Source organism: Oncorhynchus masou, chromosome 17 (assembly GCF_036934945.1).
Source record: "Oncorhynchus masou masou isolate Uvic2021 chromosome 17, UVic_Omas_1.1, whole genome shotgun sequence".
NCBI lineage: Eukaryota > Metazoa > Chordata > Actinopteri > Salmoniformes > Salmonidae > Oncorhynchus > Oncorhynchus masou.
Genome location: NC_088228.1, coordinates 28,872,741 through 28,944,829, shown reverse-complemented (window position 1 = coordinate 28,944,829; position 72,089 = coordinate 28,872,741). Strand labels below are relative to the sequence as shown.

The window sequence follows — 72,089 nt, the reverse complement described above, 5'->3', positions numbered from 1 at the left end:
TTGAATGGGGGATGGTAGTAGGTGCCAGGTGCACTGATTTGAGTGTGTGTGGGTTTTTAACACTCAACAGTTTCCCGTGTGTATCAAGAATGGTCCACCACCCAAAGGAAATCCAGCCAACTTGACACAACTGTGGGAAGCATTGGAGTCAACATGGGCCAGCGTCCCTGTAGAACGCCTTCAACACCTTCTAGAGTCCATACCCTGACGAATTGAGGCTGTTCTGAGGGAAAAAGGGGGTGCAACTCAATTTTAGGAAGGCATTCCTAATATGTTTGTACACTCAATGTATATGAGGTTAGATTAATAACCTATACTGTTTGCAATCATTCCACTTGACATCTGGACTGCATTCCGTTGCTTTGTGATCCTCACAGCTCATTACATTTCCTACCATCCTTTAAATTATATGAATGAATTTTAGAAAAGGGGGGGCCGATCAAATGAGAATGGGTCAGGAGGGGAATAAGGGAGGGCACGTACTGTACAAAAGGAACATGTACTAAGGGAACTCGTCTGGCTGTCCCAAATGATAGACCCTTTTTAATGTGATAGGGATGAGAAATAGCAGCTAGGGCTGACACCACTTGTTGCTGATGCAGTGTGGAAAATGTCCCTTGGAACATATCATTGTGTGGAAAAATTTGACAGAGCCTTATATCGGCCCTCCCAGTAAAAAAAATATATAAACAGGGTAAGATGTAACGATGAGATGCAATAGAGAAGGTTGGTCCACCTGAGCAGAGAGATCTGTACACAACCAAAGAGCATTTCACTCCATGGCTTCTCACCCTTACTGCACCAGCACCACCATCTTTAAACACTAATATCACTACGAGCTCATTCACCTCCACCACTCACTAACACCCACTTTGACCATGAATACTCCCTGCCATATATCTAGCAGACTGTTATAACGGAGCCCACATCCGCTGACGGCAGTCGACAGCTGTCTCTCTTAAACAGGCTACGCTATACACGCGCACGCAAGCACGCACGCACGCACGCACGCACGCACGCACGCACGCACGCACGCACGCACGCACGCACACACACACACACACACACACACACACACACACACACACACACACACACACACACACACACACACACACACACACACACACACACACACACACACACACACACACACACACACACACAGTCAACAGATAGAGAGAGAGAGAAAGAGAGAACACAACCGCCAGGGCTGTCTGCCTATAGACAGCCCATAAATGACCTAAAGGAAAACATTTTAAGGTAGGCACAGAGGAGAGAGAGGTCCTCACCCTCGACCAATCAGGTTTCAGGAATATGAGACTTTTAGATGACGTGTCTCCGTGGAATCCGGCACACCCCGTGATAACAAGGGACACATTCCCGGAGGAGACGGCATTATCTACTTACTCGGATCCGAGCTCGGCTGAGTCTAACTCGTCTTGATCCATGAGTTCGCTGAGATCTTCCCCAGTGCGCTGGTCCCCAGCGCCTCCACAGACAGCTTGTCCAGAACCAGGACCCTGCACCTTCTCAGCAGAGCTGCGTTCACCTGGAACAAAGGGTTCTCCGTGGTCGCCCCCATCAGAGTGCCTGTCCCACACTCCATATGAGGGAGGAAGGTATCCTACATACAGACAGACAACAAGAGCCGGAGACAGAGAGATTCACAAGAAAAGAAAAGAGAGACATGGGAGGAAAAGAAGTGCTTGAGCATCCTTAAAGTGACTCAATATGAAGGGTAGGTCATAGTGCTTAAAATGACCTGCAAATGAAATACCATTGGCACTATCCCTCATTGTAAATTGGTTTGTAATGTAGCTGTGTAAAAGCATTATAGGGTACATGGTTAAAGGACAAAGCTATCTCGTGCATGCTATGATGTCTGTGTTTTGCGTCTTAGCACCTCTTTAGCCGAGTAGGGTGTAGAGGGCCGGCCCTGCTCTGACTACCTGTTCATTTTGATCAGGGTTTACACAGACAGGAATTAAGCGTAGTTCTGTGCCACAATGAAGAGCTATCATATCACATTATACTACACAAAATGTAGATAGGAACAATAAATATCCTTATTATCAGTTGTTATCGGAGTGATGCTATGTTATTACTGCTGTAGTTTGTTCAACTTTGTATGAATGTTAAAACAATCATGGCATGCTGTAAGATTTTTTAATATTTTGGATCAGATATGTTTTCGTCGATATGTCAGTGGTAAAGATGTTGTTCTTTGTCCCAGATAACATAACACTTAGTACAACAAAAACCGTGATCCAAAAGAGCGAGTATTATTTTTACAATGGTGTGTGGGCACTGTCACACAATGGTGTTGAGCTGTGAAAGCAGATAATGGCCATTAACATTCAACATAAATCTATTGAGTTGTCTTGGTTATTTGGGTGATATAATACCAGATACCCCATTCTAATAGTAGAATTATGAGAAAAATCTATCTCTCAAATGGCATCATTGAATCAGATTGAGATTCCACACTCAAAATGAATGTATCTTTCCAGGAATCTGAGGTAGATGCAAAGTGTGTATGGGTGGGTATTGGGTATTGCTTCTGAGTGAACTCGCCACGTGTTCTCTTTTACATTTATTATTGCAGGTATCATTTTTTACAATCTCACTTCATATTTCTTGAGTTCTCTTGCAACATGTGAGCCGCCTGTGTCTTCAGTTTAGGGGTGTCACATTTCTTTAGCATGATTATGGGATTTGTAGTTTATAGCTCTGCAGAGAGTGGGATTCTGGGCTAGATGCAATGTGGAACAGGTGAAGTAAATCAACTCTTATTTTCCCCATTATCCAAACGTATATCATCATCTCTTGTCAGGAGCAACATATTCTGTTGCAACTACATGCATTTTTGACTGTCTATATTTAATCTCTCTTCAGCTCAGACAAGAGGCCCAGCAGCCATGAGAGACAGGCACCAGAGGTCCCCCTGCAGAGGACAGAGAATGCCCACCGTGGTTGAGTGTCTCCCCCAGCCAGAACAACATAGCCAAGCTGGCGTTCTTCTGCTCCCTGGAGAGGGTGGAGACCATGCGCTGCTTCTGGGAGTTGAAGCACATCCAGCTGGAGGGAGGTTTTGAGGAGGTAGGCATAATATATATGGCAGATTTCATGTGTCCTTGAACTTTGCCACTCCCATGAATTTACTGGTTGACTGGCACCATCTAGTGTTAAAGTCCCTTCCCTGCAGCAGGCTGCAATCTCCAGTCCAGATATCTTTTCACCCCTCCTCAGGGGGACCCTTGGCCATTTCACAATTTTGTTGTTGCCCTGAACTAGCTAACTGGTTTCACAAAATCAACAGCTTGATAACTAGTTGACAAATTGAATCAGGTGTGCCAGCTCTTGAATAGTTTAAATACATGGATGGGCTGGGGTATCCTCGAGGAGTCTACTGAGCTCTCGTTTACTGAGTTCCCCAAGAGAGGGCTGTAACTCGAACCCCCAGAACCATAAATCTATGGAAATAAAGAACAGAACCAAGATGTAGTCAGTTTTTCAGCCACTGGGTGGCATCGCTCTCAACTTTGAGAAAGAAGACATTATATTGCCTCAACACCCTGTTCTGCAGCACTCTAATTTGGACTTGATAAGAATCATTATGCAGCGCCCCCTAGAGTAGGCCTTGTCAAAAATGTGGGGCTGTCGGAGGGAAAGTTGCTTAGGCAAACAAACTACGAAGGAAAATAAGTGGCTACAATTTACAATTATTTTGTTATTTAATGAAAATAATGGAACCGTTTTTTCAATGTACCGGGGTAACTGTGATTAAGCCTGACTCGGCGATCCAATGCATTCAAAATGTTTTGGGGAAGGCCCTTCCACACCGATCTCAACAAACCATTTATGGACCTCACTTTGTGCACGGGGTCAATGTCATGCTGAAATAGGAAAGGGCCTTCTCCAAACTGTTGCCACAAAGTTATAAGCACAGAATCGTCTAGAATGTCATTGTATGCTGTAGCGTTAAGATTTCCCATCACTGGAACTATGGGGTCTAGGCCGAACCATGAAAAACAGCTCCAGACCATCATTCCTCCTCCACACAGTTGGCACTATGTAGCTCCCGACGGGCAGTTCTTGTGCTTACGTTGCTTCCAGAGGTAGTTTGGGACACGGTAGTTTTGCAACCAAGGGACAGATGATTTTTACCTACGCGCTTCAGCGCTCGGCGGTCCCGTTCTGTGAGCTTGTGAGGCCTACCACTTTGCAGCTGAGCCATTGTCGGTTCTAGACGTTTCCACTTACAGTTGACCGGGGAAGCTCTAGCAGGGCCGAACTTTGACAAACTGACTTGTTGAAAAGGTGGCATCTTATGACGGTTCCACGTTGAAAGTCATTGAGCTCTTCAGTAAGGCCATTCTAGTGCCAATGTTTGTCTATGGAGATTGCATGGCTGTGTGCTCGATTTTATACAACTGTCATCAACAGGTGTGGCTGAAATAGGAGAATCCACTAATTTGAAGGGGTGTCCACGCACCGTTGTATATATGGTGTATATATTTTACATTTAAAACATTTGTAGAAATAACTTAATTAGATGATATACATATAGCTGTTTCAAAATAGTTGACCAGCTTACCATAGAAATGTAATAGTGGTTTCTGTGATTATTACGGGGGGGCTTGTTACCCCACATCACCCTGTTCTACGTTCTATAAGTAGTCAAAGACCAGTGGTGTGGTTCAAGAGTCTACAGTACCAACGTATTTTAGAGCAACCCTTACGTTTGTACAGTTGTGCAGGGTAGGTTGCTATTCACCAGACCTGTGAACTCATCACTCTGCCTGGCAGAGGCTGTGGCGTTGCCAAGGGAAATCCAGGGTCCTTTTCAGACATGCCAAACATTTGCCACTGTTGTTTTGGCATCTCTGTTACCATGCTGCCTCCCAGAGTGTCAAGCTGGCACCGTGAGCCGGATTTGATTTGACTTATTTCGCCAGATGATGTGTTGCCAGTCGCCAGCCGCCAGGGACAGTATGTCCTTTCACAGCCCAAATGTTTAATTGTTGAGCAGTTCTGCTCTGCTGAAAGCATCACATTATCGAGAGGACCTTAAGGAACATTTTAAGTACTGCTGACATATCGGTAGACACCACAGGAGAGAAATAATGCCTTAAGCATTAATTCTGCATTTTAAATACAGTGAATTTTCTAACAATATGCAATTTAGTGTACATTACAAATGCTCAGCCATTGATGCGCAGCATGAATCCAATAGTACTGGCTATTTCCACTCCGTTCCAAGTCTCCAAACTTGCTGGCAGTCTATAGAAACCCCTGTTAACACAAATACCCTTTATTGTATGTCATATTTTCCCTCAACTCTTGGTAGTTTTAAGAGTTACTATTTGGAGTTCGGAGACATGTTGTTTTTAATCCATTAATCATTAGGGCCGGGAATTGTCAGGGACGATACTTAGGTGCCGATACGATATGTATTGCGATTCCCATGATTCTGTTATGTACGATTCCCTTGATTCTGTTATGTATTGCGACTCAATACTGTGATTTTATTGCAATTTAATGTTGTAAACATATAAACAAAACAATATCCAGATTTTCCAGACTCACATCAAACATCTCCAATCCAAAGTTAAATCTAGAATTGGCTTCCTATTTCGCAACAAAGCCTCCTTCACTCATGCTGCCAAACATACCCTTGTAAAACTGACCATCGTACCGATCCTCAACTTCGGCGATGTCGTTTACAAAATAGCCTCCAATACCCTACTCAATCAATTGGATGCAGTCTATCACAGTGCCATCCGTTTTGTCACCAAAGTATCCAGGTATATCTCTCTGGTCACCCCCAAAACCAATTCTTCATTTGGCCGCCTCTCCTTCCAGTTCTCTGCTGCCAATGACTGGAACGAACTACAAAAATCTCTGAAACTGGAAACACTTATCTCCCTCACTAGCTTTAAGCACCAGCTGTCAGAGCAGCTCACAGATTACTGCACCTGTACATAGCCCATCTATAATTTAGCCCAAACAACTACCTCTCCCCGTACTGTATTTATTTATTTATTTTGCTCCTTTGCACATTTATTTATTTTGCTCCCTTTCCTCTACTTTGCACATTCTTCCATTGCAAATCCACTATTCCAGTGTTTTACTTGCTCTATTGTATTTACTTTGCCGCCATGGCCTTTTTTTTGCCTTTACCTCCCTTATCTCACCTCACTTGCTCACATTGTATCTAGACTTATTTTTCTACTGTATTATTGACCATGTTTGTTTTACTCCATGTGTAACTCTGTGTTGTTGTATGTATCAAACTGCTTTGCTTTATCTTGGCCAGGTCGCGATTTTAAATGAGAACTTGTTCTCAACTTGCCTACCTGGTGAAATAAAGGTGAAATAAAAAATAAATAAAAAATGTTTGCCAAAAGGATACGATATATTGCCAAAAATAATATCCCATCACAATGAATCATTCCCTTGTGGTATTATCATCATCTCCACTATGACAATCAGTGATTTTACCCTTGCAAACCAAGGAGCTAAGTACGTATTCTGACGTACTTAGCACCGACCTCTCAGTAGGTCTGTCTCTTAGACACCATTTGCTGACAAACCCACCTGTCCTTTGAACCCCATGGAGCTGAGGAGTGCGGATTGACGGAGTTTACAAAGTTTGAGCGTTGGAGCAGAGGTAATTGTGCAGTAATGTTTGGGCGTTCCTAACCCTGGAAACTGGGCACACTCTCTCTGCTAATCAGCATTCTGCTATCTGTCTTAACCTTCCTCTCTGAAGCCTCTCTCTGAGGTTCGAGAGGACCCTGTTGGACACTGAGATTAAAGACAGAGCGGAGACTGGATGAAGCCACAGGTAACTTTTTCAAGGGCAGGGACAATTGGCTAGTGAGCAGTATGTGTCTGATGGCTTCGTAACACTGACGCAGACTCTGGGATTTACTCTGCTACAGGAACGAGTAAGCCCACAGAATACATCCCCCTCCAACCTGCAGTTTGAAAATAAGTATTTTTGATGTCTTGTAAATAAGAGAAGCGTGTCGTCTGCTATCTCCCAAAGCACAGGACAGCATGCAGCACCTGGTTCATGTGACCTAGGACCTTAGAAAGGCATGGCTTGAAACATAGCTTTTTTCTTTAGTGTTTCAGTTTGTTCATTCAGGATGGCATGCTGTTACTGTTGCTTTAAAACACTATAAAACCCTACAGTTCTGGCACAGGTGTGATGTTCCATTGGATACAAGTTTGAAGTAGAACATAGCCCACCGATACTTGTCAGCACCATAGTAAGATATGAGAAGGCCTTAGGCATTGGACCCTTTACACTTAAAATGACCACGTGCTGTTTCACCAGTTTGTTTCCACTGAAGAGCTTGCCAGCAATTATGTGATAGTTGTAGATTTTCACTTTCAACACAAACTTAAATGTATGAAACATATTTAGGGGACAAGACAAGCATTTTTTTTATGTCATAGATGTCTCAAGTTTTGAGGGAACGTACAATTGGCGTGCTGATTACAGGAATGTCAACCAGAGCTGTTGCCAGAGAATTGAATGTTCGCTTCTCTACCATAAGCCACCTCCAATGTCGTTTTAGAGAATTTGGCAGTACATCCAACCAGCCTCACAACCGTAACCATGCCAGCCCAGGATCTCCACATCTTCTCACACTTCTTCACATGTAAGATTGTCTGAGGGTGTGCTGAGCTGAGGCATATTTCTGTCTGCAATAAAGCCCTTTTGTAGGGAAAAAGTCATTCTAATTGGCTGGGCTTGGCTCCCCAGTGATCATTTATCACTCCAGTGTTAATCTGAAAAATTGTAATTATTCGCCTACCTCCTCATGCCGTTTGCACATAATGCATATAGACTCTCTTTTTTTTCCTACTGTGTTATTGACTTGTTAATTGTTTACTCCATGTGTAACTCTGTGTTGTCTGTTCACACTGCTATGCTTTATCTTGGCCAGGTCGCAGTTGCAAATGAGAACTTTGTTCTCAACTAGCCTACCTGGTTAAATAAAGGTGAAATAAAAATATAATAAAAATAAAAGTGGGTCATGTATACAGATCATGTACAGGGCATTCGGAAAGTATTCAGGCCCCTTCACTTTTTCTACATTTTGTAACGTTGCAGCCTTATTCTAAAATTCTACACACAATGCCTCATAATGACAAATACATTTTTGCTAATTTATAATAAAAAAACACTAAAATATTACATTTACATAAGTATTCAGACCTTTACTCAGTACTTTGTTAAAGCACCTTTGGCAGCGATTACAGCCTCGAGTATTCTTGGGTATGACTCTACAAGCTTTGCACACCTGTATTTGGGGAGTTTCTTCCATTCTTCTCTGCAGAGCCTCTCAAACTCTGTCAGGTTGGATGGGAATGTCGCTTGCACAGTAATTTTCAGGTCTCTCCAGAGATGTTCTATCGGGTTCAAGTCCGGGCTCTGGCTGGGCCACTCAAAGACATTCAGAGACTTGTCCCGAAGCCACTCCTGCGTTGTCTTGGCTGTGTGCTTATGGTCATTGTCCTGTTGGAAGGTGAACCTTCGCCCCAGTCTGAGGTCCTGAGCACTCTGGAACAGGTTTTCATCAAGAATCTCTCTGTACTCTATTCATTTTTCCCTCAATACAGGCCAGTCTCCCAGTCCCTGCCGCTGAAAAACATTTCCCACAGCATAATGCTGCCACCACCATGCTTCACCGTTGGGATGGTATTGGCCAGTTGATAAGCGGTGCCTGGTTTCCTCCAGACATGACGCATGACATTCAGGCCAAAGAGTTCAATCTTGGTTTCATCAGACCATAGAATCTTGTTTTTCATGGTCTGAGAGTCCTTTAGGTTCCTTTTGGAAAACTCCAAGCGGGCTGTCATGTGCCTTTTACTGAGGACTGGCTTCCATTTGGCCACTCTACCATAATGGTCTGATTGGTGGAGTGCTGCAGAGATGGTTTTCCTTCTGGAAGGTTCTCCCTTCTCCAAACTCTGGAGCTCTGTCAGAGTGACCATCGGGTTCTTGGTCACCTCCCCGACCAAGGCCCTTCTTCCCCAATTGCTCAGTTTGGCCGGGAAGCTAGCTCTAGGAAGAGTCTTGCTGGTTCCAAACTTCTTCCATTTAAGAATGATGGAGACCACTGTGTTCTTTGGGACCTTCAATGCTGCAGACATTTTTTGGTACCCTTCCCCAGATGTGTCTCGACACAATCATGTCTTGCTCTACAGACAATTCTTGCGACCTCGTGGCTTGGTTTTTGCTCTGACATGCACTGTGGGACCTTATATAGACAGGTGTGTGGCTTTCAAAATCATGTCTAATCAATTGAATTTATCACAGGGGGAATCCCCCAAAAAGTAACACAATGTGGCAAAAGTTAAGGGGTCTGACAACTTTCTGAATGCCCTGAACAAAAATATAAACTCAACATGCAACAATTTCAACGATTTTACTGAGTTACAGTTCATATAAGGAAATCAGTCAATTTAAATAAATTCAATAGGCCCTAATCACATGACTAACAGTGTAACGGTGCAGCCATAGGTGGGCCTGAGAGGGCATAGGCCCACCCACTTGGGAGGCAGGCCCATCCATGGCTATGCCCTTTACCAATCATGTGAAATCCATAGATTAGGACCTATTGAATTTATATCAAATGACTGATTTCCTTATATGAACTGTATCTCAGTAAAATCATTGAAATCTACATTTTTCGTTAAGTATACAGTGGTGTGGTGTCCCCAATATGTAACAGTGCAACTGAACTAAATATGCCCTTCAACTGGCCTCATTTGTACACTGTAGGTGGGGAATATATGGTGTGATGTCTTTAACGTTATGGACAGAACCATTAAGGTAAATGGGGGATTTGGAAGAGCAAAAGACTATGCGAAAGAGAGAAGCCTACAGTTGTTTCTCTGTCTCTCCCTCTCTCCTGCTGTCCCTCTCTGAGAGGCATCTAGAGCAGTACAAATCAGTGAGTAACACTACAGTTTAATAGCGTCTGTTAGAACCTGGCATCACGTTTTGATATGACAGATACTTACTGTGGGGTGGCTCGACAAGCCAACTGAGGCTGGCATGTTTTTGAACTAGCAGCGTCATTATTGACGTCAAATGAAATTGCAGGACACTGTGTGACAGTACAGAGATGCTTGCTGAAATTGTTCTCTCATACCCACCAGGTACCCATACTTGTACAGCCACCCCTTCTGTTGATTGATGTAATGAGACATCTCCATTTTGGAACTGGACCAGGACAGTATTGTTACAGTTGTCACAATAGTAAACACAAGGTTACAAATCAGCAGTGGGTTTGGACCACTCGGGTGATGGGTCAGGTAGGGGGGGGGACTTGGAGACATAAGCAGTTCATCACTCATTAGCTCTTTATAAGTTTCCTCAATGTGTTTCCTCAAAAAACAAGTGGTTTCAGTTCTTCTCCCTTTAGAGTATGTTAGTTTGAGGAGGAAAAGGCATGTTGGTCACCACGTGGACATGTAGTCAGAATGGCGCATGTCAAATGGGGGTTGCATGCAGTGGCGTGTCCAGAACACTTTACTATGGGGTGGCCAAGTTGGGGCACGGACCCAGTTTAAGTGGACCATAACATTTTGAACCTCTATATAATTATGATAGTTTAATGCATTAAATGCTTCAGCTTAGGTTTGGTACAGTTCCCTGTTCAAATAAATCAGAAATCAATTCCAAAAGTCTTGTTACAGTGTTTGCGTTCAAGGTCAGGTTTTGACTGTATATAAGCGTATTAGCATACAGAAGTAAATTCAATTGAGAATTCCATCCAGAGTGCAAATTGCACCATGGCATTCGGTACGGTCTTCATTTTTTCATGGGACCTCATATGTATGCATGCGCTTGTCACACTCTTTTTGGCCAGACAGCATTAGATACATGGGCTTCACCTCCTAAGACAGAGAGGTGCGGTTTCGCTCGCTCGGATGCTTTCTCCAGTGAGATTGTCTTGCTCTTGCTGTTGGTGCGTGTCTTGTTAAAAACTCTCAATATATTGAGAGACGACCTATCAGATCTCAGAATTTCCCGGGTAGGGGCACTGGGGTGGCCAATCAGATTTCAGAGGGTGTTGTGACCACCCCCTGGACATGGCATTGGTTTAGCACGGGTAGCCTGTGAAGCCTTGGAGATCACCCAATTTGATTCAGTTGGGGAGAAAGGACGCTGTGCTCCGAGGGGAACTACGGATAGAGCATGTGACTTATTATAGCATCAGGTGTTGTGATACGGTGCAGACAGAGGGTACTGCACTGTCCATCAGTAGATAAGGAATTTTATGGCAGCAGGGAACGGGTTTCCTTTTGAATCACCCTATCATAATCACAGTACTCTACCGCCAGACAGTTGCCATCCAGCCACCAAGAATCTCCACGTAAAGTACCGTTTCCATTGTCCTGAAATGGCCAGGGTAGACAATATCTTTCATTGTCGTCAACCCAAGTCGATATCAATTTTCCCAGATGTTGTCCTGATCCCATCTCTGATACCACAGGTAACCATCACAGCTCTACCGGCTGTATTATCTCCTGGAACATGATGTGCTTTAGCTTAATGTCACATTCAATTCAATTACTGAGCTCAACACATGGAATGGGGATTACAGTATGTGTGGTAGTGTTGAAGAGTCATGTGAGTCGAGGATCCCAGCAGTGAATGATTTTGAAGCTGCCGCACTGTATAGTATTGAGGATGTTTTGGCGAATACAGAATTCATGGCTTCCATAGTCTGAGGCAAGCATTAACGTGTGGAAAAGAACACCCTTTTCAGAAGTTGGATCGTTTTCATTGCAAAGATGGGGATATCTTGATACAACAGAGGTATGGGCTCTGTACAGCACTTATACACTGTCGACACTGTAGACAGGCCTTTGGCACACTGTGAGCAGCGCGCTGAACAAATAGCTCAGCGGGTTATTAGGTTCAAAGAACTGCTGACTACGGATGAGTCATTGTTCATCTTGGCTTTGGTTTCGAAGTTGAGCAATGATGTGTTCCATCAGTAAAGTGTGTTCCATCAGTAAAGCTCCAAAGACAAGATGATCTATCACCTTCTCCTGTTCCCCTCTCTGTCGTGGTATCTGGTAAGATCTGCAGCACTATTAATACATGGGGCTTAGCTTTCCATTTGTAACTCGGGACATCGAGTCGACTTGCTAGTTACACGAGATTGCAACACAGTACATGTACAGTATGCAACAGTATGGCGTCCACCATGGAAGATGCCCTTACATTTCAGACTAATTGGCCATTACGTAAGTGTTATAATACACAGTAAGGATCTTGCATGTGTCATACTGAAAAAGTATATGAACGCAACATGCAACAATTTCAACGATTGTGGTCTGTAGTTGTGAGGCCAGTTGGACTTACTACAAAAATTCTCTAAAATGACATTGGAGGCAGCTCGGGCTCCCAAGTGGTGCAGCGGTCTAAGGCAACGCATCTCAGTGCTATTGGTGTCGCTACAGGCACCCTGGTTCGAATCCAGGCTGCAACACAACCGACTGTGATTAGGAGTCCCACAGGGTGGCGCACAATTGGCCCAGCGTTGTCTGGGTTTGGCTGGTGTAGGCCATCATTGTAAATATAAAAAGCAAGACAGCAAGATAAATCAATGAATTAAAGCTAATCTTCATTTTAGCCTGCTACTTCTCAGGAATGTACCTGAGGAAATGGTACCTACATAATAATTATCTAATGAATAACACAAACTCTTGTTACCCAATCAGAAAAACTTTTAATTAACTGATATGCAAAAACATACTAGCGCGCACACATGTTTCTTTAATTCCATTTATTTTATCAGTAAATTCAGTTAAACTTAGTACTCGTCTTGTCTCACAAACACTGGCCTAGTGTTCCATCCCACAAAGTTCTGTAAAGAAAATGAGTGAATATGGGGGTGATGGGGGGGGGGGGGGCTTCCAAGCTGTTAACAGCTGTTAAGTTTCTTAGCTGCCACGTGTTAGTTTTTTCCCCTTACTTTCCAAGAGACCGCCAGGACCGGTAAAGAGTTGGCAGGCTAGGCGGTGTGATGGGGGGGACAGGGCTAGGGGACAGTAGGGGGATAGGTGTCCAACCTCAGGCCCCCCCAGCAGTCAGCACACGACCCTGGAGCATCCCAGAGCTGTGTGTTCCGGGTGCGAGAGGCAGAGGTCCATTTATAACAGCGTAGTTTGTCTCCTTGACAAAACAAACACCCCTCTAATACCACACAGTACACTTCCCCGGCAGAGACTGTATATCCTGTTCAGAATAAGACACGGTTAAAGTTAACGCAGACATTAGCATTATAAAGATGTGTGTGTGTGGGAGGATGCATGCAAGTGTGCTGTCACTCTTGCAATAGTAGTGGCATGGCAAATGTGCTAGAGTACTTGCTAATACTCACTATCAAGGGGTGTGATGTGATTTAGCAACAGTAGGTGAAAGTCATTTCCTTTCTGCATTTAACAATAGGCTGTCTTTTGAGGAACTTGGGATGTAAACAAGTGAAAGTTTGTTGAGGTGAATGACAGTTTCTTATTATTCCGTGATTAGGTGTTCCACACCTACAGGGTCAGTCAGGACACACACACACACACGTTCAAACATACACGCACGTGCTCACTCGCTTGCGCACCGACACGTGCATGCACACACACTTACGCACACACACAGTCTTGTACAGCTAACCTTGTGGGGACACACAATTCAGTCCCATTAAAAATCCTATTTTCCCTAACCTTAACCTTAACCCAAAAACCTAACCTAACCTTAATCTTAACCCTAATCCTAAAACCTTGCTCCTAACCCTAACACTAACCCTTGCTCCTAACCCTCAACGTAATTCTAACCCTAACACTAATTCTAACCGTAACCCTAAATCCCCTGGAAATTTGACCTTGTGGGGACAAACAAAATTTCCCCAGTTGTTTGTTTACTATTCTTGTGGGGACTTCTCGCGGCCACAAGAATAGTTAAACACACACACACACACACACACACACACACACACACACACACACACACACACACACACACACACACACACACACACACACACACACACACACACACACACACACACACACACACACACACACAAATAAGATAAAGTTTTGATCATGATATTCCTTTGCTGCCTGCAACCCTCCTGTGTGTGTGTGTGTGTGTGTGTGTGTGTGTGTGTGTGTGTGTGTGTGTGTGTGTGTGTGTGTGTGTGTGTGTGTGTGTGTGTGTGTGTGTGTGTGTGTGTGTGTGTGTGTGTGGCTGAAGTTGTAAATTCTCCACACATACTATATTGAGAGGGTGGGTAGGGAGGGACTTGAGTTTGGGCTCTCTGACAGCCACTGCTCCAGTTTCACTTTAAAGTGTTGGTGATATAAACTCGACCTCTGGTTTATGTAATCAGCCCCACTACTGAAGCATGTTTATTCCTCCCGGTCTCAGTTTAATCGTCTTACAGTTCCCCCCAGCCGACCCACAGCAATGTAGCGTAATATGAACCACTATTAAATGCATTGACTTTCGAGGTAGATGTGAACATTTTAGCCCATATCTGGGGAAGCTTTCACAGTTGTGCTCAGAGTTTTGTGGCCTGCTACTGAGAGCTGCAGTTTATAGCATGCTCCAAGGCCTTTATTGGAGGACAGAAATATTCAGGTAAATAGATATCTGCTGTAGTATTCTTTAGAGCACTATATTTTCGGATCTGTACCAATGAGTGCAACCGTTGATCAGCCAATGTTCAATTGAATTAGTAGTAGATGAATTAGTAGTAGTGTGATTATTGAAGCTCAATGTTGATTTATGAGCGTCATTTGTGTGCGATGATCCTCTGAGGCAGCCCACCTTGACTTTCCTTTCCACTCGCTCAATGGAACATTTTTATTCCATGAAAATAACTGCATGCGTAAGGTAACCCTCTGCACCTATGAAAGTGACACAAGCTAAAGCCTACGTTGTCGAATGACCTACGTTGTCGAAATTGCCATTCTGTCACCTGTTGGTACCCAAGGACTGCATATTCTGTATGCAGTAGAGTACAACATTTCTCCCATATGTTTTTGGCTCCAAAGTGTCCGTGGAAAACCATATATCTCAATGTGAATTAACACATTCCCTTGTTCAGGGGCAATAAGCAGTGTTTGTATTGATGACGCATATGTCTCTTATTACACTTTCCATTGTTGCAAAGCACATAGAGTTCCAGTCAAAAGTTTGGACACACCTACTCATTCAAGAGTTTTTCTTTATTTGTACTATTTTCGACATTGTAGAATAATATTGAAGACATCAAAACGATGAAATAACACATATGGAATCATGTAGTAACCAAAAAAGTGTTAAACAAATCCAAACATATTTTATATTTGAGATTCTTCACAGCCATCCTTGGCCTTGATGACAGCTTTGCACACTCTTGGCATTCCCTCAACCAGCTTCATTAGGATTTTCTTTACAACAGTCTTGAAGGAGTTCCCACATATGCTCAGAACTTGTTGACTGCTTTTCCTTCACTTTGCGGTCCATCCCAAACTCATCCCAAACCATCTCAATTGGGTTGAGTTTGAGTGATTGTGGAGGCCAGGTCATCTGATGCAGCACTCCATCCCTCTCCTTCTTGGTCAAATAGCCCTTACACAGCCTGGAGGTGTGTTTTGGGTCATTGTCCTGTTGATAAATAAATGACAGTCCCACTCAGCGCAAACCAGATAGTAAAGTGTGCCTTGAATTCTAAATTAATCACTGACAGTGTCACCAGCAAAGCGCCCCACACCATCACACCTCCTCCTCCATGCTTCACGGTGGGAACCACATATGCTGAGATCATCCGTTCACCTACTCTGTGTCTCACCAAGACACGTCAGTTGGAACCAAAAATCTCAAATTTGGACTCATCAGACCAAAGGACAGATTTCCACTGGTCTAATGTCCATTGCTTGTATTTCTTGGCCCAACCAAGTCTCTTCTTCTTATTGGTATCCTTTAGTAGTGGTTTCTTTGCAGCAATTGGACGATAAAGAACTGATTCACGCAGTCTCCTCTGAACAGTTGATGTTGAGATGTGTCTGTTATTTGAACTGTGAAGCATTTATTTGGTCTGCAATTTTTGAGGCCGGTAACTCTAATGAACTTATCCTCTGCAGCAGAGGTAAATTTGGGTCTTCCTTTCCTGTGGCAGTCCTCATGAGAGTCAGTCATCATAACGCTTAATGGTTATTGCAACTGCACTTGAAGAAACTTTCAAACTTCTTTAAATTTTCCAGATTGACTGACCTTCATGTCTTAAAGTAATGCAGGACTGTCGTTTCTCTTTGCTTATTTGAGCTTTTGTTGCTATAATATGGACTTTTACCAAATAGGGCTATCTTCTGTATATTACCATTAACTTGTCACAACACACCTGATTGGCTGAAACGCATTAAGAAGGAAAGAAATTTCACAAATGAACTTTTAACAAGGCACCTGTTAATTAAAAATCATTCCAGGTGACTACCTCATGAAGCTGGTTGAGAAAATGCCAAGAGTGTGCAAAGCTGTCATCGAGGCAATAGGTGGCTATTTTGAAGAATCTCAAATATAACATATATTTAGATTTGTTTAACACTTTTTTGATTACTACATGATTCCATTTGTATTATTTCATCGTTTTGATGTCTTTACTAGAAAATAGTAAAAATAAAGAAAAACCTTTGAATGAGTCGCTGTACAAGGTTTTGACTAGTACTGTATGTCCCAGATGGACCACTGCATCAAGCATATGTTGATAGGCTTATAGAGTACACTGTTGAGGGGTCCAATTACCAGGCCCTAAGTAAAACAAATTGTAACTGTCTTATCTGTCTATGAGTAGGCTAAGCGTGTGTGATGGTGTGGGAAAGATCTGACTGGATGTTCTTGTGAGAGAGAGACAGTATTAATCATGGCTGTCACCCCCTCTCCAATTTCAGCACAGAGGCTAAAGACCTTAAGTGCTTTCTCAGCGAGGGGACTACAGGCTACAACCTGAACCTGCCTTGATTTTCTCTTGCTCCCTCACTGGGTGGGCGCTCGTTACAGCTGTTTCGCAGCCAGCAAAGAGATTTCCGTAGCAACGTACATGACTGTCTTAAATACTGAAAATCAGGGCTCACATGCTGTTATCGCAACCATTATGTTTTAGCCTCTCATAAACACTTCTAAGATGTGAATTGCTCCACTTGTCATTAATAAGGATCTTTTAAAAAAAAAATGTTTTTTTGCAAACACAGCTGTTCTTTGCGAGTGGATCTTTTAACAATTGTTTGATATTTTGAGTTGACCTAAAAACGTCCCCTACCGGTTATAAATAAAACTCGTCAGTGTCCCCCCTCCTTTCCCCTCCCCATCTATGACACCTGTTCAGCCTAATCATTGTGAAACCACCAAGTCAGACTGAAAAGTCTACTAATTTACATGCAAATAAAGTCAAAGAAACCCAAAGCGTTTAGCATCATCCCAGACAACCTTTCACTTTGCCTCAGAGAGAGGGACTGTGTACACTGGCCATTTTGAAACTTGGTAGGCGGGCCAGCGACTGATGACGGTCGTGGGCATTTGTCTGACAGCCCCTCCAGAGCCGAACCCCTGCCCGTCACAGCCACCCACAGCCCTCCGCCCCCATTGCTGCTCCCCTGCTGACGTTGGCTGTTCTGTTTACATTTAGGGAGGTCAGCTTATTCCATTCTTAATACCACCTCCAGTAGGGAGAAGTACAGAGGTGTCAAACTGTGGGTGAGCGACATAGGGGCATAGGGACAATCTCACAGATTACCGTGACCATTACTAGCTGTATCTTTCTGTTTTACTCTTCATGGATTTGAATTTTGTTCACTTGTTTATTTTTCATCGAGATATTGGCATTTCATTCCCGTTTCCGTCATTAGATCAGATTGTCTGTACACTTGAAGATGAGCACAGAGGGATAAGGCTGGCTACATTTTCCAAAAAAGGTTCCCCGTCTGTCTCACGGACATTGGTCACCAATCTTTCCGTGACCGTTTTTCTGTTTCGATTGGGCGTCCTAACATGATTCTATCATGAGTTCCAAGGTAGTGAACTATAACTCAACCTCAAGAAAGCCAAGCACGATGGATAACGTAACCGATTGCAATGGTGCCGGCTTGGACCTCATTCAGAATCGCATTGAGTCTCTGAACAGTAAGATGGACAAACTCATCAACATCCAGGAGAAGGTCCTCAACCGGCTGGATGGAATGTCCCAGGACATTGACAGTATAGAGAGGGACATGGAAACACTGAAGGTGGATAAGGAAGAGATCCATATGCCTGCCAGAGCCCGAACTCTATCACCGGCCCTGGCTCAAACCCAGGGCACGGGCATGGGGGGCGAGGTGAGAGAGATGTGTCAGGAGATGAGCTCCATCATGACAGTGCTGGACCAGCGCTCGGAGAAGCAGGCTGAGAAGCTGGACGGGATGGAAAAGCTGGTCCTCAGCATACATCAGGTCATCAGATTCATTGGGGAAACGATGAAGAGCCCCCGGGTTATGGAGATGATGTTTATGGGTCCGGCAGCACACAAGGCCTCCAAGTCAAAAGACCTCAAGATGGCTATTAAGAGGCAATCGTCCGCAGAAAAGAGCAAGAGCTCAGTTACTAAGAAGACCGACAAGGTGAGACTGGGAGTTCTAACTGCTATGCCGGATTATGTGATATGACTTGCTATTCTATAAAATAATTCTCCGTAATTAATATCACCTGATTGAGCTAATCATGTAAATGTAATTAACTAGAGAGTCGGGCACCACTAAATAATATTTATAGAGCTGTTATCTTCTGAATAAACTCTTAAAGACCTAGTAATATTTTACATCCATAGCAGTCAACATTAATCTTCATCTTACTTCAGTCTCATCTGAAAGTTGTAAATTCTTGGTTATCTGCAAGAACCCTGGCTAACAATTTGAATCAGCATACAAAATTGGGTTTAATCATTTACTTACTAAATACCTAACTAATCACACATAATTCACATACACATAATTAAATCATAACTTGATTACAAATTACGTCATAGGAAAACGTCCCTGCGGGCGGAATAGATATGACGAATTGTTACACAACGGAAAAGGGGCTGGGTTGAGTGAAAGAGCGGGAAGACAGGAACAAAGGCGGAGCTGTGCTATCGTAAATACAGTATCTTATGCATTCTAAATTACCGCCCATTTGGAAAAGGAAAATGCAATAAATATTTACTCTGAGCTGCGCTTCAGTAGGTTGGTGGTAGATTGAAGGCCATGTGGCCAAACCGAGTCCTCTGTCCTTTGAAGAATGTCTCTGGTTGCCAATTGGATATGTTGTAGTAACGTCGTTGTGTAATAGACGGGATACTCTGTCTGTTCCTTCCTAACCTGCATTTGCAGCTGCGGTCCCTAACTCAACAGCTAGGAGGTATCACTTTTGTAGTGAATAACAGTTCAAAGTTCATACCATTCGCAACCAAAGCTCCTGCTGATGTTGGCTTCGTCCTGTAGTTATTTTCTGAACCATTCTGACATAGGATCGTCATCCTACCTCATCGGAACAGGAAGTTCTATTGTCGTCAAGGGCTTATATAGGAAGGGAGAAAAGGGGTGTGTTTCATAGTTTACAATCTCTGTCTCTTCACGTGGGCGGGCCACTGAGTGAGCAGCCCTAACTTATGAAAACCCACATCTCACTTTTTAGAAGCTAAAATCACATTTCATCCCATCACAAATAATTTCATATTCAAGCATTTAAATTGAACTAATATTCCAATCCGATAACTCTGATGTGTAGACTTTCCACTGTAGTGTTTATGTCATCTTATCATCGATGAGAATGTCTCAGATGACAACCGAACTGACATCATATTCATTAAGTACCACTGCATATGTTCAATTGTTCGGATTACCAGAATATTGTTCATTTCCCCCCACATACTGATGTTCCCAGAATCTCTATGTTAACCAAGGTTTTTTTTAAATGTAACCTCAGTAGGTTGGAGAAGGGAAAAGGGGGTAAGAGGTATTTATGACTGTCTTAAACCTTACCCCCAGGCCAACGTCATGACACCGCGCTAACCAAAGGGGTGTGTTTTTGCAGGTCTATGTAGACTATATAAAGGTTGCTTTATTAAGGCACTTGGATACGTTAATGTGAACTGCGTTCATATTTTTAGAATGGATTGACAATATGGATGTGACGGCATCTTAGGTTAGATGAATTGCTGGGTTCACTGTTCCCTCATGGACCTGCAAGTTACATGTCCTTAAACAAATTTGCACAGTTGTATATAGGTTCGGAGGTAGACATGGCGTTCCATGTTGTCATGTTTGGTTTATGATTTCATTTAATTTTATGACTTTGCCACTGCAGAGGAAAATGATCAGAGCAGCAAAGCTGACTAGTCAAGTTGAGCTTTGTTTCCTCAGGAAGGATTGTGGCTTTGCTCATGCTACTTTTCCTCATGCAGTACTGGAAGATGTGTCAAACCAATATGACTTATATAGTGATCTCCACTGGTTTATAGCGATCTTCACTGGTTTTATAGTTCCATGCATAGTATGCCATACTGTATGGAAGGTGCCAAAGCCTATACACAGTGGTAAAATTGGTGGGGAACTTTCCACCGCTAGGCTTGTTACTGTGACTGTATTACCACCAGACCGGCGGTCACAAGTTGTGATGGCAGTTTCATTCCACGTGACCGTTTAGTCATGGTAATTAGGCTTCTCCAAGCTCTGATTCAAGGCAACCCCCCATGTACATTGTTTACCTCCCGCCATAGTAACAGTGTCAAACAGCCATTGATCTAAATGTCTGTACTTAACACTGTATGATACATGTCACAGAGGTTGGCTCAAAATAGGAAGACGAGGATGGACCTGTATAGGGGAGAGTTTTTAATAGTTGAGTGGTTCTATATCGTTCTATTCTATATTTTTTGAAACTGCACTGTCGGTTAGGGGCTCATAAGTAAGCATGTCACTGTAAGGTACCTGTTGTATTCTACACACGTGACTAATACAATTTGATTTGATTTCAGTTGCTATATGCTGTAGGTGCTGTTTTCAGATTCATAGTATTGCTTGGAGATGGAGTGCTGGACAGGTAGAATGTATTTGCCTTTGTACTAGAAGCAGGCATGTGGCTTAAATAGGGATCTAACTGGTTAATGACTCATTGGCAACAGGTGGCAACAGGTAGCGACAGGGGTGAGAGAGAGCCTAGTGGTTAGAGCATTGGGCCAGTAGCTGATAGGTTTCTGGTTCAAATACCTGAGATGACAAGGTGAAAATCTGTTGATTTATCCTTGAACAAAGCACTTAACCCTACTTTACTTCATTGATGCTGTACTACTATGGCTGAAGCTAGCTGGTGTATGTGACAATAAATATATTTGTTTATCTTAGGGAAGTTAGTATAAGCATTTGGTTGACTAGATTTGGTACTGGACTGAATAGATAACAGAAAGAGAGGAATTTGATTCATACTGTCTACTGCACGGGGTTACACAATGTGTGGCACTGTTTGTGTTGTGGAAGATGAACTTTACACCCAATTCCTCTGAGTTTAAAGGGCAGTCACTTCCAACTTCAACAAGCACTTGAAATTGTTGATACAATGTGAATAGCAGTAACATGCGGAGGGGTGGTCTTAGGCACAGACACTGAAAGTCAATGGGTAGTAGTGTTTGGCATTGAAGCCTTAAGCGGGAGTTATATGTACCCCATCACTCTCCATCATTGGCACAAGGGTAGATGCCAGGCGGGTATCTGTTTTCATGCCCAGGGTATATTACCTGCAGGATCTATTTTATTTAAAAAAATCAAATCAAGCATAGACAGTGTAGCGAACGAGTTTCCACATTTCATGGTGCAGAGTAGTGTGAAGTAGAGGAACTAGGGAATAAGGAAAGGGGTACTGTAAATAGGTATTGGTATCGGAACATTTTAATGTAGTCAGACCCTTACTTGGTTCGATAAGGGTCATTCCATTTCAACACAGTTCCAGCACAAAACAGACTCATTTGATACAGACATAACCTTTTCAGCTTGATTTGAGGTTAAAACTCAAACAGAAACTCGGAGGTCATGTAAGTCCTGACCTAACGTAGCAGGTGTAAGAGAAACATCTGAGCGGGGTCCCTACAATCCGGTTTTCAGGGGAAAAGGAAGCTAGGTTGAATATACTGTATCATTGAAAACCAGATGTTTACTGTTTATAAGTCCACATGTTATGGCAGCATCCATACCTCTGCGATTGGCTATTGGCTACTGTATGACTCAGATCGACAGGAATTCTCGCTGTCGTCAGAGCTTTCGTCAGGTTCTACCTTCAGCCTCTGGCCAGCTCCCATCAACTCAAGGTATGAGATGTCTGTCCACCACAGACATTTGTCACTTTAGCCCCCCCCCCCTCCCCTCCCCACACACACACACACTGTACCCAACCCCCCTATCCTTAGATTTGTCCTTCAGGAAGAAACACTGCTGTCACTGTGGAAACCCTCTCCTCAAAATATCTTCTCTGCCTTACTACTGAGCAGTGCTTACCTCACAACCAACAACTACGAGTCCCTCAAGAGACATTTTTTAAGATGTTGACTTGCTCATAAAAGGACTGGAGCGTTTTCTGTGGTACTAGTGAGCCCCGCCTTACTGAAGTCTGTTTGAGAAGACTTGTTTGGTTGGTTGCGCGAAATGTTTCCGCTCAGGGTTGGCATTGCATGCTATTACTCACTATGACGGGTGATGTGCTATAAATTCACAGCCTCGTACGTATGTAACACCCTATCCATTCATCTGCTGTGTGCAATCAACAGCATGCTTTGACTGAAACAAAGTTTGTCTTTATGTTGATGCATATTAATGCAGTATCAGAGTGCTGCCCTGAATAAAACAACTGATAAGTTATATGTTATATGTTTGACGGTCACTTTAATGTAATTCTTCCTTACTCTTTCATGTATTGTTTCCATTTTTCTTGTTAAGTTGTAACTTACCCCCCCTCACCACCCCTCACCCTTCCTCCTTACCCTTCCTAACTATGTCTTTATCCATCTCATGTTGTATGCCATTCACCCTGTCCAACTAACATTGCCATGCTGTCGGTCTTCTTAACAGAAAACTACCTCTACTAAAGCCACTAAAGGTACTCAAGGGATGATAAACCCTGCATGTGAACGCAACCCAGCTCCCCGGAGACCACTCACAGTCACAAGACAACAACGCCCCACAGACCAAATCATTTCCTTGCAAACAGCAAACCCACCGCGAACTTTGTATGTGTTAAATTGCTCAAAGAAAACATGTTTTCATGACGTTTCTGAGCAGTAGATATTGTAATTGCATTCTGGTAGTGGTTTAAAGGAAATATACATACCTGACCTCATTTGAAGGAATGTTGACATGCAGACCAAATGCAGAGCACAATGATCTTATATCGCGTCCTTCCCTTCCTTTAGCCAAAAGATCACAAGAAGAAGGATGGGAAGGTGAAGTCGGGTCTGAAAGCACAGAAGAAGAAGAAGCCCCCAGACACAGCAGGTGCTCACCACAACAATACATCACAGCCATACACCACTCACACACACACACACAGTGACCTTTATTAGTCAAAACAACCTAAATCACACACAGCAGCACTCACAACATGTAACATGTGAGATGTAAACAACACCTGTTCTGAAAGCTTCGAGAGCGGGAGAGGAAAAATCGATACTTTCTTTTTAGCCAAAGGAAAGGGAACTGGCAAGTCACAACACTCTTCCTGTCAGACGTAAACAACAGTATTGTACTAACAAGTATATCATGACACAGAAACATCAAAGAGCTCAAAAGTTCAGACGGAAACATCAGACAACCACTTGCCGTCCTCTGAGGAGGGTACTAGGAGTGTGTTGACATTCTGAGGCATTGTGCAATTGTCTGATTAAAGTTACCAAAGTGACGTTCAGGCGGGTGGTTGAATTAATTTGAACTATATACCCTCTGACGTTCTGTTTGTTCCTCTGCAGATACCATCTCCCTTAGGAAGCAGGTGTTGCTACTAGAGGAGGTGCAGAAGCTCAACAGGGAGAATGCAGAGAGATCATCATCATCATCATCATCAGGTTACCAGCAGCAGCAGCACCTCACCCCTGATGGCTTCCTGGACCTGGAGGCTGGACCTGGAGGGGCCTCAGAGGGTTCCCTCAGCCCAAACCTGCTGGACCTTATCCTCGAGGGCCCCAAGGCCCCTGTGACTGAAGAGGAGTCATTGTCTGAGGAGGAGGCTGCAGGAGATGGACTAAAAGTGGAAGAGAGGAAGGAGAAGGAGGTTGTAAAAAAGGAGAAGGAAGACCACCTTGTTAATGAATCTAAGGAAGAGGAGAAAAAGGAGGAGCTGTTGAAAACCACAGAGAAGCCCGAGGAGGATGGAAGACTAGCGGAAAAAGAGGGGGAGAAGGAGAAAGTGGGGGACACTACACTCTCTAAAGGCCCATCGGAAGCTGTTGATATGTCGTTAAAGGATATCCCTTCTCTCCCAACCTCCCCTGAGGCTCCAGGAGACACCAACTCCATTCCCGAGAGGTACAGTATCTCCTCCCCTCACTCTCTTCCTATTTCTTTCATTCAATGTATTTCTATCTTTCTCTCTATTTGTCCCCCTTTTCACACAATCTTACTCTACCTTTCTCTCACCCTACTTCAATGGTGCTTTATGTGCTGATCCCTCTCTTCCACGTATACACACACATGCAAAACAGCATTCCACATTTTCTGAAACATTTCTAAAACATGTCTGTCTGTTCCAGCTGTGAAGACCACAACAAGAGTGCTTCCTCTCTGTCTCTGGAGGCAGCAAAACAGGACCAGGTGGAGGAAGGCAGCACCGGCAGTAAGCGTCGGGTGATGGAGGAAGACCCGGGAGTAGAGGACCACAAGAAGTGTCGGGTAGAGGAAGGAGAGGAGGAGGAGAGGGAGGGGGAGAGGAAGGAGGAGGAAGGAGCAGAGGGACCAGAGGATGAGGATGAGGGATGGGGCGTCTTCAAGGCAGACGGGGTGGATATCCGTGTGGAGCGGAAGAAGAGGCTGGGGAAAGATCAGGCCACAGAAGTCAAGCAGTCTACCGGGGAAACCTTCTTCATTGGTGAGGACCAGCATCTTTATGGGGTACCGTGGCTTTAAGTCTGGCGCAAAGGTGGTAAGTGGGCGGAATCTTATTCATTTGAAATGTGCACACGATTTCATAAATCACACATTGATCTCAGTGGAAGACTGGAATTACGCAAACAAATCTTAGGACTCGGGCATAATATGAAATCCAATAGATTGCTGATATGGTGGAAATGATCTCTTTCTGTAGAAAATATTCATATCCTTATTGGATTTGGATAGAAAAGCATGCTCTCTCGGAGTAGCAAAGTAAGAGAGAACTGAAGTTTGCATAACCAACCTTGTATCTTCTGTCATGTTCACCACAGGGTGTGAGTAAGCACAGGGTGATAACTTGATTATGACAATCCTGAGGTACCATTACAAGAGCACATGTTAATTTAACTGATTAACAATACAGCTTATATTTCCCCTCCATGCTACTGTTTGCCAGGGCTCACTTGATATCAATCTCAAAATGACTTCACTGGTTAAATGAAGGATAAATAAATAAGAATATATTTTTATGTATTTCATACCTCCCTTTAGACAAAAGTCCTCCTCCACCAGCTCCATTCAACCATCGGATAGTGTCGGCCAAACCAAACCAGATCAACAACTTCTACACCATCAACAGAGTTGAGATTCTAGGAGGGTAAGTGTTCCAAGGGAAGTGTTACTTGTAATCAAATCCTAGATGCCATTGTGACCGTGAGCATTTTTATTTATTTAACCTTTATTTAACTAGGCAAGTCAGTTAAGAACAAATTCTTATTTTCAATGACGGCCTAGGAACAGTGGGTTAACAGTGGGTTAATTGCCTGTTCAGTGGGCAGAATGTTCAGTTGTGTAACTCTCCTCTCTTCTCCTCGCCCCTGGTTCATAGCTTCAAAGTTATATTATAGGAGAAATCAATAAAAAATACAATACCTTCACAAAATGATATTACTTTCCTGTATTGGAAGAGATCTGATTTTGTATTTGAGGACATACTGATAAAATAGTTGTGATAGTTCAAGTTCTGACCGTGAGATCCCAATCAATTCAGGGGGATGTATTATCTTGATGTGTAACATTCTAGGATTTGTGACTTACAGGTGATAGTATTGGCAAGTCTTTCTGACCCCTGTCGAGGGAGTATGGTTGCGTTGAAACGTTCCATTATAAATCATAAAACGTTACACCAGACAGGTGTAACTCCGAAACATTGAACTGACGACACCTTACTTATCTTTGCTCTCTCCTAGGGGTCGTTTTGGCCAGGTGCACAAATGCATGGAAAACTCCTCAGGTCTCACGCTAGCTTCCAAAATCATCAAAGCCCGGAGTCAGAAAGAAAAGGTACAAAGTCAACTTTTTTTTAATACATGATTTGCATGCATGTAAAAAACTCCACACATCCTTGTAGCTTCCTTGAAAACTACTTTTTGAAGGCAGACCCACTTCGCTTCCTATTCAAAATGTGGAAGTAGACATGGGAACATAATGCTCTAAGTCCACTTCAGGCTACGATGATGGGGGATGTATTTCCTCAGATGTTTTTAATTTGACCCAGAAAAAGAGAAGCCGTACCTTGCCTGCTAGCTGTGAGTGAACATCTGACACTTCTCATTGTGTGGTTGGTGTGTGTTCGGCATGCAGGAGGTGGTCAAGAATGAGATCATGGTCATGAACCAGTTGGACCACGCCAACCTGATCCAGCTCTACGCCGCCTACGAGTCCAGGAATGATATCATCCTGGTGCTGGAATAGTACGTTCCCTCCACAGAATGAAAAGGAACGTTATCAGCATTATACTGAAACTCTATGGTTTTCTACCTTGCTGTATGTTCCTTCTCATAATGTTTTCTCAACCCACATCTTTAAAGGACCCAGTGCAGTCTGTGTTTTCTGTGTTTTATATACATTTCTACACTATGAGGTTTGAATAACACCGTGAAATTGTGAAAATGATAATGCCCTTTTAGTGTAAGAGCTGTTTTGTACTACCCGGTGACTTCGCCAGCTGGTAAATTTGATTGATAGATATCATTTGCCAGTTAAATAAACACACACAACAGATACATTTTTTTAAAGTGTCAGGGATATCACAAAAAAGTCTGACTCATTTCCATTGTAATCCCTAAATTCCGTGGCGCGAAAGCATAACAACATTACATAAAGACTTGAAAAAGATATATATTACTCGATCATCAGCCAGCTTTTGACATTCTTTTCTAAACAAGATTGGGGTCGGCATGGCTTTAAGTTGCTGGGGTAGTTTGTTCCACTCAACAGCAACGGTATATAAAAAGGTGTTGTTACCAGATAGACTCTTGAATTTAAAAACAGGCGATATCAGGCTCTGGTGGACATCTCTAATATAAGTAAATTATTTGATAGGTACCTAGGGGCTGAGTCAGTAATGATTCTATGGACCAGAGCAAGTGGAATTAATTTGACCTTTTTCTCTAGCTGATGAAAATGCTTGACCTCCAGATGAGTGGGGGGGATTTTAAGTAAAAACCTCACCAGTTTGTTTTTGGCTGGTCTGTCTGTATTCTTTAGATGTTTAGGGATGCTGGTGAACCATGATGTGTACGTATAATCAAAATGACACTGAACTAGCGCACTTGCCAGAGTCTTCAGGGTGTCACATCAATATATTTTGAGGTCCAGGAATGTAGTTTTGTGGTTTATCTTTGTTATGATTTTCCATAGTCATAGCAAAGGCAGGTACATATCCAATTCACACCTGACTGTGTTTTTGGTGTAACCACTGAGTTGCCTACTTTGAAACTAAAACCAGTGGACCTTGACAGCTTTTACTCTGGAACCAAATAAGATGGATTCTGTTTGTCATGATGCAGATTAAATGTGTTATCTGAATGTGATTTACTGATATTGGGTAACTGTACTAAGGATCTCTTCTATTGAGGCTTTGCTCTAATGGGACACCAGTAGAGCAGAGTCATCCACGTACAAAAGCAATTTACAATGTGGCAAAGAGCTGCTGTTTTTAGGAGTGAGTTCATGTCTAAGTTTTAATCAGCACTTTCAACACTGTTTTTTTATTCAACAATATTACAAAAAATCAAACGCGCTTCTCTTTACTTCCACTCACCCTGCAATAAATGAGTAGCCAAGTGTATCGATAGCCCTGCATTTTTATTATTATTAGCAGCTCTTCATGTATATTTTAATATCGAGGAGTATTTCACTTTCTCTGGTCATAGGAACAACATGAATTTGTGCCTGAGGCAGATGCGGTGCGACTCGAGTTTCTTAATCAGGTGGAAAACTGTGTCCCCTCTCTCTGGTCAGTCTCACCTGAGAAAAGGAATACTTCTAAGACTAATGCTGTGTTCTAAACAAAATCTCGGACTTTTTACTTCAGTGTGTTTATTAAGACAATTGGGATCTCTGAGGGAAAACAACGAGATCCGATTGTGGGAAACTATTTTTCCGAGTTCACAGTTAAAAGCACCATGACCATGAGATGCAGGTACCATCAGACCAGTAAAATAAAAAAGCTGTGCCTTGCAAGTGCCACAGCAACTGATCTATTTTGTTATTAAAGTTTGAATTCTGAAGTATAATAAGATCTGAGAAGAACAATATTGGCAGGCCAGGCATAAAACCAATATGCTGTGATAATGTATTAGGCCTTACTGCACAAAACTCATTCCGACAGAACTGTCGGAATCAAGTCATGTTTAAAAAAAAAAACATCTGAACGTTAGATCTCGACTTTTTGGCTGTGAAAGTAATCTTGACTCACAAAAGATTGGTGACCACTGCACTAGAAAGTTTTCATTAACATCCACCATTTTGTCTCTACTTGATAAATAGGATCTAACCTAGTCAATGGCCCCGCTGTTAAAACCAAAAGCATGATACTATGATCAACCTTGTCAAATGCCATCTGCAGATCCAGGCACTATCGTTCCACAGAAAAGTCCTGATAAAGTCAGTTGAAAACAATAGACTTGTCAGTGGAGTGGGACTTTCATAAACCAGACTGTAATTTGTATAAAACTTTTTCCAGCACTTTAGACACTCAAAATAGATACAGGTCTATAGTTCCCATGTGTGTTTTGCTGCCCTTCTTGTGGATAGGAACACTCTATTATGTTTTGTATGTGTGGAAACTCTTCCCTGCTAAATGGGTGACAAAGGGGGCTATAAATTCAGCACCATTAAAAACCTGTCAGGGATAGTGTCGAGGCCTGTAGCTTTAGAGCAGTTTAGTTTAAACAGTCTCTTGCCAACTCAAGCCGGAGACACTGCTGTAAAGGAAAATGCATCAGCGTGTACAATCATCTTGGAGTAACGGCCTGGGTCCCGACCCTCCCCATAACTCCAGTACAACCAGGTATCCTCTAAATGAAATCTGAGGCAACTGTTGTGAAAATGGTATTAAGATTTTTTAGTTGCCACTTCCTTGTCAAGCGTAATTTGTCCTTTGACCTCAAGACCCAAGATTTTGCCCTTTGTTTCTGTTTATCACTAACTGTTTTCGGGAATGCCACAACTTCCTAGGATTATTCCTTTTCTCACAAATGTTGCAATTAAAATGTGATTTTTTTTTTGCATCTTCAATCATCTGACTATCTTTGTTCCTTAGGGTTCTGTGTCTCAAAATGTGGTATTCCGTCATTTAATGGCCTCAAGGATTTCTTGATTCATCCAGGGTTCAGTTTTTTGTTTATTTCTTACAGTTTTCCATAGAGCCACTTTATCCACAATGCTTAAGAAACAGTTGAAACAGTCCCATGCTTTATCCATATCTAGACATATAAGTACCGGGTCTCAATTAACTTTACTCAAGTCATCAATAAATGCATGTTTGTTAAAACATTTCAGAGATCTAACAGTTCTTGTGTTGTGAAAGTTGAACAGTTAGTTTTCATTTTTTCCCCTCACCACTCCGAGAAATTCGTAGCAAAATTCTTGCTTGATAAATATTATTCTTTTTTTATTACAACAATCACAGTAAGTTTACCCAGTTTGATATTGACCCTGTAATGTACATCCATTGTACCCTTAGTTATAGGTACATAATTGTACCCTTCAGCGTTGGCTCGCTCGCCAATAAACGGCTCTTTTTGATTGCATCTTTTTGGTGAATGTTGGGAACCGAATTGCATCGGTGAAAGAGACGTTTATCTGGTTCCCTGATTTGAATACTGCGACTACTGCTCTTTGAGCTCAAGCAACGAATATCTGCAGATAATTTACAAGATAATTATCTGTAGATAGTGAATCTTCACTGTAGAAACAAATAATAGTGGGGAGAGTGCGTCATTCTGGTCCACACCAGACGTGCCTAATAAATGTATAAAAGTGCATTTAACAATCTAACGGATAGGTAAACTACTTTTTGGGATTTACATAAGAGATTAAAAAAAAGTGGTTGTCGGTAGATTTGTAAGCATTTTGAACGAAGAGCCATTTGGGAGACAAATCGGCGTCTCTTTTATGTGAACGGAGCATAATGAACCGCCTCATGGAAAGACGCCCATCACCCTTTCAGTTCATACCTTAAAAGAGACATAAGATACACATTTTTCTTTTTAGAATACCACCACAGCGACAAAGCTGCTAGTTTCTATTAAGTGGATTTTTTAAAACATCTCCCTCTATACCAAGTCCCTCATGTGTACACGCCTCTCCTCCATCCCACTTCTGACACCAGTGTATCAAATTCAAAGGGTAGCTCTTTATGGTGACATGATCTTATGTAAGCCTTAATAAAGACTTCAGAACATGCAGCGGACATGCTCAAACTTTAACTAATATAACCATAGACCATAACCATAACATAACCATAGGTACAGCACTTCCACTCACGGGTGGGCAAAAATAACTAACTGATAGCCATGCCTCCACTAAGCTACGCCTCCAGTGATTGTACCTTTTTATATAAAAAATATTGGATACAAAAATGTACCATTATACTAGATTATCTGCACATGTACCCTAAAAGGTACTGAACAGCACCATGTGAGATCATATGTGTACCTCTGAAGGTACATTATGCGTATTTTGATATTTTTGTACCCCAGAGAATAATACTGTACCTTAACCATACCCTTTTTTCTGCGAGTTTACAATGTCTTTGTGTGTGTGTGATCGCAGTGTGGATGGTGGGGAGCTCTTTGACCGGATCATTGACGAGAACTACACTCTGATGGAGCTGGACACAGTCATGTTCATCAGGCAGATCTGTGAGGGCCTTCAGCACATGCACAAGATGTACATCCTCCATCTGGACCTCAAGGTAAACAACCACACTGTATTTGACAGGGGCAGTGATGTTATTGAGAGCAGGGCAATACACAGATTGTGCACAACAGATAACCACTTGTCTACCTGCGTCTTGATATTTTTTCACCTTGAAGGGTTTCCTTTTTTGTTGTCATTCAGCCGGAGAATATTCTATGTGTGAGCAGAGTCACAAATAAAATCAAGATCATTGACTTTGGACTTGCCAGAAAGTAGGTTTCAAATTCACATTGATCTTTGTTTCATTCATATAATTTTAGATGATATGATGTATCACTGCATGGAGTATTATAATATTGTATTTGTATTGATAGATTCCTCTTCAAAATTAACACGTGTTAATTTCCAGATACATGCCCAGAGAGAAGTTGCGAGTGAATTTCGGTACCCCAGAGTTCCTGGCCCCAGAAGTTGTCAACTACGACTTTGTGTCATTCAACACCGACATGTGGAGTCTGGGAGTCATTACATATATGCTGTAAACGCACACACCCACCCACGCACGCACGCACGCAAACACACACACACACACACACACACACACACACACACACACACACACACACACACACACACACACACACACACACACACACACACACACACACACACACACACACACACACACACACACACACTCCTTCTGAAGGCTCTCCCTCTCCTTCTACAGTCTCAGCGGTCTGTGTCCTTTCCTGGGCGACAATAACCCTGAGACTCTGAACAACATCCTTGCCTGCCAGTGGAACTTTGACGAGGAAGAATTTACAGACATCTCAGAGGAAGCCAAAGATTTCATCTCTAAACTACTCATCGTCAATAAAAGGTATCATACATCCAGGGGTGAAAGTAGATTTAATTTCTTCCTGGTACGGGACCTCCAATATGCGCACGCGCATGCAACCCAAATATTTATGGGCCTGGAGTGGCTCTGGACGTTCTGCTGCACCGAGACAAAAAATTGCCACAACCCCTCCTATCCCCGCTAAACTAGAATACTGTACAGCAGGGGTTGGCAAGAGGTTTGGCCTTGGGCTAATTTTCTTCTCAGCTTATAGTCGGTAGAACAGAACATAATAGCAGGCCAATTCATAGGCCTATGCTACAAATTAAACAAAATGTTTAACACATCTGGTTAGTAGCTATATAATCAGTTCAATGTCAATAACGTATCCTAATATTTTCACTCTGATTAGACTTATAAAATCACCAATGTCGCAATTAAAGTTGTTTTATAGTTATTTGTACGTTGATTGGGGAAAAACAGCTTCCAATCAAGAGAAAGTGTCTCAAGAAAGGTGGATAATAAATAGAAGTTTCAGGTAAGAATGGACAGAGAAATAGGCATTCTTACCATATTTCTCCATTGTCAAACCAGGGTCTTGTTGGAAACAAATTGGTTGATTTTTGCAAATAGTTCAATATGAGACATTCGTATGAATCTAAGAATATCACGTTCAAAAGTTACCTTTCCACCCAGACAGAGACTCAACCGAGGCAGTAAAACTCAATTTTCAACTACTGGCTACTCATCCGTTGCAAACTTCTTCGGGATCGGTGTCCCTTCCACGGGACGGTTGATCTAACGTAGGCTAATGCGATTAGCATGAGGTTGTAAGTCACAAGAACATTTCCCAGGACATAGACATATCTGATATTGGCAGAAAGCTTAAATTATTGTTAATTGAACTGCACTGTCCAATTTACAGTAACAATTACAGTGAAATAATACCATGCTATTGTTTGAGGAGAGTGTACAATTTTGAACATGAACAGTTATTAATAAACAAATTAGGCACATTTGGGCAATCTTGATACACATTTTTTAACAGAAATGCAATGGTTAATTGGATCAGTCTAACACTTTGCACACACACTGCTGCCATCTAGTGGACAAAATCTAAATTGCACCTGGGCTGGAATAATACATTTTTACATCTCTTGCATTTCAAAAATGATGGTAGAAAGAAATACAAAATAACGGTTGGTTTGTCCTTTGTATTATCTTTTAACAGATCTATTGTGTTATATTCTCCTACATTCCTTTCACATTTCAACAAACTTCAAAGTGTTTCCTTTCAAAATGGTACCACAAATATGCATATCCTTGCTTTAGGCCCTGAGCTACAGGCAGTTAGATTTGGGTATGTCATTTTAGGCAAACATTTTAAAAAAAGTGGAGGATCCTTTTAAACCAACAACAGAAGCGCCTCCCTAAAGCTGCCTGGGTTTAAACATCTCTCTTCCGACAGTGAAAGTCTCAAATAACAGGGACAGAATAGGAAAGTAAATGTTTTATCTCCTCGAATATTGAATGCCACAGTTCAGCATTCATAATGTCATCACAGTCCATATTTTGTGGGCATTTTAACGATTGGTTCTAGAATAAGGCATCAAGAAGTTGTTATGGAACACTTTATATAATCTGGATACTTTTTATTTATTTATTTCAAAATATAAAGCTGACAATAGGTATCCTTTTGCCCTTTTCTTTAACAAAGGGTATAGCATACAGTGCCTTGCAAAAGTATTCACCCCTCTTGGCATTTTTCCTATTTTGTTGCCTTACAACCTGTAATTTAAATGGATTTTTATTTGGATTTCATGTAAGGGACATACACAAAATAGTCAAAATTGATGAAATGAAATGAAAAAAAGAACTTGTTTCAAAAATGTCAAAAAAATAAAAAAACGGAAAAGTGATGTGTGCATATGTATTCACCAACTTTGCTATGAAGCCTAAATAAGATCTGGTGCAACCAATTACCTTCAGAAGTCACATAATTAGCTAATTAGATTGCACACAGGGGGACTTTATTTAAGTGTCACATGATCTGTTACATGATCTCAGTATACATACACCTGTTCTGAAAGGCCCCAGAGTCGCAAACACCACAAAGCAAGGGGCACCACCAAGCAAGCAGCACTATGAAGACCAAGGAGCTCTCCAAACAGGTCAGGGACAAAGTTGTGGAGAAGTACAGATCAGGGTTGGGTTATAAAAAAGTATCCAAAACTTTGAACATCCCATAGAGCACCATTAAATCTATTTAAAAAATGGAAAGAATATTGCACCACAACAAACCTGCCAAGAGAGGGCCACCCACCAAAACATTAACCAGAGAGGCAAAAAAGAGACCAAAGATAACCCTGAAGGAGCTGCAAAGCTCCACAGCGGAGATTGGAATATCTGTCCATAGGACCACCTTAAGCCGTACACTCCACAGAGCTGTGCCTTGCGGAAGAGGGGCCAAAAAAAATCCAATGCTTAAAGAAATAAATAAGCAAACAAAAAGGCATGTGGGAGACTCCCCAAACATATGGAAGAAGGCACTCTGGTCAGATGAGACTAAAATTGAGCTTTTTGGCCATCAACGCTATGTCTAGCGCAAACCCAACACTCATTACCCGAGAACACCATCCCCACAGTGAAGCATGGTGGTGGCAGCATTGTGCTGTGGGGATGTTTTTCATCAGCAGGGACTGGGAAACAGGTTAGAATTGAAGGACTGCTAAATGCAGGTAAATTCTTGAGGGAAACCTGTTTCAGTCTTTCAGAGATTTAAGACTGGGGCGGAGGTTCACCTTCCAGCTGGACAATGGCCCTAAGCATACTGCTAAAGCAACACTCAAGTGGTTTAAGGGGAAACATTTAAATGTCTTGGAATGGCCTAGTCAAAGCCCAGACCTCAATCCAATTGACAATCTGTGGTATGACTTAAAGATTGCTGTACACCAGCGGAACCCATCCAACTTGAAGGAGCTGGAGCAGTTTTGCCTTGAAGAATGGGCAAAAATCCCAGTGGCTAGATGTGCCAAGCTTATAGAGACATACCCCAAGAGACTTGCAGCTGTAATTTCTGCAAAAGGTGGCTCTACAAAGTATTGACTTTGGGGGTTGAATAGTTTAGCATGCGGCAGGGTAGCCTAGTGGTTAGAGCATTGGACTAGTAACCGGAAGGTTGTGAGTTCAAACCCCCGGGCTGACAAGGTACAAATCTGTCGTTCTGAACAGGCAGTTAACCCACTGTTCCCAGGCCGTCATTGAAAATAAGAATGTGTTCTTAACTGACTTTCCTTTTTAAATAAAGGTAAAAAAATATACATACAAAAATGCTGTCTTATTTCTTGTTTGTTTCACAATGAAAAATATTTTGTATCTTCAAATGATACAACCCCCCCCAAAAAATCCATTATAATTCCAGGTTGTAAGGCAACAAAACAGGAAAAATGCCAAGGGGGGTGAATACTTTCGCAAGCCACTGTACTCTCACTAAATTCATACCCTGGTTTTAACCAAACCCACCAAGCCCTTCAGCGGCATCAGCTCACCTAAATAGCCCTCATGCCACTGGGTGAGAGAAGTTATCATTGTTTTTAGACAGAGTAACGTGAGGTGTTATGTGTTGTTGGAGGTGCATCTTGGTCAGTTTAGCTCGGAAAAGGCCTCCCTCGTCAAACTGCAGCTCAAGGCGGCTGCCTAATCCTACCTAACGGGCTGGCCGGCCGTGGGGACCTAATCAAAGAATTACATTTAGAATCCCTATAAATTCTATAGCATCTCTATGGTCCTAATTATAAAGATTTTTCATTTAACTTTTACAACGTGTTAGCTTTTCTTGTGGCATAAACACAACCGGTCATGATGTTTTCATCTGATTGTCAAACAATCACGTCAAAGGGCTCACAGTATTTATTTTGCCAGGACGCCGTACCGGACCGTACCACCTTACTTTCTCCCCTGCATACATCTGCCTCATTCCATAATATATTGCTTAACACATAAAGTACATTTTGCAATATATTAAAATCTATCTCTGCCAAGAGACAGAGCTTTACATCTGTTTCTACATTTATCTCACTGCTTGTGTTTGTGTATGTGTGTTATTGTGCAGTTGGAGGATAGGTGCCTCTGAAGCATTGAGGCATCCTTGGCTCTCTGACCCAGTCCTCCATCACCGACTTCACGAAAAGGTACAGGACACCTACTCACTCCTTATAGAGAACAATAGGATCGACCTTTTATTTCTGCACTGTCTTTATGCACACTTACAGGACACCTACTCACTCCTTATAGAGAACAATAGGATCGACCTTTTATTTCTGCACTGTCTTTATGCACACTTACAGGACACCTACTCACTCCTTATAGAGAACAATAGGATCGACCTTTTATTTCTGCACTGTCTTTATGCACACTTACAGGACACCTACTCACTCCTTATAGAGAACAATAGCATCGACCTTTTATTTCTGCACTGTCTTTATGCACACTTACAGGACACCTACTCACTCCTTATAGAGAACAATAGCATCAACCTTTTATTTCTGCACTGTCTTTATGCATACTTACAGGACACCTACTCACTCCTTATAGAGAACAATAGCATCGACCTTTTATTTCTGCACTGTCTTTATGCACACTTACAGGACACCTACTCACTCCTTATAGAGAACAATAGCATCGACCTTTTATTTCTGCACTGTCTTTATGCACACTTACAGGACACCTACTCACTCCTTATAGAGAACAATAGGATCAACCTTTTATTTCTGCACTGTCTTTATGCATACTTACAGGACACCTACTCACTCCTTATAGAGAACAATAGCATCGACCTTTTATTTCTGCACTGTCTTTATGCACACTTACAGGACACCTACTCACTCCTTATAGAGAACAATAGCATCGACCTTTTATTTCTGCACTGTCTCTATGCACACTTACAGGACACCTACTCACTCCTTATAGAGAACAATAGCATCGACCTTTTATTTCTGCACTGTCTTTATGCACACTTACAGGACACCTACTCACTCCTTATAGAGAACAATAGCATCGACCTTTTATTTCTGCACTGTCTTTATGCACACTTACAGGACAGCTACTCACTCCTTATAGAGAACAATAGGATCAACGTTTTATTTCTGCACTGTCGTTATGCACACTTACAGGACACCTACTCACTCCTTATAGAGAACAATAGGATCAACGTTTTATTTCTGCACTGTCGTTATGCACACTTACAGGACACCTACTCACTCCTTATAGAGAACAATAGCATCGACCTTTTATTTCTGCACTGTCTTTATGCACACTTACAGGGCACCTACTCACTCCTTATAGAGAACAATAGCATCGACCTTTTATTTCTGCACTGTCTTTATGCACACTTACAGGACACCTACTCACTCCTTATAGAGAACAATAGGATCAACGTTTTATTTCTGCACTGTCGTTATGCACACTTACAGGACACCTACTCACTCCTTATAGAGAACAATAGGATCAACGTTTTATTTCTGCACTGTCGTTATGCACACTTACAGGACACCTACTCACTCCTTATAGAGAACAATAGCATCGACCTTTTATTTCTGCACTGTCTTTATGCACACTTACAGGGCACCTACTCACTCCTTATAGAGAACAATAGCATCGACCTTTTATTTCTGCACTGTCTTTATGCACACTTACAGGGCACCTACTCACTCCTTATAGAGAACAATAGCATCGACCTTTTATTTCTGCACTGTCGTTATGCACACTTACAGGACACCTACTCACTCCTTATAGAGAACAATAGCATCGACCTTTTATTTCTGCACTGTCTTTATGCACACTTACAGGACACCTACTCACTCCTTATAGAGAACAATAGGATCAACCTTTTATTTCTGCACTGTCTTTATGCACACTTACAGGACACCTACTCACTCCTTATAGAGAACAATAGCATCGACCTTTTATTTCTGCACTGTCTTTATGCACACTTACAGGACACCTACTCACTCCTTATAGAGAACAATAGGATCAACGTTTTATTTCTGCACTGTCTTTATGCATACTTACAGGACACCTACTCACTCCTTATAGAGAACAGTAGGATCAACCTTTTATTTCTGCACTGTCTTTATGCACACTTACAGGACACCTACTCACTCCTTATAGAGAACAATAGCATCGACCTTTTATTTCTGCACTGTCTTTATGCACACTTACAGGACACCTACTCACTCCTTATAGAGAACAATAGGATCGACCTTTTATTTCTGCACTGTCTTTATGCACACTTACAGGACACCTACTCACTCCTTATAGAGAACAATAGGATCAACCTTTTATTTCTGCACTGTCTTTATGCATACTTACAGGACACCTACTCACTCCTTATAGAGAACAATAGCATCGACCTTTTATTTCTGCACTGTCTTTATGCACACTTCCAGGACACCTATTCACTCCTTATAGAGAACAATAGCATCGACCTTTTATTTCTGCACTGTCTTTATGCACACTTACAGGACACCTACTCACTCCTTATAGAGAACAATAGCATCGACCTTTTATTTCTGCACTGTCTTTATGCACACTTACAGGACACCTACTCACTCCTTATAGAGAACAATAGCATCGACCTTTTATTTCTGCACTGTCTTTATGCACACTTACAGGACCCTACACACTCACTCCATCATCTGATCACTTAATACATAATATGCACATACACATACATTTATACGGACTCTACACACACGCATACCCACTCACATACAGTGCGGTCGGAAAGTATTCAGAACCCTTGACACATTTTGTTAGGTTACAGCCATATTCTAAAATGGATAAAATTATTTCCCCCCTTCATCAGTCTATAAAACAATACCCTATAATGACAAAGCAAAAGCAGGTTTCTAGATATTTTTAATTTATATAAAAAAAAATATATATATATATATATATATATATGTTATTTACATAAGTATTCAGACCCTTTACTCACTACCTTGTTGAAGCACCTTTGGCAGCGATTACAGCCTCGAGTATTCTTGATTATAACGCTGCAAGCTTGGCACACCTCTATTTATGGAGTGGCAGGAGGCCTAGTGGTTAGAGTGTTGGACTAGTAACCGAAAGGTTGCAAGTTTGAATGCCCGAGCTGACAAGGTAAAAATCTGTCGTTCTGCCCCTGAACAAGGCAGTTAACTCACTGTTCCTAGGCCGTCATTGAAAATAAGAATTTGTTCTTAACTGACTTGCCTAGTTAAATAAAGGTAACATTTGGGGAGTTTCCCCCATTCTTGTCTGTAGATCCTCTCAAGCTATGTCACTGGATGGGGAGCATTGCTGCACAGCTATTTTCAGGTCTCTCCAGAGATGTTCGATCAGGTTCAAGTACGGGCTCTGGTTGGGCCACTCAAGGACATTCAGAGACTTCTCCACAAGCCATTCCTGCATTGTTCTGGCTGTGTGCTTAGGGTTGTTGTCCTGTTGGAAGGTGAACCTTTGCACCAGTCTGAGGTCCTGAGCGTTCTGGAGCAGATTTTCATCAAGGATCTCTCCGTTCATCTTTCCCTCAATTCTGATCAATCTCCCAGTCCCTGCCTCTGAAAAGCACCCCCACAGAATGATACTGGCACCACCATGCTTCACCGTAGGGATGGTCCCTGGTTTCCTCCAGACGAGATGTTTGGCATTCAGGCGAAAGAGTTCAATCATGATTCCATCTGACCAGAGAATCCTGTTTCTCATGGTCTGAGAGTCTTCAGGTGCCTTTTGGCAAACTCCAAGGGGGCTGTCATGTGCCTTTTACTGAGGACTGACTTCTGTCTTGCCACTCTACCATAAAGGCCTGATTGGTGGAGTGCTGCAGATCTCCACATTGGAACTCTAGAGCTCTAGAGCTCTTACCTAGACCATCGGGTTCTAGGTAACCTTCCTGACCAAGGCCCTTCTCCCCCAATTGTTTAGTTTGGCCTGGCCGGCCAGCTATAGGGAGTGTCTTGGTGGTTCCAAACTTCATTCATTTAAGTATGATGGATTCCACTGTGTTCTTATGGGACCTTCAATGCTGCAGACATTTTTTGGTACCTTTCCCCAGATCTGTACCTCGACACAATCCTGTCTCAGAGCGCTACGGACAAGACCTCATTGCTTGGTTTTTGCTTTGACATGCACTGTCAACTGTGGGACCTTATATAGACGGTTGTGTGCCTTTCCAAATCATGTCCAATCAATTGAATTTAGCACAGGTGGACTCCAATCAAGATGTAGAAACATCTCAAGGTTGATCAATGGAAACAGGATGCACCAGTGCTCAATTCGAGACTCATAGCAAAGGGTCTGAATACTATGTAAATAAGTCATTTCAGTAAAAAAAAAAGATTTGCAACAGTTTCTAAAAACCTGTTTTCACTTTGTAATTATGTGGCATTGTATGTTGATTGCTGAGATGTTTTATTTCTTTAATCAATTTTTAGAAGAAGGCTGTAACGCAACAACATTTGGACCAAGTGAAGGGGTCTGAATACTTTCCGAAAACACTGTACAAGCTGCTTCTACTCTGTTAATCTTACATCCCGTTGCCTAGTCCTTACCCCTATAGATATCTACCTCCATCACTCCAGTATCCCTGTACATTGTAGATATGGTATTTGAACTGTCCCTATATGTCAGGGGTCGGCAACCTGGCCAATCTTATCTTCGGGCCAGCTTTCCGAATCCTTTGTTTCCCCACCGTAGCTGGGTGTAATAGTGAATATGTTTTTGATATCGACACCTCTCTCCTCAAAATGATCTGTGAAGGCTTTTGCTCCGTCTTCCCCTTTAGTAGTACCATGCACAGGTTTTATAGACCAATCAGCTCCTCACGTACCTGCTCTGAGTCACAGTATCTTGCAACAACTGCCAGACGTGGAATGTCAATCACATCCAAACTCTCATCAAGAACCACACAGGTGCGTCTTTTGGCGCTACAGTTTGCTGCTCCTATACATTTTCAACCATCTCGGTAACGCACCTTTCATCAGTTCTGGCAGACACAGGCGCGTCTTTCGTCTTCGAGATGATTGTGTCTTTTTAATTCCTTCAGTCTTGTCCGCCTCATCCTTAAAGTTTTTCTCATGTCTCGTTCCAAATATGATGCGCGCACACTTGATGTCCGACAAAACAACAGGTTTACTTACAACAAAGAGAGCAAATAGACCGGTGCATCAGTAAAACAAAAGATTATTCATTTGTCAAAGAGGCAATAAATGAGTGGACATCTGCCTTGTTTTTCTTTGCTGATGACATTTTGTGCCCTGCACTTTTTGAAATAAGAAAAGAAGGCTATGTGAAAACGAATCTCTCATCTTCAATGCTGCCTTGGTTTTGAATTTTGTGGGAGAGGTGAGGTGGGTTGTCTTGCACTGAACTAATAATATGAAACTCCTGCAAAATCATGAAAGCCCATTGGCTAATCAGGATTGACATACCTTGGAAATGTCAATCAATGTATCGAAGGCTGGCACACGTGCTTTAGGTTGCCGACCCCTGCTGTATATAGTAGGCTTACGTATTGTGTTCTTCATATTACTTATTTCTCGTGTGTTTATTTTCTTCTAGAATTGCATTGTTATTGATTATTGCATTGTTGAGTTTTTGTGTTTTCAAAAAAGGCATTTCACCGTAACTTGTGCATGTGACCTAAAAACTTGATACAGTTTACTACCTTAGAGAATATTGCTATATTATGAAGTGGTGTAGTTCTATTTTTAAAACGGGCACTGATTGGTTTGCTGAGGTTAGGAAGTGTTTTTGTTTCTAATTGTTATCGAGTATTGACTTAACTTTGTGTTTTATAGAAGAACATGTGTCACTGTTCACGCCGATCTTCATGCGTACCCATTACAGATAGTTGAGGTAAGACGCTAAACCTTCCTCATCACAAATTCTATCTACTTCCTACTGCATATTTTTTTCTACATTTGTGTAAACACCCTACACAGTTTAATGGAATATTTCCCCCAAAATGCTACGTCTCAAGTCAGGATTCAGCTCTCAATCTCCACAATAAAGTAATGTCCTCCTAGGAACCACCAGGGGGAAGCATTTTCTCAATGTTTGTGCATAAAGGCAGTAAGAAATTCAGATTAGAGCAATACAGCCCAAAAATGTTGACATTGCTGAAACTGAACTGTTTCCCATCCCGTTATGTTTTGAGCAGCATGATGACTAGACGGCGCCAGCTGTGGCCACCTGGACCAAGCCTGCTGTACACCTGCATGTTTACCAGCGCTTACATATCTAAACACCTGTAGAAGTACACCTGTAGAACTACTGGAGCTTACCTGTCTGTACACCTGTAGAACTACAACCTGCGAAACTACAACCTGTAGAATTACTGGAGCTTACCTGTCTGTACACCTGTCGAACTACAACCTGCAAAATTACAACCTGTAGAATTACTGGAGCTTACCTGTCTGTACACCTGTAGAACTACAACCTGTAGAACTACAACCTGTAGAATTACTGGAGCTTACTTGTCTGTACACCTGTAGAACTACAACCTGTAGAATTACTGGAGCTTACCTGTCTGTACACCTGTAGAACTACAACCTGTAGAATTACTGGAGCTTACCTGTCTGCACACCTGTAGAACTACAACCTGCAAAACTACAACCCGTAGAATTACTGGAGCTTACCTGTCTGTACACCTGTAGAACTACAACCTGTAGAACTACAACCTGTAGAATTACTGGAGCTTACTTGTCTGTACACCTGTAGAACTACAACCTGTAGAATTACTGGAGCTTACCTGTCTGTACACCTGTAGAACTACAACCTGTAGAATTACTGGAGCTTACCTGTCTGTACACCTGAATAACTACAACCTGTAGAACTACAACCTGTATAACTACCGTAGCTGTGTGATGGTTGGACGATACATGTTACCTGAACAACTGTTAGCTCACTAGATATGCTGTTTTGTTGGTTTTTGTACGTATATACAAGGATAGGTCAAAAATGAGACAAAAATAAGGAATTGGTTTTAGTGGAAACATTACCTGACAGTCATACTGTACTTTTTTGAGTGGGTTGTCATGTACTGTAAAAGTGCTATTTCAGTGTGATGCCAAAGCTTAGAAGACTGGAGGGTGTCGTGAAAGATAGTATGCTAGGTACAGTATGTGAATTTCATCTGCAACGCAAGGTTAGTATGACATAACACCAAACTCTAACCTCGTATCTTGTAAATACTTTGGGGGTTTGATTTTGTCAGACAAACTAGATTCCAGATTTTTTTATAAAAAAAAAAAACTATTAGCCAACGTTATTTCCCTGTCGTACAGTTGTACTGTTCTCTTCCCTCATGTGTGAATCCATTTTGATTAGCTTTATTTCTATCTCAGTTATCCACAATGCATCTCAACGTTTATGCTGTGATGCTGCTCTCCATTTCATCTCATTTTCTGTTCATGTAAAAGAGTTCCGTGTTGAGTACTGTACCCTGCTTTTCCTCTGACTGTGTGGGTATTTATCAAACCAAAGGATTTTTCTGTTTAACTTGACTGATAGACAGACAAATGTCATTGTGTTTGCTGTTTGTTTTGTGCTCTCTTGATATTGGGTGTAAATAGATTAAATGTGTAGATTTTTTGCTTAAACTTTTAATGCAGATCTGGGGTACTTAGTAATGAGTCTGGGAGAGCATTGTTATACTGTTTTCATTTTCTTGAAATCATTCGATCCATTATAGAATTATAGAATATAAATTGCTGTTGATAATCTATATTGTATTTTGGAAAAAGATGTACTTTCAGTAAAGAAAATGGAAATTGTTGTGCAGGAATACTCATTTTTTGACTTCACACAGACAGAACAAAAAAGGCCGAAGTTCAAGCAAGGATATTAATACATTTAAATCTAAAATAATCTGACAATGTTCGGGATGTTTTATCTATGTTCTAGTATATTTCTAAATCTGCAGTATGAAAAGGGTTGAATGGATCTTGTCTGGTCAGGTTTTATAAGCTCAAGGATGTGCACTTTAAATTGTTATTTGTTTAAATCAGATGAATTTATCAAAACTAATCTTAGCACTTAAGAGAAAATACCATTTTAGAAATGATGTTTTTATGCCTGTAGTCATACCCTGCATTATTTCATTATATTTTGTTAATGTGTGTGTGTGTGTATATATATATATATATATATATATATCCCCAACAGTTTTACTTTATATTCAAATAATCTTATTTTATTAGTATTTCTTTGTTTTCTTTGGATTTTTTTAAAATTTAGCCTTTGTTACTTTTTATTTAATGAAAGCATGCTTTTTGCTTTCATGTGCTCAGTAAAACCAATTATAGTACATACATGACACATTATACATAATTATTTCAATGTTTGGGGTTGTGCATAAATGTTTCCATAGCTACTATTGTTATTTGTTCAAAATTTTTCTCAATGCTTGTCCACATGTTATCATTTTGTAATTAAAAATAAAACTACTTTATTACCTTCCATGAATGTTGGCTATTGGAAAGTATACTAGCTATTAGAATTAAATATGGCTAGTATTTCATATATTACACTTTTCCTCTATGGTGTATATCTATCTTAGGTTTACAGTTGTGTAAACAGTAAAACTGCTGTCTTTTTAGTCCGTTGGACATTGATTGTCATTCTTTTGAAGGATAGAGTACAATAACAAATACAATAATAATCTGATCTCAGCAATGGAGTGAAACACATTTTGAATTCAATGTGTCTTTTGAAGTTTTGGAGCATTAAAACTTCAATATTACAGTGAAAGAAAAAACACTTTTGTTATCATTTAAGTTTTGTCTTTTTGTATTTACCTTTTATTTAACTAGGCAAGTCAGTTAAGGACAAATTCTTATTTACAATGATGGCCTACATTATCACACGTGTCTTTTCATTGAAATTCTCTTTAAAACGTATTCAAATTGTGTTGTATTTCCAACATAAAGTAAGAACAAATCTTTAGTTCTGAGTTTCTGTCATTCACAGTGTTGGTGTTTTGTTGGTTTCCTGGCTGGAGCTCCTGTAGCTTCGAGGCTCAACCAATCCCAATGGGTTTTTAATTCCATTGACCACATGTGTCCAGTAGAGGGCAGTAAAACTAGGAAAGAAATCCGTAGCCGACTCAGGATTTCAATGTAGATATATATTGAGTGGACAAAACATCAGGAACACCTGCTGTTTCCATGACAAACTGCCCAGGTGAATCCAGGTGAAAGCTATGATCCCTTGTTGATGTCACTTTTTAAATACACTTCAATCAGTGCAGATAAAGTGGACGAGACAGGATAAAGAAGGATTTGTGAGACTTGGAATGTGAATATGTGCCGTTTCAGCAGGTAAAGACAAAAGATTTAGGTGCCTTTTATACGGGGTATGGTAGTAGATGCCAGACACCGGTTTTTGTGTGTCAAGAACTGCAACGCTGCACAGCTTCCCATGGGTATCAAGAATGGGTCATCAACCAAATGACATCCAGCCAACTTGACACAACTGTGAGAAGCATTGGAGTCAACATGGACCAGCATCCCTGTGGAGTGCTTTTTGCACCTTGTAGGGTCCTTGCCCCCCGACAAATTGAGGCTGTTCTGAGGGCAAAAGTGGGTGCCACGAAATATTAAGATGGTGTTCCTAATGTTTTGTACGCTCAGTGTAGGTCTACTCAGTCATGCTCACCAGGCTCTCCTTTTAAACAAAAGCAATGTTCAAAAGTTGCAGCAGGTGGGTCGTTCAACCAATTTGGTGTCTTTTGAGCAGTGTAATTTAGTCTACCTAATTTTAACATTCAGTCATAAAAAAAAATCACAAAAAACATGTTTCCCCCCCATCTCATTTGGTGAAATAAAAAAATGACTATAGCAAGTACCAAATAAGTGCCAAATAAAGTAACAGGGTTGACGATTTGTTCTTAAATCATCTATAAATTCCCTTGTTACAGGGAGAATGGAAGATTGTTTTAAGCAACAGTGAGTGGCAATTGAATGCAAATTCAATTCAAACATTGCTAGCCTGTCTATCTGTGTGTAACAGTGTTGATGTTTTACGCTCATCCCACTCAGTTTTCACCACCACAAAACATCAGAAAAAGGCCAAAAAGAGTAGAACCAGCTTACCTGGTTTGACTCTGTGATTTGACTATTAAATGTTCAATGTTTCTTTAGAATAATAAAATAAAGGAATAGTTCCACCATATTAAAATGAGAGTTCAGTTCACGTATAGATAGGGTTAAACTTAAAATGATGTACAGGCGTAAATTATTCACTAATCACATTAAATAACGAATCATCTTCAGAAACGATTCACTAATCACATTAAATAACTAATCATCTTCAGAAATGGCTACAACATAACTAGGGCTTTGATTGTGAAACTTGGATACATGTTGGGATTAAGTGGGTTAAAATCGTCCTAGAAGTGAAGCAGGGTTGACCAAGGGATTTATTGAATTCTCCATGTGGTCTATATCAATGAATATAACAGGCTCTTAAAATGCAATATCGGTGCACAATTTCTACATAAAATATCAAAGGCACTCTTTTCATGGAACGACCTAGGTACTTTTAAGACCAGGTCTGATGGTACAGTAGATCTACTTGGTTTAAGGGGTTGTCAATAGCCATTTGCTGCAAATGTTCATGGCATTGCTGTAGCTGCTGTAGCATTTGTCGATCTGCCTCTTTATTACCAAGTTTTCAAATTGAGTTTGTCATTTTTTTCAGAAGGTGGTTACAGATACAGGTAGAACATTCAACATCATTTTAATTCAGATATATTCATACATTCAGTTATGATATTTGTATTTCATATAACCGACTACCCTGTTCCTGTGGGCTGCCACCTGAAAGAATCATTTAAGAAACAATCAAAGAAATGCGTACAAAGACAAAAGAACAGCAGCAACAGAAATATTCTGTATGCAAGGAAAATTAAAATTAAAAAAGGCTCCCCCTTCCCAAGCCATTCCCCCCCAACCCCCTCAGTCCCCATCCACCCGCCTGCATCCTCCGAAAACTATGTTCCCCACCCCTTCCCACCATGCCTAGCTCCCCTCCTCCCGCATCTTCATCTTCATCTCCCCTACCCCCCACATCCCGACCCAAAGAAAGCATGCCTCCCACCCCCTCCTGTCCCACCAGGCAGCCGAGGTTGCTTATCATTCCCCCTCCCACCCATCCATACCCTGAGTTTCCCCTTATATTCCCCCTAATCACCCCCCCCCCCCACAATGACCAGAGTCTCATTAAATATACAGTATATCATTGGTTTGTATGTTGAGGCTTTAGTTGACATAGTTTTTTTTACAGAGTCAAGTATATTTGTCAATGCCTCAATTGTTCCTTGACTAGCACCATTCATTCTCGTTGTCGATAATTCTAACGTTATTATTTCTAATAGTAAATGTATCCACTGGTTAAATGGGAGCGAGTGAGGTGGCTGCCATCTTAGAGCCCCAACATGTTTTGCAGCAGTGCTGCCTGCCAGCAGTAATCTTCTCTGATTAAATGAGAGATTCAAAGGGCTATTATCATTAAGTAACACAACGGCAGGGGAGCTTTGAATATTTACATTCATTCTCTTTGAAATGAATTTTGTAACTTTGTCCCAAAAGCATTTAACTGCAGGGCACTCCCACATTATATGAAGGAATGTCCCTACCTGATTTAGGGGACACAATGAACATTTGGAAGTTGGGGTCAATTTCATTATAAAACGTTTCTTGGGTGTTAGATAAAATCTCTGAACAAATTTGAAATGAATAAATTGTTGGTTTGGATCACGGGATCATTCCTGAGTTCTGATTATATGACTAGGATTGTTATTGGGTAACGCATAAAAATACATTTCATGAATAAGCATGAACAAATCATTTTTTAAGCATGACTAGGTATTTAATTATTTGTAATCAAGAGAATGCCACCACCCACTGGTCTTATAGACTAAACATCATGTAAATACGGGACACTCTAATTAGTATGAAATGTTACATTTGTTACGGTTACATAAGGCAGATGGTTACTTAAAGCAAAAAAAAACCCGACCGTATGAAGGGTGGGTGGATAACGAGAACATCTAGCAACCCAAGGGATGCGAGTTCGAATCTCATCACGGACAACTTTAGAATTGAGTTAATTAGCACGTTTTCTACTTAAAATGTAAAAAATATTTGTTACTTTGCAACTACTTAGCATGTTAGCTAACCCTTCCCCTGACCCTAATCGTAAGCCTTTAACCTAACTCCTAAACGTAACCCTAACCTTAAACCCTAACTCCTAGCCTAGCTAACATATGGTATGAATTGTAATTCGTAAAAAACATATCATATGAAATGGGCGATGGACATCCACAAATGAATACCTACTGTACAATACGAAACGCAATCTATCAGCCAAGATGGAGTGACTCTGATTTACGTACAGAATAATACGAATTGCTCTGAGACCACGTTGGCCACCATGGTCAAACCATGTCCTCCTGAACTCTCAACCTAACCTTAGGCCTAGTAATGCTTTGGCCAAGAAAATCAAGGGTCATGGCCCTTTATAGATGAATGATATTGGATGGTGTGGATTAGCCTAACACCTTTGCCCCATAATACCCTAGGGCAGACCCCAGTAAGTGAAGTCCATCTATGGTCTCTCGCATTAGAAGCTTAGGCGAAAGCAATCCTTGAGTGAGATCTGGTTCGATTTAGGGTTGGAATGAAAACAGCCTTGTTGTTTGTGATGAGTTGAGTGTTCAGGCTTTGCAAGGTTGTATTTGAGGGGGTGAAAAAGTGTCAGAAGGACTAACGCACCACAGACAGACAACATGCACATTTCTATTACGTAAATGGATTTGATCAATTAAAGATAACTATTGTTAGAATCCACTGATGTGAGCAAAATGTTCCTTGGCTTGGCAGTTCAACCTCTCGTTAACCCTGCTGCCTCTGACGCAATCTTGTCTCAAGCTATTTCTGTTCTAACTTTTATTTACCTCGGCCAGGAGTCACCACACATGCACTCAAGCGCGCGCGCGCGCGCACACACACACACACACACACACACACACACACACACACACACACACACACACACACACACACACACACACACACACACACACACACACACACACACACACACACACACAGGCACACACAAACACACACACCCGTGGAAATCAGATGAAAGCACAGAAGATTCCAGAAGCCTAATTAAAAGCAACTGAGGGAGCCAGTGTGTGGGATACAGTTTGTTCACCTGAAAAAATAAACAGAGGACTACAGTGTGTGGGGTGGAGTGGGGTGCTGGTGCTGCTGGTGGATGGGGTTTCGCTGAGCTCTGTTGGGAAAAAGTGGGAATCAGGGATTTTTAACAGGGGCCAGAGGAAGGGCTTAGAAACACAGAATGAACAGAAAGAGAGGGAAAGAGAAAGTGTATGTGTTCAGTGCCCTGAAAAAGTGTTTGCCCCATTTCTGATTTTCTCTACTTTTACATAGTTTTTGATACGGACTGTTATCAGGCCTTCAACCAAAACGTAATATTAGAGAAAGGGAAACTTAGGGAACAAATAAAACAACAATTACATACTTATTGAATTGATTTCATAAAGACATGTATGCAACACCCAATGGCCCTGTGTGAAGAAGTAATTGCGCCCTTTGACTCAATAACTGGTTGTGTCACTTTTAGCTGCAATGAATTCCAAACAAACACTTCCTGCAGTTGTTGATCGGTCTCTCATGTCGCTGTAGAGGAATTTTCGGCAATTCTCCCATGCAGAACTGCTGCAACTAAGCGACATTTGTGGGTTTTCAAGCAAGAACTTCTCGTTCCAAATCCTGCCACAACATCTTAATTGGGAATAGGTCTATACTTTGACTAGGCCATTCCAAAATGTCAAATTTGTTGCTTTTTAGCCATTTTCATGCATCATAGTCTTGACCCAGCTGCGCCTCAGCTCCCAATTGAGATGTTGTGGAAGGACTTAAAATGAGCAGTTCATGCGTGAAAACCCCCAAATGTCGCTGAGATCAAGCAGTTCTGCATGCAAGAGTGGGCCAAAATTCCTTCACAGCGATGTGAGAGACTGATCAACCGGAAGCATTTGGTTGCAGTCATTGTAGCTGAAGGTGGCACAACCAGGTACTGAGTGTAAGGGGGCAATTGATTTTTCACACAGTGGAATTGGGTGTTGCATAACTTTGTTAATTAAATAAATAAAACAAGTATCAATTTGATATTTTTGTTAATTTTGTCATTTGTAAACTCAGGTTCCCTTTATCTAATATTAGGTTTTGGTTGAAGATCTGATAACATTCAGTATCAAAAATATGCAAAAATAGAGAAAATCAGAAAGGGAGGCAAACACTTTTTCACGGCACCATATGTGTGTGTGTGTGTGTGTGTGCGTTTGTGTCTGTGTGAGTGTATGTGTGTGAAAGCACCTGGTAAGGCATTTGTGTTGTTCGTTTCTACTGATTATGATGTTTTGTTTCCAGAAAGCTCCAGCCTTTCAAATATGTATGGTCATGGTTTCACTGTCAAGACACACACACAATTTGTCAGAAAGTGATGAAAAAGGAAAACCAAGGGTGTGTGTGTGTGTGTGTGTGTGTGTGTGCGTGTGTGCATGTGCGTGTGTGTGTGTGTGTGTGTGTGTGTATGTGTGTGTGTGTGTGTGTGTGTGTGTGTCTGTGTGCGTGCGCACATGAGGTCAGAGGGACAAAGGGGTTCTTTCGGGTATCTCAGATCCTGACCGCTGCCATCTAATCTAATCCACACAACCACCTCCTTATCCCCCTGTCTAGTTCTGTTATCTCTCTCTCCATTTGACCACCATCAGCATTTCAATTGAGCTTATAACAACCATGCCTGTGTTGGGCTGGACTTGGCACTTACTGTAGCCCAATGTTATGCGCCTCGTCTCGGCCGGGCCATACCACACAAGGAGAGCTAATCAAAGGACAACAATCAACCCTGTCAGCTCCAACACTTAGCCTGCTAGCCCGTCCAGCTCTGATTGGCCCGTCGATCCTGATGATGTCATGAGAAAGATGATTGAATTAGGAGGATGGCCCAGGAGAGAGAAACGCTTAGTGACTGGTTAACTGGGGTTGTTATGAATTGATTAGTCTAGTCTGGTCTGTGTTTATTACTTCCTGTATGAGGCTTCCTCTGGTTGGCTGCTGTCTGGACAGTGGGAAAGATGATGATAATGGCAACTCGTTATACTCCGGTGGCTAAGGAAGAAATGAAAAAGGTAGTGATTTTGTTATTGGTAATGTAGTAATGTAGTACTTACTGTTATCATCTGGATGTAGTCTGGATTCTAAGCCAACTTTTTCGGTGTCTGTTAAACGAAGGTTCGATGTGCCAATAAATCATTTGTATTTTATTGGCGGGCGCCTTGAGCTAAAATTGGTATCGTGTATAGGCCTGCTGTTCTGATACACAATGTCAAACTTAACAAATGAGGCAGAAACAGGAGGAAGGGAAGCGCTGCTAAGGTACACAATAGTACATTTTGGTAGACAGAAGGTGCTCTTTGGTAAAAGGGGTAAATTGGTCATCAAAAAGAAAGGAGGACCAAGGCACTCTTCATATAACTAATTAAAATGTCTTTATTAGTATGAGGCATTTGTACTGACTGTGCATGGGAGTGGCATTTTTATGAGCCTCAGCTTGCAATTATTGAAACAAGGGAGAGTCCTCCACCAAGACCTCATGGACTTGCCAGCTACCTTCTGCTATAGCTGCCTGCTAGCCTGCTAAACCCCAGTAGAGGCCATCTTCACCATTCTTCCAATGTGAATCTTCCTACCAAGACAGTGTGAGGCCCTCAGGTAAAGTTGGTCTTCCCAGTATATGACTGCTCTCGCTCCAGAACACGAGAACATTTACATAGTTTTCTCTTTCAAAGTATGAGACAATGGTGATACTGGCTTGGAAACAAGTAGGCCTACTTCCTGATTGAAATGAGAGACGCGATCAAAAGTATAATTCAACAAAATATCAGTACATCTCTTCTTTTCATCCTGGCTAGCTGAGAACTGAATATTATTGGTTCACCATCAGACACTGTTTCACCAACAACAGACAAAAATGGTTTCATGACAGGGAGGGTTCAGAAAGAGTTGAGCCATTCTTACCTCATGTGATCTAGCTAATATGTCTTATTCCTTTGAACATGCAATCATTTGGCTAAACAGGTGAAACTGATTTCTTTCCAGGTTTTTTTCCCCCTTCACGTTGTATTTGAGAGCCTGAGGCCTGGGAGCTAGCTAAACAGAGAGTTTTGTGTGACAGGCTTGAGAAGCCCTAGATCCCTGGTCCAAGGCCCAGCTTGGGATGGTGAGAAATTCAATTTAAGACTGAGGAGAAAAAAAAGATCCACGCTCCCACACAGAAATCCCTCTCTCCTCCCCGCCACCCTCCCCCACCCCTGCGTCCCCTCCATCCACATCTCCAGGGGCGATGTGGAGGAACCAAACCAGAACCAGATGTACTTATTGGGCCTAAAGATAACAAATAGTGCCTGAGTTCCTGTCAGTTACAGACCACCGGAGCAAAGACACAAAAGGTGAAAAAAAAGCAGCTTTACTGACATGATGTCTGCCCCTTTCTCGTTGTTTGTTAAATAACAAAATGCATTCCTGTGAATAAGTTAGTCTGAAAGTATTCACTGGAGCAGAGGGGGGGGGGGGGGATGAGGAATAATATGAGTGGCTCATTTTGTCCAGGCCCCTGGTCTCCTGGTGGCTGTTCAACTGAACTGCTGCCATGTAGCGGGTGTGTGTGTGTAGACTGGTTGCAGAGACTGGAGGGGGTTTGTTACATCAGGGCAGGGGATGGTTGTGGTGAGGGTGCAGGGCAGGGGATGTTTGTGGTGAGGGTGCAGGGCAGGCAATGGGAGCTGGTTGGAGGTGGAGGCGCTGGGAGACCCAGGTGCCATCTTGGCTCTGAGAAAGCACCCAAGGCCCTTGCGTGGTACTCTCCACAGTCGGTCAGCCGATATGCCTGCCACCCACCCACATACATAGAGAGCAGAGAGAGGGAGTAGAGGGAGGGAAACAGTGAAGAGAGAGAAAAGCGCGAGAGAGAAAAAGATGGAGTATAAGAGCGAAAGAGAAAGAGAGGACAAGTCTCAACCCCACATGGGATCCCCACGGATCGGCTAACAAAGTGTCCTTTGTAACAGGAGTTTCCTGTACGTAATAAAATATATTGGCTATCCTGCACTCTTCATAAGGGAGGAGAGACTGGGAGGCCAAGAGGGGGTTGGATGTCAAGGGGAAGATTCTCTGTTCTGTTCAAAGAATATCCCTGGAGGTAGTCTCTCTCTCTCTCTCTCTCTCTCTCTCTCTCTCTCTCTCTCTCTCTCTCTCTCTCTCTCTCTCTCTCTCTCTCTCTCTCTCTCTCTCTCTCTCTCTCTAATATTCTCTCTCTCTGCTCTGTGGAGATCCGGTGAAAAGGAGAGCCTTGTGGTTCTCAGGGCCGTAGGGCAGGTGGTTCTGATTTGCGTGGCGTGAGGGGAGGGGGGGAGAGGAACAGACCGAACAGCGTTTATGCTCAGTTAGTGGCAGTACACGTATCGTCAGGTCCAGCGCTGGGAACGTCCAGCGCTTGGTGACTGATCTGTTTTTAACACCGCTGAGGTTCGCCACCAATGAGACGGAACTATCTCATTAACCCTTTCAATCACAACCTAATTTATCACCTTTTACCTGGATATCTCCCAGTGACAATGTCTGCTCTGTCCTAGCACCATATTCTCATGAAGATAGAACTTTTTGAGTCATGACATTCTACTACACTACTCAGTCAATTGGGATTTTGCACGAGAGCAGAAGTAAAAAAAATAAAAATAGGCCAACCTTTGAACTTGCAATGATTGCTTATGGTTATATTTGTTTAACCATCATTAGCCATATGGATTTTTTCAGAATCATGTGGTGAGTACATGTGCGTTACTTTTACGAGTGCTCGAGCCGCCTTTCAAGAACGGTTAAAACATGACTTATGAAATGAAAACAACCGCCTCCTCCCACCCACACACAGATTGATTTGCAGTCGTAGGGGAAACACAGCGGCTTGCTGTGTCCAGTGTTTTCAGAGCACTGATCAAATGACCAGGCCGAGGTTCCCTTTAATGATCTCGGAGGATCCCTGCTGCTGGGTCACTCAGCGGTGTGGCTCCATATCATCTCCAGGCTGTGACCTACCGCTGGTCCGGGGCTCCCCACAATAGGGCCCTCTCCATCAGCCTTGTGTTTATCCATCAACCTGGCTCACCCCTGGGCCTGCACAGGGTCTCTGTTAAGCCAGCCAGCCCTGCTGAGAGGTCTCTGGGCAGCACCACTGCAGGGAGGGATGGTTCAAACCATCAAGGCATGTTATGTGGGCTGAGGTTCAGGTTTGGTCAGCTCAGAACCTCTGAACCAAACATTTAAAGTGGTCATCTCTCATATCTCTGACCTCCTACCCACGCTCATGTCCAATTATCCTGCCCACGAACATACCCCTCTGTTATGTTTAATTGCATACACAAACACACAAATGCACACACACACACACACACCCACACCCACACCCACACCCACACCCACACACACACACACACACACACACACACTGGTACATAGGCTACATACATTAAGTACATACACATCCATCTCTCTGCTATGTCCTCCCATCCCACCCACAGAGAAGGTCCTCCCTCCCAGTGCTGAGTGATTGATGAGCTGAAGCCTGGACGGTCCCTCTGCTGCCGGGACCGTAAGTACGCAGGGGGAAAAAAACTCCAGCTCCAGCCTGTTTTCTGTCTGTATGACTCCCAAAAATAGCTCCCCTTGCCAACACAAACACCATGTCCTGTAAGGCAACCAATGGCAGGCCCAAGATGACCGACCGGCCCGGCCCGGCCGCAGCTATTGTGGTGTAAAAGGTTTCCCACAAAGAAAGTCAGACAGGAGAGGAGAGAAGGATTCTCCAAATAGCTAGGACGGACAGTCAGACGTACAGACGACACAAGTCGAGACATGGTCAGAGAGAGAAGCGGCTGAGGTGAAGTGGAGAGATGTGACATCAGGGATCACTGGTTTTAATTGGTTTTCACTCATTCCAATTTGTCCCTTGTTGGTGCTGCGGCATTAAAATGCCCAGCGTGAAATCTGACTGGAATGCAACCTCTTGCACCGCAGACTGCAGCTTTTGTTACTAAAGCGCTGGACCCTGCAATTCTATTGGGCAGCCAAATAACTATTTTTTGGGACACACATACGCAAACACAAACACAGATGACACACACACACACACACACACACACACACACACACACACACACACACACACACACACACACACACACACACACACACACACACACACACACACACACACACACACACACACACACACACAGAGAAATAGTGGGTAGATAGGTTAGTGTGGGTCCTGGCCTCTTGGTCTTGGGTGGAATCACTGATCTTTGGCTATGCTCTCCTGTCAGAGGCAGAGCGGGTTCACGATTCACGGTCTTTTCTTGGATTGGCATTCCTGGTCAGACCAGGGTCTAACCTCCTTTTAGACAAGGAAAACAGGAAAAGAGCAACACAGTTCTGTGGTTCATTCTTTTGACCATATACACTTGACCACACAAAGGCAGCCTGTGTGAGAGAGACATTTATGTGTTGTGTGTGGCAGAACAGACATAAAGATGTAGTGTTCTGTGTGTCTGTTCCGTGGCGTTGTCGATGATATTACTGTTATTGGTACTTACAGGTTGAGAGGTTTGGTATTGTTGGGAAATGCTGTTTTTATTACTACATGTTCTTACACATGAGCAGCCGTTGTAATCAAGCTATCTACCTGCATTACCTTTTTCCCATAACATAAATATCTGTTCTTTATTCGATGAAAATAAAACGAGGCCTATTTAGTGGTATCTGAATTGAGGGTCCTCTTAAACGGCTTATTTATAATGATGAAATTACAGCTTGTTCAACATTAGTAAACTGTAAAGTATGAGAAATTATTACTTATTTCCATTATGTATTACTTATTTCCATGATGATTTCTTATTGCCATTATGTATTACTTATTTCCATGATGATTTCTTATTGCCATTATGTATTACTTATTTCCATGATGTATTACTTATTGCCATTATGTATTACTTATTGCCATTATGTATTACTTATTTCCATTATGTATTACTTATTGCCATTATGTATTACATATTTCCATTATATATTACTTATTTCCATTATGTATTACTTATTTCCATTATGTATTACTTATTTCCATTATGTATTACTTATTGCCATTATGTATTACTTATTGCCATTCTGCCATGTCAACATGACAAGTTCTTCATTATTGGTATGTCAAAGAAGTCGCATCACACATATGATAATACTTAATTGCATTTATCAAACACTTCTCAATAGGTTGGGATTGGGATGAAACAATGCATTACATTTTTACATTTTACATTTGATTAAGTGATTGAATAATCTGTTCTTACACTATGTATGATCACTTTCCCCCCCCCAGTTTATTAAAGTAGGCTCAAATCACACACAAGATTGAGTTACATAAGATACATCACTTTACCAGTTCTAGAAGTTGTTTTTGCATAACACAAAAACAATGATACATTTATTTGAGATGGAAAATCTATTTTGTACACTACATCGCCTCCCCTCACATCTACAGATGCAACAGAATTAGAGTGAACTATCAGATTTATGTTTGCACAATCAAATTGGAGTGTGTGCGTGTGTGTGGGCCAGGACGTCTACCACGCGGGCCCGTGGGAGAGGAGGAAGTAAGTGAAGCCGTAGCGCTGAGGTAGAAGTGGGGAACAATAGCCCACACACATCCTGATCCTGTGTCTGCCACACTCACAGTCAGCCTGGAATACCCTACACAAACACTTCTGAGTCAGGACACACAATTCCCCCCTTTTTCCCACTGTTCCAGGTTCTGTTACTGGCTGGGATTTGTCTCTTTGGCTCAAATGCTTTTCTTTCCATGAAAGTGTCTGATTTATTTTTTTTTGTAGCAGATTTTTAAAATGTCATGCCCCCGCCCCAGTTTGTCAGAGTCGGGGTGAGAGCATCCAGGCTGTGTAGAGGACAACCACAATAACAAGTAGAAGTATACTCAAAGCTTCCTGTCTAGAATCTCAGGATATCGGGGGAGCCATGCATGGAATGTTGAATATTCTGAGAATATCAACAATGGGAATACAGTCCACTTGTACAGACAGATGGACCCCATTGGGACCCTTTCTCAGTCGGTTAATGCTTGCACTGTACTCACAGAAAGTATGTAAAACACAAGCAGGGTTTCTATGTTGGAAAACAGGCTCCTTCTGCTTCTGACCTCCCCCCTCTATGTTCTCTCCACCTTGTGGCACTTGCCTCCCCCATCCCCCTCACCCCCCAGCACTGTCTCAGCAGAGCCCTCTCTCTTCTCCCCAATCTGGCAGACCATCAGGAGGCCATCAGGCCCAAGTACTGGAGCACACATCAGCGCAGAAGGGGAAACTGCTGATATTCTCTCTCTCTCTCTCTCTCTCTCTCTCTCTCTCTCTCTCTCTCTCTCTCTCTCTCTCTCTCTCTCTCTCTCTCTCTCTCTCTCTCTCTCTCTCTCTCTCTCTCTCTCTCTCTCTCTCTCTCTCTCTCTCTCTCTCTCTCTCTCTCTCTCTCTCTCTCTCTCTCTCTCTCTCTCTCTCTCTCTCTCTCTCTCTCTCTCTCTCTCTCTCTCTCTCTCTCTCTCTCTCTCTCTCTCTCTCTCTCTCTCTCTCTCTCAAACCCACTTTCCAGAAACTCAGCAAAAATGAGTGCAGGGCGGTAGCTTTCCGACCAGGGGCTAATGCACCCACACCTGTATCCCTCCCCAAAACCCCCCTTTCAGCCTTCCATTCAGTCTGCCTGGAAATATGACCCCTTTTCCTCAAACTAGCCACAAACACCTCATATCCAGGACAACTCATTCCAAAACAGAAAGCTAAACCCCCCTCCTACTCTAGCAGCACCATTTATTCGTCAGTTCCACAATGGCAGCAGAACTTCTGGTTGAGAATAGAATGTTCTGGCAATGAAGCGTTGTCCTCTACATTTTCATGCTCCGTTTGCTTTGCCCAGGCCAGGGCTGTTTGCTTTGATGAGTCATTGACAGACTGACCCTGGCAGAACTATTTTCACTGCAGAAGACTGAAGCCTGAAATGCAGACTCAGAAGACTGAACGGGAGCTTTCTTAGATGTTTGCTGCTGTCAGGAGTTCAACAATGTAAAGAAGCAGTAGGACCACCCATGACTGTGTCCACATAGGCAAAAATAGATGCGATGGAGCAAAGCTGTGGTCCCATTTGTGGCAGCTCTCTGAGAAAACACTGAAATGCTGACAGATTGAGAAGAGGGCAGAGGCGACTCCTACCACGAGAGGGTGACAAAAGCTCTGGAACAATAACTGCCATGATATCAGAGGCCATCATGAGCTCTTGTTTTCCCTCGTGTCAAAAATAACATCTCCAATTACATTCATACCTAAAGAGGACATTTAAGCAGGGGGGTATGAACACTTTTCGCCAGCCAAGTAAAGAGCTGTAATAAAATGTAATTGCAGAGGCCGAGAATAAAAACGTCTCATATTGAAGGATTGTGTGAGAGAGAGAACCACTAAATGTGTTTCAAGAAATGGCCATATTAGATTGACAGGACAGTGGTAATCATTTCAATGTTAACTTATGTCTTTCAACAATTAATTATAGAACTTGTATTGTGTCTCTGCCACGTTCTGAAGACAAAGACACATAGTGAAACTGTACAGTTCACCCCACCGCCACACGCTCTACTCACATACCAACCCCAATGTTTTTTTGACGTCAGTGGCTGGTCTTAGTTTAATCATACATTTCCTCCCGCCCTGGTTCTCGCCCTGGTCCAAAGCGTAAAGCATCCTCACCGCTAAGCGACCATCAGTGCCACTCATCTGCCCACTCCAGCAGCTCTCTCTACCATTCCCATGGCGATGGTCGCTAAACCGGCCAATCCCACGCATCCGTTAGGATCTTGGTGGTCTGTAGTGACTGAGGTGGCACGGCTACACAGAGTCAACAGGATGCTGGGGGATGGAGGGATGAGAGTGTGGAGTCAGCAGCCTGCCTGGTTGTAGAGTGGGAAGCCGGCAAAGCCCACAGATTCAGTGCTCGCACACAAAAAGGGCCACACTGAGACTGAGATTAGTGGGAAGGAGACGAGGAGGCTTTGGCCTGAGATGGGTGAGAGGGGAGATAGTGTCAGTGCTGGCAAGTGAACTCCTGAACAGTTACAGCACATTGCACTTTATCATGGTGTATGATTAGATTGAAGACTGTTCAAGCAATTAATCTCTAGCTAATTGTGATATGTACCTGTCAAACCCAAGACTGAAATTAAAAGCATTTTTCTCATACTGTCCTTAATGATATAGATACTGTAAATATTTTACACTATATTTTACTGCAAAGTGTTACCATTTTAGTAAGTCTCTGATTTAGTTTAAAAGCAAACTTGTTACACAGTGGTCTCCAGAGACAACTCAGACATATAAAATAAAACAATTAAAACAATTATAAAATGAATAATACATTTTCATGTTTTAATGTCCTCCGAGAAACCATTTTCCCATCAGTGACTTTATCCCCCAGAAAATCCAGACTCCACATCCAAAGCAGTGTTACTCACTCTGTGTTTTGATAGCTTTTTTTTACCAGTCATCTGGGTTTTTCGAACAAACCTTGTCCCTACTGCGAGTAGAGTACAGTCAACAACAAAAAAAGATTGGTTAAAAACTCAATTAGTTTTTTTGCTAACCCAGCATTAGGTAAATAATGGACAGAACATACGCTGGGTTATTTTGGCCCAGCCCGTTGAGTTGCGTGATTAACTCAATTTGTTAGATTGTTGGGATTACCCAAAGATGGGTTCATTTAAGTCTGGTTTATTTTCAGGTGTGGCTTATTGGGGGCGTGGCTTTCAGATCATCCTTTTTTTTCACATGTTAAGATTGTATACTGCAATTTTATATTTTCCTTAAATATTCTTATATAATATTAACATGATTCAATACATATTGTAATGAAGTGGTAACTTTCCTAACATTGGGAATTGCACAGGTTCTTAAGGAGCGCATACATTTTTATGAGGCTTACTTCTGTTAACCTCATAAAAGCTTAAAAACCGTCCGTGTTTAACCTTAACATGCTACTAACAATACAACAGAACAGCTGATCAGAAATGACAGTTACTCTCACGGGTGGCCCCTACTAAAGCCACGCCTCCAGTCTTCTGATCTGACCTGCTGAGTCACGTCTTTTTAACCCAGCCAAACAACCTAGCATGTTTGTGTGTAATATCATGCCTGGTAAACTAATGACTCACTTGTCTTTCAAGTTTAGCTAGAGGGAGAAATACAAACCACCACGGGAACTCCCTGTCTGCCTCACTTCCAATAGGCAGATAGAGCTATAAAGACAAACATAAGTAAGCTTTATCACACTTAGAAAGAAAACATATCAAGTACATCTAAGATGTGTGAAGTACAAATTAGGAGAGAGCTCTTAGATTCACTGAAAGGGAATTCATTGATTAGTTAATTATTCCGATATTACCTCAGTCCGTGTAAGTGAATCAGGAGAGAATTACTGTAGTTATGTGAGTGATTCATAGAACATTTTAGAGGATGGACTGAGAAACGATCTGTTGGAGTTCATCTGAAATCGATCGTATTTCACCCGGACATGTGCTTCCCCTTTCCTGGATTACTAATGCGTTTAATAAAAGGCACACTGTTAGACTGGCTTCCTCTGAACCCTAAAGCCCCAGAAACAGCCTGTAATATGATGGGAACGGTTATGAATTTCATATTTCAGTCAAGGGCAGAGAGCCGTTTCAGGAAGTGTAGACAGGTACAGGGGCCAGGAGATCTGGGGATTACAGAGTGGCTACAGTATCTTTGGCTGATATGCTCTCAGACATGGCGGAGACAGGGATTCATATCCTTAGAAATACTTCTATTATCACTAGTAATGTAATATACTGTAGTATGTGTTCTATGGCATTATTGTCCATTATAAAAAGAAGTTGTTCTAAAAGGGTATTTATTGAGATATAACAACTAAATGGATTAAAAAGCATGTATTAATTACATTTTTGGTAACACTTTACAATAAGGTGACATTAATGATTTTATTAATGCGAACTACATGGAATGTACAAAACATTGCTTTTTCCATGACATAGACTGGCCAGGTGAACATTTCAATCCACTTCAATCAGTGTAGATGAAGGGGAGAAGACAGGTTAAAGAAAAACTTGTAAGGGTGAATGGGCAAGACAACAGATTGAAATGCCTTTGAACCGGGTATGGCAGTAGGTGCAACGCCGCTGAGTGTTTCATGCTCAACAGTTTCCTGTGTGTATCAATAATGGTCCACCACCCACTCCGGAGTGGCGCAGCGGTCTAAGGCACTGCATCTCAGCGCGAGAGGCAACACTACAGACCCTGGTTCAATCTCGGGCTGTATCACAACCGGCCGTGATTGTGAGTCCCAAAGGGCGGCACACAATTGGCCCAGTGTCGTCTGGGTTAGGGGAGGGTTTGGCTGGGGTAGGCCGTTATTGTAAATAAGAATTTGTCCTTGACTGACTTACCTAGTTAAATAAAGGTTACATTTAAAAAAAAGGACATCCAGCCAGTGATTGAAAACGGATCGTTAATGAAAGAGGACAAATGAGACTGACATGAATTGTGCATAATAACACAACTGTAGATGGGCAGTTAGTCAACTGACAATCCAGTACAAAATTGGTACCCAAAGGCCCATTCAAGAATGCACAATTTATCATACCTTGACATGAATGGTGGTATGGCAGCTGGCCTTATAGAGTTCCACGTCTTTCAGCAAACAACAAGAAACTGTGGTTGCAGTGGGTTTAGGAATGAAAACATGGGACATTGGAGAATTGGAATTGCATAGTCTGATGAATCCTAGTTCCTGCTGTTTCATGCTGATGGGAGGACTAGGATATGGAGAAAACCACAAGAGTACATGCATCCACCATGCCGTGTGTCAACAATACAGGCTGGTGGTGGGGCTGTTGGGTGTGTTTTCATGGCACACATTGGGCCTCTTGATAAAAGTGGAGCAACATTTGAATACCATGGGATATGTGAACATCATTGCTGCCAATCAAATGCATCCCTTCACAGCAGCAGTGTATCTCTCTGCAAATTGATTTTTCAGCAGGATAATCCCCTATACACAAGGTTAGGATTGTCCAGGAATGGTTCCATGGACATGACAGTACATTTGGCTGAATGCAGTGGCCTGCCCAGTCACAAGATCTCAATTCCATTGATAGAAGGAACCATTTGGATTAAGAGATCCACAACATGTCAACTTGACCCTACTGTGGGAAGCATTGGAGTCAACATGGGCCAGCATCCCTGAGGATCCCCACACTGTGTGGTCAGCATCCCCACACTGTGTGGTCTGCGGAGCCGGGGAGTGAACCAGAGCCAGTCTGGGAGAAGATGGAGAAGTTGGAGGAGAGTGAACGGAGAGAGTCAGAGACCATCAGTGAGCTGATGGTGAAATTGGAGGAGATAGAAATTAGAGAGTTGTTGTGTTGGTGTATGATGCACGACATTCGCACGAAAGAGCGTGTTATCAGTCTGATGCCACCTGAGTCAGCTCTCCGTGCTCGTCCTGAGGAGCGTGCTATCAGTCTGGTAAAAACTGTGCCAGCTCTCCGCACTCGCCTTGAGGAGCGTGTCATCGTTCCACTACAATTTGTGCCGGCTATACGCAACAGGTCTCCAGTGCGCCTCCACAGCCCAGTACGTCCTGTGCCAGCTCCCCGCACTCGCCCTAAAGTGTGTCTCACCAGTCCGGTGCCACCTGTACCGGCTCCATTCACTAGGCCTCCAGTGTGCCTTCCCAGTCCGGTACGCCCGGTGTCTCCTCCTCTCACATGCCCTGAAGTGGGTGTCCCCAGTCCGGTGCCACCTGTGCCGGCTCCATGCACTAGGCTTCCAGTGCGTCTCCCCAGTCTATAGCTTCCGGCAACGGTCCTCAGTCCAGAGCTTCCGGCAACGGTCCCCAGTCCAAAGCTTCCGGCGACGGTTCAAATTCCGGAACCTCTTGAGATGGTCCACAGTCCGGAACCTCCTGCGATGGTCCACTGTCCGGAACCTACTGCGACGGTCCACAGTCCGGAACCTCTTACGACGGCCCACAGTCCGGAACCTCCTACGTCGTTCCATAGTCCAAAATCTCCTATGACGGTCCATAGTCCGGAACCTACTGCGACGGTCCACAGTCCGGAACCTCCTACGACGGTCCACAGTCGGGAACCTCCTACGTCGGTCCACAGTCCGGAACCTACTGCGGCGGTCCACAGTCCGGAAGCTACTGCGACGGTCCACAGTCTGGAACCTACTGCGACGGTCCACAGTCCGGAACCTCCTACGACGGTCCACAGTCTGGAACCTCCTGCGACGGTCCATAGTCTGGAACCTCCTGCGAAGGTCCACAGTCCGGAACCTCCTGCGAAGGTCCACATTCCGGAACCTCCTGCGACGGTCCACAGTCCAGGCACGGCGTCAAGTCCCGCTCCAGGGCCGGAGCTTTCCTCTGCACTGGTGCTCAGTCCAGGCACGGTGTCTAGTCCCGCTCCAAGGCCGGAGCCTTCCTCTGTGCCGATGCCCAGTCCAGGCACGGCAGCCAACCCAGCTCCATGGCAGGGGCTCTCCTCTGTGTCTAGGCCCAGTCTGGGCACAGCGTTCCATCCGGCTCCATGGCCGGACCCGTGGTCTGGGTGGGGGCAAAGTCCCGCACCAGAGCCGCCACCGATTATGGCTGGATGATGCCTGGAGTCCGCACCTTTTGGGAGGGAGGGTACTGTCATGCCCTGACCATAGAGAGCGTTTTTATTTTCTATTTTGGTTAGGTCGGGGTGTGACGAAGGTGGTAAGCTAGGTTGTTTTTTTTCTATGTTGGCCTGGTATGGTTCCCAATCAGAGGCAGCTGTTTATCGTTGTTTCTGATTGGGGATCATATTTAGGCAGCCATTTCCCCATTGTGTTTGGTGGGATCTTGTTTTTGTGTTGTTGCCTGTGAGCACTCCAGAACGTCACGTTTCCTTTATTCTTCATTGTTTTGTGTGATTCACATCAAATAAAAATGTCGAACCGATTTCACCCTGCGCTTTGGTCCGAGTGTTCTTACGACGATCGTGACAACATCAGTTGCTTCAGATGACGTTATGGTCCACAAGACCGCAGGTCTGTAAGTGGGGGGAGCTGAAGGTTTTCATAATCACTAACAGTCCAGTTTGGGAGCTTAAATAACATAACGGATGCAAGCTTCATTAAGATTGTGATTTGGGAATTCCATTTAATGAAACAGTGGTCTGGCATGTGTCCAGTGGGGTTCTGACCCCAGAGAGGTGATGGTGGGGTGATTCAGAAGACACTGACTTGGACAGCATGGAAAAGGTAGGCCTTTCTACCTTCACCAATACGATTGATACGCCCTAGGCAAACAAATAAACAAATACAAAAAAGTATATACTGAGCTATTTTTCCACCGTACTGACCACTGGACCTGTGCATCTCGACTCCCTCGTAAATGCTGTTATTAATGTGTCAACTCCATTGCTGTCATGCACAGGGTGCAATAAATCACCAATACCGGTATGTATTCTGAAAATAAGCTCTATTCGGGATCAACATGCAGTTGCCGTCAAGGTGTGTTAGCATGTTCAGTCCTGCATGTCGAGATAGCTTTTAGTTCTTAATTGCCTTTGCAGCATCCATTTGATTCAGGAAAGAGGAAGGAGAGGAGGGCGATGAGGGGAAGGGGTTTGAGAGCCCGGGAAAATTAACAGCTGTGTTTCATGAGAGAAAGAACAGAATTTAAAGCATGCCTGATTAGAGAGTACATCATTTACTTCTCTTTCTGGTGTGTGTGGCCTCCGTGCTGGGCTGGCCCCTGGTGTGCCCTCAGAGGAGTGCACTTTTAGATTCAATCCCGGGTCCCACAGAGAGGCGGTCCACAGGGTCGCTGCTTATTCAATTAGTCCTGAACCCACGGCTCCACGGCTCCCCGAACTGGCTCCAAACAAAACGGAGCAGGGGAGAGGAGGAGGCGAGGAGAGAGTGCGGGAGAGAGGAGAGAGATGTGGAGAGGGGTGGGCAGTTTGAGATTTATGTTCAGTGTGATTTTACATTTATCCTAAAGAGCGATGAGTGAACAGAGGAGCCGAGAGCAGAGAGAATGCTGGAGATGTATAACTAGGCTATATGACCTACAACGTACTGAGATTACGTGCTTTGCTTTACAATAATTTGTGTCAACAACGTGATAATATCTACTGTGGTCTTTTGTACATCATTTCATACACTGCAGAACTGGATTTCAGCGAGGTGTTACTGTGTGCCTGCTGTAGCCCTTACACAAGTGTCATAATCCGGAGCAGATTGGGCCTGTGGCCAGAGGGTGGCGCTTTGATGACACATGCTAACTGACTGTTTATGACTTCAAAGCCCAGTCGATGAGATGTGCACTGATTCCAAGAACTGAAAACATAATTTCCCCTTCCTAGAAGTCCACCAGATTATAAAGAACTGACAAGGAACTTTGTTCTTTGTTCACTGATCGTTTCGACAAAACACGATTTCGCAGGTGCTTACAGCTTTCGACTTTCGGAAGGGTAGGGGACATTTGGCCCATAGACATGCCCGAAACTTGCAGAGAGAGTGGGGTGGGATCACCGTTTTTCTAATCCTCGTTCTGGTATATTTTCTAACACATCTGCCCTCAGAATTTGAATCGAGCATCTGATGAAACTATGCAAGATTCTGTTTATTTCCCTAACTCTAGGCTCATTCTATGGTAAATTGCTCACCGCCAGGCTCATTCTCAAAAGCACAAGACAGTGAGTCGAATTCCCGTGTGCCTCTGCTCTGTTTTGCAAGTCTCTCGGAAAACAAGAGCTACATAAATATTACACCCACTTTCGGTTACATTAACCCACCTGCACTGTTGGAGCTCTATACTTGATTGGGTAAATCAAGGGAGAATGTTGAGCTGTTTCTTTGTTGCAAGCAGCTGAACCATCTGAATAGAAAAATAGCAGAGACACCCCATCAGAATGAGGTACAAATGACTATGGTCCACGAGAGCCAAGTTAGAGATTTTATTCAGTGAGGGAGCCCAGGCACGTTGTGTCAAAGGCAGACTGGGCAGCCCAGAGTGCAGTACTTACCGGAAACCAGGGCAGTTGTGATTGAGTTCCTGTTATTTACAGCTTTTTTTTTTCTAGTAGAGCAGAGATTCTGCCAGGATTCTTTTTCTCTGCCAGCAGTTAGAACACAGAGCACAGAGCGACCACTGTGGAGGCTGTTTGCTGTGAACGCTGTGTACACTCTCAACCCCAATGTTGCATTGCATTATGGTTCATAATAACATTTTATCATTCACCTCTGCCATTTTTGATTTTCATTTGATTGGGTTGTCAGCTAATAGGTTATAAGTTGTTTGAAACAAAGACAAACATTTCAGAAATTCCTTTTTGTAAATCCCATCAGTTTTCCACGTTGAATCAATGTCATCACATACATTTTTTTTGTGTGGTGGAAATCATGTTGAAACAAAGTTTATTCAACCAGTTAGTGCCCAGCAGACTAGCTCCGGGGAGCCCCTGATCTCCCTAGGCCTTGGGAGCCCCTGCTGTGGCTTCTGTTCACAGTGGAGCTGGCCGGCAGAGGATAGTAAATCATCCAATAGGGATGGAGACATTAAAGTTGGAAGGAGGAAGGCTAACTATGTCGGATGGGAGTGGGAGTGAGAGGTTAGAGGGTGAGAGGTACTGTACTGTAGTAGGCTTATGCTGTTGGCTCATCTCCCAACCCCATGCACACACAGTGCTGGGCCCTGAAATGTGTGTGCGTGTGTGTGTATGCATGCGCCTGTGCGTGTGCATCAGGGCCTGAAAGTTGTGTTTGTTGTTCAATCTGTTGTAGCTAGCGCAAGCTGTTGCAATTTGGGTATAGTCCTCTGATCACTGCTGTGTGTGTGGATCTCCCTGCCAGAATTAATGAAGCCCTTCAATATACCATACCCCCTCCCTCCTCTCTCAAGATGAATTCTGTGGAGTAATGATATTTAACATTATGAAAGGTTTAAATAAGTTGTTCTCTTCTGAACGTCACTTCCCCAAGCATCCAACATCTTTAGTCTTTTTGTTGGGATCCCTGGGGGTTTGAGCTGAAATGCACTACATATTATTTTTGGGGATGTTCAAGCTGGGTGAAAGGAGGCTACATATGTGATTTGAAAAAATCCTAACGGATTATTCTGTAGAGACAAAAAGAGTTTCAGTACAGGGCTTCACTCCCTTGACTCCCGCTGCTCTGAGGCTGCTGACTGCAGCCTGGCCGGAAGCAAAACTAAACCGCTAGACCATATTTACATCTCCATTTCCATGAATCAAATATTGTCCCAGTAATGTTATCCCTCCTTACCCCGTTCCCATTTCCTGCTTCCCCTCCGCCCATTCCCCTTTTCCCTTCCCTCAACACCAGACCAGCCTGATAATGGAACACGATATACATCGTATCTGCTCTGTGAGGTTGACCCAGCGGTACGATTTTACAGTGAGGAGGCAACAATGCAGAACAGATTTTTCTTGCCAAGAGTGAGGGTTTTTATTTGCAAGCGAAGACAATAATAGCTGTCGAAATGTACAAGTGTTTACAGAAATAATCAAATAGAGCGCTTCAAACAAAACCTAGGCTACAATAACAGCAGAAACCACAGCCGCGTGCCAACCTGTTCCCTGTCCTGTCCCACAAACAACGAGAGGACAGGCTTCTTACAACAATACCCATGATGCAACTGACCAATGGGTAAACCCTTATTCAAATCTGGTCAATTACCATTCAAAGCACATGAAATACCATACATACATGTTCAGATAATGACCATATGTATTTATACCAGCACACATCAGTAACGGTGCCAAACCCATGCTTTAGAGCATAAATACCATGTGGGATATAAACGAACGTCCCCCGGGATAAGCTACTACCACACTACCCGTACCTATTCATTAAATGAGGAACTCAATTTAACCTTGCGTAATACCCTAGATGCAGTCGCACCCCTAAAAGCAAAAGACATTTGTCATAAGAAACTAGCTCCCTGTTATACAGAAAATACCCGAGTCATGAAGCAAGCTTCCAGAAAATTGGAACGGAAATAGCGCTATACCAAACTGGATGTCTTCCGACGAGCTTGGAAAGACAGTACCGTGCAGTGTCGAAGAGCCCTCACTGCTGCTCGATAATCCTATTTTTTTTCAACTTAATTGAGGAAAATAAGAACAATCACAAAATGTATTTTTGATACGGTCACAAAGCTATCTAAAAAATCAGCATTCCCCAAGAGAGGATGGCTTTCACTTCAGCAGTGATAAATTCATGAACTTCTTTGACGAAAAGATCATGATCATCAGAAAGCAAATTACGGACTCCTCTTTAAATCTGCTTATTTCTCCAAAGCTCAGTTGTCCTGAATCTGCAAAACACTGCCAGGACCTAGGATCAAGGGAGACACTCACGTGTTTTAGTACTATATCTCTTGACACATTCATAAAAATAGTCATGGCCTCTAAACCTTCAAGCTGCATACTGGACCCTATTTCAACTAAACTACTGAAAGAGCTGCTTCCTGTGCTTGGCCCTCCTATGTTGAACATAATAAACGGCTCCCTATCCACCGGATGTGTAGCAAACTCACTAAAAGTGGCAGTAATAAAGCCTCTCTTGAAAAAGCCAAACCTTGACCAGGAAAATATAATATATTGGGTTCGTGTCATGGGGGAGATCATTGTGGATTATACTCAGCCTTGTCTCAGGATGGTAAGTTGGTGATTGAAGATATCCCTCTAGTGGTAAAGTGGGTGGAGTTATATCCTGCCTGTTTGGCCCTGTCCAAGAGTATTGTCGGACGGGGCCACAGTGTTTCCCGACCCCTCCTGTCTCAGCCTCCAGTATTTATAATGCAATAGTTTATGTGTCGGGGACTAGGGTCAGTCTGTTATATCTTATCCGGTGTCCTGTGTGAATTTAAGTAGTTTTTCTCTCATGCTTATGCCCCAGTTTCAACTGTTCTGCCTACGGCTAAGGAATCCTGACCTGTTCACCGGACATGCTACTTTGTCCCAGACCTGCTCTTTTCAACTGCCCAGAGACAGCATGTGTGGTAGAGATACTCTGAATGATCGGCTATGACAAGCCAACTGACATTTGCTCCTGAGGTTGCTGACCTGTTGTACCCTCTACAACCACACTCATTATTATCTGACCCTGCTGGTCATCTATGAACATTTGAACATCTTGGCGATGTACTGTTATAATATCCACCTGGCACAGCCAGAAGAGGACTGTCCACCCCTCACAGCCTGGTTCCTAGTTTTCTTCCTAGGTTGCGGCCTTTCTAGGGAGCTTTTCCAAGCCACTGTGCTTCTATACCTGCATTGCTTGCTGTTTTGGGGTTTTAGGCTGGGTTTCTGTACAGCCCTTTTGACATCAGCTGATGTAAGAAGGGCTTTATAAATACATTTGATTGATTGATTCATTAATTATGTGCTCGAACACGCCCCATTTGCCCATCAATTATCTGAACAGGAAATTAACAGAACCCTCTTCAATAAACGAGGAAATACAAGGAAATCATTAAAAAATTCAGAAAATCTACATTAACATTTTAAAAAACAATATAACATTGCCCTTGTAAGTTTTGATCATTAAATGTATGACCAGAAAGAGCCTATATATATTCAGGAGACGCACAACAAAAGGTTTCGGTGCTAGAACAAACGCTTCCATCTCAAACTCTTAACACACGTTTCTCATCTTTTACAGGTGACCCGTAACAGTTAAGAGGTGTGTGTATATCTCTAACACACATTATGCTTCTCATAAACAGTTTCAACAACATTGTCTGGTTATTCGTAATAAGACATAAGGACAATTGTCACATGCTACGTCACATAGTTACATGATCTCGCTGTCATCCACAGGCAAGATTATTGTATTTGTTTTATTTTATTTAACCTTTATTTAACTAGGCAAGGCAGTTAAGAAAAAATCTTATTTACAATGACAGCCTACCAAAAGGTAAAAGGCCCCCTGATGGGAGGCTCGGATTAAAAATAAATTAAATTAAAATATTGAACAAAACACACATCACGACAAGAGATACAACACTACATAAAGAGAGACCTAAGATGACAACATGGCATGGCAGCAACACATGACAACACAGCATGGTAGCAACACAACATGACAACAACATGGCAGCAGCACAACATGGCAGCAGCACAAAACAGGGTACAAACGTTGTTGGGCACAGACGACAGCACAGAGGACAAGAAGGTAAAGACAACTATACATCACGCAAAGCAGCCACAACTGCCAGTAAGAGTGTCCATGATTGAGTCTTTGACTGACGTGATTGAGATAAAACTGTCCAGTTTGAGTGTTTGTTGCAGCTCGTTCCAGCTAGCGACCCAGGGATGTGTGTGCTTTGGGGACCTTTAACAGAATGTGACTGGCAGAACGGGTGTTGTATCTGGAGATGAGGGCTGAAGTAGATAGCTCAGATAGGGGGAGTGAGGCCTAAGAGGGTTTTATAAATAAGCATCAACCAGTGGGTCTTGCGACGGGTATACAGAGATAACCAGTTTACAGAGGAGTATGGAGTGAAGTGATGTGTAAGGAGCATTGGTGGCAAATCTGATGGCAGAATGGTAAAGAACATTGAGCCGCTCTAGAGCACCCTTACCTGCCGATCTATAAATTATGTCTCCGTAATCTAGCATGGGTAGGACGGTCATCTGAATCAGGGTTAGTTTGGCAGCTGGGGTGAAAGAGGAGCAATTACGATAGAGGAAACCAGGTCTAGATTTAACTTTAGCCAGCAGCTTTGATATGTGCTGAGAGAAGGACAGTGTTCCGTCTAGCCATACTCCCAAGTAAGCTCTAAATCCTCAGAGGTAGTAATCACACCTGTGGGGAGAGCAGTATTCTTCTTACCAAACCACATGACCTTTGTTTTGGTGGTGTTCAGAACAAGTTTAAGGGTAGAGAAAGCATGTTGGACACTAAGAAAGCTTTGTTGTAGAGCGTTTAACACAACATCCGGGGAGGGGCCAGTTGAGTATAAGACTGTATCATCTGCATATAAATGGATGAGAGAGCTTCCTACAGCCTGAGCTATGTTGTTGACGTAAATTGAAAAGCGCGTGGGGCCTAGGATTGAGCCTTGGGGTGCACCCTTGGTGACAGTCAGTGGCTGAGACAGTAGATGTTCTGACTTTATACACTGCACGCTTTGAGAGAGGTAGATAGCAAACCAGGGCAAAGACCCTCAGAGACACCAATACTCATTAGCCAGCCCACAGGAATGAAATGGTCTACCATATCAAAAGCTTTGGCCAAGTCAATAGAAATGGCAGCACAATATTGCTTAGAATCAAGGGAAATGGTGACATCATTGAGGACCTTTAAGGTTGAAGTTACACATCCATAACCTGAGCAGAAATCATATTGCATACCAGACAGAATACTATAGACATCAAGAAAGTCAGTTGATTATTGACAAGTTTTTCCAACACTTTTGATAAACAGGGTAAAATAGAAATAGGCCTTGAACAGTTAGGATCAGGTTGATCTCCCCCTTTAAATAAAAGACTAACCGACTAATTTCCAAGCAATGGAAACCTCCCCAGAAAGGAGAGACAGGTCAAA

At 42.7% G+C, this 72,089-nt stretch overlaps 1 protein-coding gene across 1 annotated transcript; it reads left to right on the top strand.

Annotated features, from left to right (window-relative positions):
* The first annotated feature begins 17,750 nt into the window (after nt 1–17,750).
* Nucleotides 17,751–44,713, top strand: LOC135558806 (myosin light chain kinase 2, skeletal/cardiac muscle-like). Its single transcript, XM_064992945.1, has 14 exons — nt 17,751–18,675; nt 23,493–23,574; nt 24,045–24,600; nt 24,825–25,159; nt 25,714–25,819; nt 26,412–26,505; nt 26,806–26,915; nt 31,285–31,426; nt 31,573–31,643; nt 31,781–31,909; nt 32,102–32,254; nt 36,324–36,402; nt 42,052–42,109; nt 42,414–44,713. The coding sequence occupies exons 1-13, from the start codon at nt 18,079–18,081 to the stop codon at nt 42,106–42,108; spliced, it is 2,511 nt and encodes an 836-aa protein (XP_064849017.1). The 5' UTR covers nt 17,751–18,078; the 3' UTR covers nt 42,109; nt 42,414–44,713.
* The last annotated feature ends 27,376 nt before the right edge of the window (nt 44,714–72,089 follow it).

Bases quoted from the DNA above. Each gene is read 5' to 3' on its own strand.
- LOC135558806 (XM_064992945.1), top strand. From the start codon at position 18,079: ATGAGTTCCAAGGTAGTGAACTATAACTCAACCTCAAGAAAGCCAAGC. The intron at 18,676-23,492 runs GTGAGACTGGGA...CCCTTCCTTTAG, and splicing joins TTACTAAGAAGACCGACAAG to CCAAAAGATCACAAGAAGAA. The intron at 26,916-31,284 runs GTACGTTCCCTC...GTGTGATCGCAG, and splicing joins ATCATCCTGGTGCTGGAATA to TGTGGATGGTGGGGAGCTCT.